General features: G+C 34.6%; 5 protein-coding genes across 8 annotated transcripts; 3 read left to right on the plus strand and 2 right to left on the minus strand.

Moving 5' to 3' along the window:
• Positions 1-994: 994 nt before the first annotated feature.
• LOC132270924 (uncharacterized) lies at positions 995-2,106 on the plus strand. Its single transcript, XM_059772141.1, has one exon. The coding sequence runs from the start codon at positions 1,182-1,184 to the stop codon at positions 1,860-1,862; it is 681 nt and encodes a 226-aa protein (XP_059628124.1). The 5' UTR covers positions 995-1,181; the 3' UTR covers positions 1,863-2,106.
• Positions 2,107-6,761: 4,655 nt separating this feature from the next.
• Positions 6,762-16,017, plus strand: LOC132270925 (uncharacterized). 2 transcript variants are annotated; one of them, XM_059772142.1, is made up of 10 exons: positions 6,762-6,935; positions 7,037-7,085; positions 9,241-9,347; positions 11,832-11,877; positions 13,355-13,489; positions 13,616-13,705; positions 13,836-13,964; positions 14,070-14,153; positions 14,240-14,304; positions 15,464-16,017. In XM_059772142.1, exons 1-10 carry the CDS (start codon positions 6,823-6,825, stop codon positions 15,648-15,650), a joined length of 1,005 nt encoding a protein of 334 aa, XP_059628125.1. In that variant the 5' UTR covers positions 6,762-6,822; the 3' UTR covers positions 15,651-16,017. The 2 variants fall into 2 exon arrangements, with proteins under 2 accessions (XP_059628125.1, XP_059628126.1); XM_059772143.1 differs by lacking the exon at positions 13,355-13,489.
• An 880-nt stretch (positions 16,018-16,897) lies between these two features.
• On the minus strand, positions 16,898-21,537 carry LOC132270926 (actin-97). 2 transcript variants are annotated; one of them, XM_059772144.1, is made up of 5 exons: positions 21,340-21,537; positions 19,027-19,099; positions 18,445-18,838; positions 17,374-17,987; positions 16,898-17,268 (listed from the first exon to the last, which is right to left on the minus strand). In XM_059772144.1, exons 2-5 carry the CDS (start codon positions 19,084-19,086, stop codon positions 17,203-17,205), a joined length of 1,134 nt encoding a protein of 377 aa, XP_059628127.1. In that variant the 5' UTR covers positions 19,087-19,099; positions 21,340-21,537; the 3' UTR covers positions 16,898-17,202. The 2 variants fall into 2 exon arrangements, with proteins under 2 accessions (XP_059628127.1, XP_059628128.1); XM_059772145.1 differs by having other exon boundaries at positions 19,027-19,168.
• An 8,636-nt stretch (positions 21,538-30,173) lies between these two features.
• Positions 30,174-33,013, minus strand: LOC132270927 (KIN17-like protein). 2 transcript variants are annotated; one of them, XM_059772147.1, is made up of 3 exons: positions 32,717-33,013; positions 32,268-32,341; positions 30,174-31,673 (listed from the first exon to the last, which is right to left on the minus strand). In XM_059772147.1, exon 3 carries the CDS (start codon positions 31,590-31,592, stop codon positions 30,408-30,410), a length of 1,185 nt encoding a protein of 394 aa, XP_059628130.1. In that variant the 5' UTR covers positions 31,593-31,673; positions 32,268-32,341; positions 32,717-33,013; the 3' UTR covers positions 30,174-30,407. The 2 variants fall into 2 exon arrangements, with proteins under 2 accessions (XP_059628130.1, XP_059628129.1); XM_059772146.1 differs by lacking the exon at positions 32,268-32,341 and having other exon boundaries at positions 32,717-33,012.
• Positions 33,014-41,430: 8,417 nt separating this feature from the next.
• On the plus strand, positions 41,431-42,241 carry LOC132269911 (uncharacterized). Its single transcript, XM_059771130.1, has 2 exons — positions 41,431-41,629; positions 41,739-42,241. Exons 1-2 carry the CDS (start codon positions 41,431-41,433, stop codon positions 42,239-42,241), a joined length of 702 nt encoding a protein of 233 aa, XP_059627113.1.
• The last annotated feature ends 29,848 nt before the right edge of the window (positions 42,242-72,089 follow it).

Genomic DNA, 72,089 nt, shown 5'->3' on the forward strand with positions numbered 1-72,089 from the left:
AGAAAAGAAAAGAAAAGAAGATATACTTTAAAGTTTAATTGATGATATTTTTAAGCACGTACTTGTTTGTGTTTTCTCACACAAACCATAGGAAATTTGTGGACCTAATAATATCCAATCTAGAATATATTAGTTTTAGATGAAAAGCTAGCCCATCCAATTTAGGATGTGATTATGATTTTTTGAAATAAGTTAAGTTACCTGTTTTTTAGGGTATTTACTAAATGGGGGATTTGATAATGTGGTCCCAATCTCCTGTATACGCGTGCGCATACCCAATTTAGGGGTGTTAATTATCATTTGTAAGCCCGAGATCTCTACCCGCACATGTTATGTTTACGGTATTTGTGAATTACAGATTTTATGCCAATAGATCGATTGGTTGTGGAGTTTGACGCGTTGAATAAAAATCTTGTCGATAGTACAAATTATGTTCTGGTTGTGTGTTGATTAGGATATTAAGGTCCACCAAAATTTTGCAACAAGGAAACACCGAATCATAACCCTGCATGAACATCATACTGTCAATCCTTCACATTACATGAAAACATACATATCATTCATACACCCATATACGCATAGTATATGATAATATGACACGACTGCATGAGTTGTGCTAGCCACTCCAATGAGTAAATTTCCTTTGTTCACAGTTAATTGTTATTGGTTATTTATTTGGACTACTAATTGGTAAAAATAGAAGAAAAAACAAAGAAGCAACTGGAATTATTAATTAATTTCACACACACACACACATATATATATATATATATGAGGGAAAAGTGGATACATCATGAGATAAGTCATCAGAATGTGTGGGGGCACTTGAGAACTCCAACCTACTCCATTTGAATACCCACTACTTGTAATTAAAATATAAAATAATACAGTAATAATAAAATTATAAAATAATGGTGTGACATACATATAACCTCCCTTAAAAAAAAGAAAGAATAAGTGCTAGAATTAAAGTTAGTACTAATATTTATGTAAAGTAGACAACCCACTTTTTGACCCAAACATCAAAACTACAAGAAAATTCCATCAATAAACAATACACCATCAAAAGCCTTAGATTGGTTTCTTATCATATCATATCACATACCAAACAAAAGTCATCCACTACCACTACCACCACCACAACCCCCCTTACCAACACCACTGCAACTCATAAACCACCAATGGAAGAAAAAGAGAAGAAGAACAAGAACAAGAAGCAAAAACACCAGCACCCAAATGATCAAACCACAAAACCCACATCGGATTTTGCATTCAAGCCCACCTCCGACGTCAAGGGTCTCCGGTTCGGCGGCCAATTCATAGTAAAATCGTTCACAATCCGGCGAGCTCGGCCGCTCGAGCTCCTAAACCTCCTCTCTCTCCCACCATGCAACACCAAAGAGATATCCAAGCCCAGCACAAAGCTACCATTTCCTTCCACAACGGCATTTTTGCCTACAAACTTCACAATATTGGCTCACCATGCATGGCACACACTCACACTAGGCCTCGGAACAAAGAAGTCTAAGGTGCTTCTATTCGTTTTCGAGTCGGAGAACATGAAGGTGGCGGTGGAGAGGGCGTGGCCGGCGGAGATACCTCTAGGGGAGGTGAACAAGAAGCTGATAAGGGGGATGACCGGATGTGAGATGGCGCGGTTTAAGTTCAGGAAAGGGTGCATCACATTTTATGTTTATGCAGTGAGGAGAGTTGGGAGTTTAGGGTTTTCATGTGCTGATGATTTGAGGACTGTTTTGCAGACTGTGGTTGCACTCAAAGATTTCTTGGATCACACTGCTATGCTTGCCATGCCTAACCAGAGAAGCATCAGTTATGCACCTCCTGTGGCCATGGCTCATTAGGGCTTTTTAATTTCTCTCTTTTTTTTTACTTAACACCATCATTGTTCATCATCGTCTTCTTCTTTAATTCCTCTCTCCCAAGAATTATTAATCTCTTCTCTCTTTCTGTTTCTCTTTTTCTTGACTTCTCTCAAATATTTTATTTTTTTGATGGGGGTAATTTTTTTTTGGGAGATCTTGTTTTTCTTTTTTAATACCTGTTCAATGTAATTTAGCTGAATAAATTGAAGGTTTTGACAGTGAATCCATGACTTTATATATATATATATATATATATATATATATATATATATATTTTGGGCTTTGTATGTTGATTGTCTTTGTATTATTGTATATATATTATTTGCATCAACACATGATTATTTGGGAAAGGCAAGTAACATATACAAAATTAACCTGAGAAAATGCCAATACTGTTATATCCTTATCACAAAGGGACTTCCTCTTCTTTGAATTGTTGTGAATTGATTACATTCTTAACCTTTTTAGGACTTTGGAAGTATTGATATATATATATTTTTAAATTATACTATCCATCCAGTGTTGTTGGAATTTAATTAAAAAAAAAAAAAAAAAATCCTTATGGTTATTAAAAAATCTATTGTCAAAACCTACTTTGATGTAGAGTAACAATTATTGTAAGTGCTTTGATCATAGATTCAGAGATGTCCATACAGGACAATAAATAACAATAAAAAGACCCATGCTATTTCATTATCTTGTAATTTCCTTATGCCAATTGCAAACACTCTTGTTTGAACTCCAAATCATTCTCATAAGTATCATACTAAATCCCATCAATTGAATTACTTTTTCAAGAACTACGAGACATCTAAGTCATACAAGTAAAGAGATCTATTCATTGATAAGACGGGAATTGGATGGATGATAAAATAGAATCTGGGTTGCGAACAGTGATTCAATTGATGATGATCGATTGATGATGAAAAAAAGAGAATTCTTGGTTCAGCTCCCCACTTTAACGACAGAAAAAAAGTATTACAAATAATCGCAATTATGTGATTATCCAATTCCATCAATTGATGAGATGACTCTCAACCAAGATTATTCTATCACACACATAAATCTACTATCACACAGCAGTTTTTACAGTAAATCGCACTGTATATGGCAAAAAACTTACTCAACATTGTCACTCAACTAAAGGAGAGACGTCCGAAGTTCTAAACAATTGAAAATTTTGTTTGGCAGATTGTCAGACAATAGACACTGTTTTTTCGTGACTTGAGCTGAGATCTCACCCGTGAAACCCAAATGTCCAAGCACCCAAAATATAAAAAACACTATTTTTCTGCAGATCTATATAACAATGTTTTCTGCAACTAGAAAAAGTTACTACAAACTTACAAAGTTTCTCGAAAAGTCAAAAGTTCAGGACTTGAACAATATAAATATATAGTATTAATTATTTATGAAATTGGTTGTATGTGTATGGAATAATAGATATATATATATATATACACACTCTGGTTTTAGGTTCATGACAGATATTACGTGCCCTACTAGATATCCTCCTACCTTATTGATTGTAATCCATCCAATGGTGATTGCTGTTGTGTGGTATTGGACTTGTTTTATATATATTACTCCGTATATGATATAGATCACCCAGTACTGGGACCCACCATCTAGATTCTAATCCAATGGACAATATAGTTTTGCCTTTTGTGTGGTGTTGGAGTGCATGGACATGGTTGTGCCCTATTCAATATGTCGGTTATTAGTTGCATTATGCATGGAAGAGAGAGACTGAACAGTTGAGATTGTGGGATGAATGATGGCATGCATGCATGCATGGATGGAAGGGGAGTAGATATTTGGTATGTTCGGTGCTCGGTTAATCTGAATCGTATGTCCACAATATGTGCATTAACAGGGTGCACTGTACGCTAAAAGCACTGAATATTTATTGATGGATGGGTGGATGTGATGATGATGGATGAGAAAAAAAGCTGAAGGACATTATGGAAGGCATAAAAAGGGAGTTTTAGGTGAACTGTGAAATGACCAAACCCATCCCACCACTAGAGACTTGAGAAGCTTTATGGTCTACCAAAGTGAGGGAAAAGGAGAACAACCTTCTTTTTCTAATTCCCCCTATCTTTGGCTTTAATCATGCCATGAGAAGGTCCCATCCCCAACTACCTTTTTTCACATGAATCATCAACTTCACACATTTCTCTGCTTTTGCTTTAATAAATGGACTTTGAATGTGCTTGTCTATGAGGTGGTGGGCAAGCCCTATGTGCCCATTGATGTGTGTTTGCTATCTCATCATTTCCTCAACCAGTTTTCCATTAATTGTACAATTTGGATAATGATTTTCAAACCTTGACCGGAAACTCGTGAGTGATATAAGTTGATAAGAAATTTTTAATTTATCAGTTAGAGTTGTTTTAGGTTTAAATAGTATTATCGGTAAATTTTTCTTTTAAGTCGAGACGCCTAATTCCCGATTGTGAGAGGGTAGTGTGGGTTTCTCACTGCTCACTCCCTCTCGTTGTCGAAAATTAAATGTCAGACATCCTACCATTTTTTAAGGAGAATATTTGTTATAAGGTTGAAGTTAGCATCAAATGCCATTACTAGGGATTCTTTGTATCTCTTTTCCTAGTCATGTGGCAAATTTCATCAAATGAGGTATTATAAGCTATTGATTTAAGCTTTGACAGCAATTGTACGTGTTTTGGGCCATATCAATCTTTGTACGTAACTGTGATTTACAAGATCATTTCTAAGACTTTTAGTTAATTGATTGAAGCAAATTATGAGCGATCTTATTTTTCCATATCAAAATGGTATTATATGTGAAGCTTTATATGCGGCTCTAGTCCTAACATCCCGACTTTAGCACTCAATACATCCCCCAATTTTGCACTTTTTCTTTGGTGATGATACCTTTCTTTTTTCTATATTTATTTTTATTCTAGTCAAACTATTTGGGGATTCTTAACTTGTATTACTCTTACTCCTAAGTAAGTCCTCTCTCAAGGTCATTATGGATATATGCCACTTATATATATATATATATATATATATATATATATATATATATTGTCTGGATTGGTTGGTATTTGAGGTGAAAAGAACATGGTGGTTAAGAAAAAAGAAGTCCATTTCTTAGGATTTGGTGGAGAGAATCCATCATATTAAGGTTGGAATAGGCTTCTTCTTTACATAACGAGCAAAATGTATTAAGTGATTCGACTCAACTTCTCTCATCAATAAAAACTTTAACAAAGAAAATTACTATGGTGAAAATTGAACTCAAAAAAAAAGTTTAAATGTTAAAATTTTGAGTCTCAAAATTGTACGTATTCGGTTACATTTATGTGAATATAAGATGACGTCATTATTTTTTTCTTTCTCATTTTTTCTTTTCTTTTTATCACTTTCGAATCCTTGACTTAGAGTATGAGAGTGAAGACCCAAATCTACTATGACAAAGGTAAATCCAGGGGCGGCTCAATGTTATTTGAGGCCTTAGGCGAAAAAAATAAAGTGGCCTTTTAATTAAATCTACCCATATATTTATGTCAGTATTATGATAATTATTTGTTTTGTGATTTCTAAACTAAATTTTTTCCAAACTCTAGTCCTATTGTTAATTAATTAGCCATGTGCTTTTTAAAAGTCATATTTAACAATATAAATAAAAATTATAAACAAAATATATATAATTTTATGATAACTAAAATTAATAAAACTATAAACTAATTTAAGTTATAGAATAATATAAACTGATTTCGAATGATTTGGTATAATACTCCAATAAATTCTTTAATAGAATATAAGTGTATTCAAAATCTTATTACAGAGTGAGATTGTAAATTGTAACAGTGGAGAAGATGAAAAAAAAAAAAAAAATTATAATGAGAGAAGAGAAAAAATATATAAGGAGTAAGAAAAAAAGAGAAAATAAAAGTTAATAGGTGTCTTAGAAAAAATATAGAAAGTTTCACCAATTTTCACTTAAATATATATTTAATATTTAGTGTGTGTATATATGCTGATGTAATGAGGGTGAGAGAGAGCCAAAAAAAAAAAAAAAATTATAATAATACAAAGATAGAAATATTTTGGGCACACTTTGTATTTGTTGAGGTTTAACAATATAAGAAAATAAAATATTTAGGTAAGTTATAATATATAAAAAAAAAAAAATTTGGGGGCCCCTCAAAAAAAGTATAAAGAATAGAAATTTTTTAGATCAACTGTCAAATTTCTTTATACGTTAAAGTTTAATAATTAAAGGAAATACTATAATTGTTTTAGAAAAGTTATAATATATAAAGAAACAAAAAATTATGAAGCCTTCTTATTGGATGGAGCCTTAGGCAATCGCCTAACTCGCCTACGGCTCCAGCCGCCGTCAATAGAAATGATAATGTCATCTCCACTTACAGTTAAAAAATAATAATAATGTGTGAAACTACTTATCATTTTCCTAAAATTTGAAGTGCTAAATTGAAAATATTTAGGTTTGTGTTAATTAAAAGTGATCCTATCTTAAATTTTACCTTATTTTATGTGGCATTTTATGCTTTTAAATGATATATCTAGATTATGTTATTAAATGCACATTTATTCAGAAATTAGTGCCAAATTGAGTCATAAACCAACTTGGGCCCTGTTTTGGGATCAAAATTCTGCACAACATTGTAATATCTAAACGGGCTTGGCCTTAGGCCTATATACAAATGAATTGGGCTGTAACGGAAACAAAGACATTTAAATGGGAAGGAGATCATAAATGGGCCTCACATGGTTCGACCCAGAACCACATAATGGACCCACACAACAATCTTTAATCCAAATGATATAAAAGCCCATAATCCATATACAACTTTGATAGTATTTTATTACTCCGTACATTTTAGTTCTTCAATCAACAATTGATGAAGTGTTTAGCAAAGACGAACTAAAATCAGAGCCTATAATGGGGTGGCTATGGCCGATCGTTGACTTCTTTGTCATTGTAGTTCTGGTTTTGGTTTTAGGGTTAGGTTCTGCGATTGTATTCGAATCATTCAGAAGAAGATTCAATCATGCGTAAGTTCTTGTCAAAAACCCTAATATATATGTGTGTGAAATATATTCTTTTCTTTCTCGGTCTCGTTTTGAATGCATTCTATTTTAATTCTTTTTTACAGTCATCTTGAAGCTCATCCAATATTCGAGGATCCAAAATCATTGAAACAGGTATATTTAGTACTTTAATCAGTAAAATTAAACATTTATATAAGTGTTGTTTAAGTATACATTTATGTTAGTGAACTTCCACAACAACAAAAAAAAAACATTTATCTTCTCAATTTACGTATGAAGTAATTTACATCAATGTACGTTCAATATGCATCACAACTAATCAACATTTTTTAAAAATGTAATTTTTGACATATAAACTTAGAGGATCAAAGTAAATCAATGCACACAAATCCTTTCGACATGCATATGCATTAACTAATCAAGTACTTTGAAATGTGAAACAATAAAAATGATAATCATGTAAATTTTAAACATATATTATGTCATCATAATAATTAAGAACAAGCACTACATGCAATTAATGTAAGTAGTCAACATAAACTCATGAATTCCAACAAATATACCCAAAAATTAAACAATATGATGATGATGTGATGCAGGGTATGTAAATTCACAGTCATTTAGAAAAAAGAAAAGAAAAGAAAAGAAAAGAACATGACTGTATCATTATATGTGTCATTGTCATCATCCTTTCCTTAATCCCATATGAATTGCCCACCACATGAATCAACAGGTGCAAACAGTAGGCTTGAGCTGAGCTGAGATGTCAATGGTCTAGTGTCGAATTAGTTATAGTGCATTGCCTGAGATTAATCATGAAGGTTAAAAAGGTGTGTGAGGGGGTGGAGATAATCAAAGAGTGTAGAATCATTGCACCAATTAAAGTGCTACTAAAGAACCCAGTATGAAAAATTAAAGCTTCAGTAGCTGCACTTACTTGAGAAACTGTTAAAATTTGGAACCTGTAGCTTGTCACAGTTTGCCAATGTTGCAAGGTCAAGTTATTATACTGCAGAATAGCTGACCTTTTCTTTTGGTGGGTTGAGTAGCTGACTTGTTAGTTACTTCTTGCATAAAAAATGCTCAAGTATATCACTTATCAAAAAAAAAAAAAAAAGCTCAAGTATATCACATGTAGTTGCACACAATTGGGAAACCTCATCTTGTGCGAGCTTTTGAGCGGCTGGAAGTACACATTGCTATAGCATACTTTGTTTTACATTCTCGTATTGCTTTATAATTATTTCTCTTAGTTATAGAATACTGTTGGAGCTAGTGTTCTGTATGATTACACCTCTATCTCGTTAGAAAGTTCTTTTGAAGGCCAATCTCCCTCAGGAGTATAGGTTGTCTTCATCTGTAAAGTTGGATAACAGTTTGTGGATCCCATTTTCTTTATTTTCTGTAGTTTATCATAGAATGATTGGTGAAAGTAATTTCTGGATTTATTTTTGGGTGAATTTAAACCTTCTGCACAATGCGTACGTGTGAAGCAATCTTTTTAGGCAATATGTGAACTTCAAGATGAAAAGGAGAAATAGCAATATAAGCAATATCACTTCAATTATTTTGAGTAGTTAATATATGTAGATAGATAGATGTTAAGAAAAATGAAATTGAAGACAGAAATTGAATATGAATGACACAAGAATATAACGTGGTTCGGCCACCTGGGCCTATATCCACGGGACACAAAGCCTAAAGGGCTACTTATCTTTCATTATATTTTGTTTACAATGATCACCTCTATTTATAGGTGAAAGAACACAAACATGTGATAAATATGAAAAATATATTGATGGAAAGATTCCTAAAACCAATCTGATGAATCACACTTATCAATATTCAATCAAGGGCTTATTAAATGGCTCCTATAGTTATATTCTCCAACAATAGATATATTTGATTAGTAGTAAACTTTACATACTTTATTGTATAAGTTGGTATTTGGTATTTATTTATTTTTTAAAGAAAGAAAGAAAAATTGGGGGTGGGGACTGGTGTTCAGCTGTTTATTAGCAAAAGTCTTGATATTAATCAACTCTGCTGTAGGCACTCGTGTCAGGTTTCATGTCCTTACATATTTGATCCATAAGCATTCTGTAAGCGATATAACTCAATTTATTTGAGTAATTGTATATATTTAGATAGATATTTTTGATAAGCTAACTTTATATATTTTATTGTGTAAAGTTGATTTTGTTTTTAATTTAAAAAAAAAAAAAAAAGGAAAAAAAAATTCTGATAATTGGTAGTACTTGTTAGCAAATTCTTGATATTTATTAACTGGTGGAGGCATTTGTGTCAGGTTCCATGTCCTTACATCTTTGATCCTGCCGAGAAGTACATATCTCTGATTATTCCTGCATTCAATGAAGAGCATAGGCTTCCTGGAGCTCTTGATGAAACCATGAAGTAAGTTGAGGCAGAGACATTCGGCCATGTCTAATTACTCAAAAGAATTTAAAAAAGAAGACTGTTACATGTCTATTAATTTTCATATTTATCATTATCACTGCTAAAGCTTCATGTTTTCTCAGCATTTCACTATTCTTTCTACATCTTCCCCCACCCCAATTTTAAATATTGATGCTATATATCATTTGGTAATGTCATTTCTTATGTACCTGCAATTAAGACAGCAGCTGCAATTTCAAATATAAATGTTTATGTTGTACAGTCCATGTGCTGTCATCATTAATGTCAAATAAATTGATATCTTATACTGATTTTGTATAACATAATTTTGACCTAGCAAAAATTGTCAACATTCTGAATGATGATCTAATTCATACTGAAGAGAACAATCATTCTTGATAGCGCACACACTAACATATATATACATATATATATTTCTAATGGTTAACCAAGATGCAAACACAGTTTTGATTAAATGGGCAACACAACAATTTTGATAAATGCGAAGCATTTTAGATTTTCTTTTGGGGATAAGTAAAAAATATCATTAAAGAGTGCCAGAAGGAGCCTTAACCTAGACACTCATATAGAAAAGCAACATCAACAAGGGAGCAAGAAACCCATCTAGTGTACATGTCACTTATGAATTCAGCAAAGGAGAATGCCTCCCTAAACTGACAGAAACACAGAATTAAACATCACGTGTCTCAAATTATGGACCCGAAGCTCCTAGTGTTCCATGTTGTCCTCTATTATTCCTTCCAGGCACTCTTATCAGAGGCATTGGTTTATTGTATCCGCTCCGGCTTAGCTCTTTTACTGACCCTACCCCAGCCTGTTGGGACTCCCATATAACTGGGTCCAGTATGTTTGCCGGTAGCTTCACTAATTGATTTCCAGCATCTCGAGTACTTAGTTTTCCGTCACACATTGAATTATAAATGTGCTTAGCTCTTTCATAGACCCTACCCCAGCTTGATTTTGCAGCATCTCGAGCACTGAGTTTGTCATCACACATTGAACTGCAAACAGGGCTTAGCTGTTTCACAGACCCTACTAGGCCTGAGTTTTGAGCACCGGAGTACTGAATTTGTCGGACTGATGATAACTCGCTAGCTACGGGATTCTACACCAAGGGATGATCTACTATTTAACTTACTCTCTTGCACTTTGAATAACAACTGGGGATATGTTTTCCCCATCTCACCAAATTGTGAAGAGCTAATCCTCAAAGCACATGCTAGAAGGGCTACTTTGCGGGTGCATTTTGCAAGGGGAATAAGCGATACCACTACCACATGTTCTTCTCCAAATGCCTTGCAAAATTTTTTTACCTCAAAACCTACCATTCCTTGATGCCCTTCACCTTGGAGAATCCTCCTCCCTGTCACCGATGATGGTGAAACCATACATCAGCTTAAAAAAAAACAAAGAAAACATTCAAAATCTGTAAATTCCAACCTGCAGTGCCCTGCTGAACTGAATATCCCAAAACACACCACAATCTGAGATATTAACACACTCTAATAAAGGTCTCCTTATTTACTTTAATCCATATTCGTCCGGGAACACTTGCTTAAGAGCAACCGCTTCTCACAAATATCATGCAAGAAACTTGCTCTGTGCTCTGCCCACCTCCAATCACACGATTCACACCTAATATGTTAGAACTCTCACATCCGTTTGTAATACCTCCCCGCAACCTCACCCCTTGAAAACACCTCACCTCTAGTAAAATTCCCCACTCTCCCTGCCCTCCGACTTGCTTTCCTAAATTTTACTTCCACTCACAAGGAGTCACTGTTTCTAAAAAACCGCAGCCTTGATTGATAAGCTAAACTTCCTAATACCTTTCACCTTCAATAATCAAAAGTCAAAAATGTACATGATGCAAACAATATCCCATTCTATTGAGTTATACTTTAACTCCTTATATTACCTATCCATAAGAACTGAGGGTCTAAAAAACCGCAGCCTTAATTGATAAGCAAAACTTCCTAATACCTTTCCCCTTCAATAATCAAAAGTAAAAAATGTACATGATGCAAACAATATCCCATTCTATTGAGTTAAACTTAAAACTCCTTATATTACCTATCCGTAAGAACTGAGGGTCTTGAATTCTTAGCATGTTATTCTCACCCTGGTTGATTACTTGAGCCCAAGTGCTTTTAGAACAATGACATGCCTGGTCTTAGTTCTGTAATCAAAATAGCCAGAACTGGTCAAGTTATAAAGCTAGAGTAATGTTAATTTGTTTACTATCTGATCGACCATGGTTATTTTATCCTTTTATCGACAATGACTTATGAAAATTTGGGTCCGAAGCTGAGATTGATAATAAAGGTGGTTATTTGCACATCTGCATATTGAGTTTCTACTAATATGCTTTCCTGAAGTAGTTTAGTAGTTTTATTAATGACTATTGCAGAAAGTTGTTACTATAATAAGCGTCATAATGTTTGGATATTTGCTTTGCAGTTATCTTCAGGAACGTGCGGCTATGGACAAATCATTTTCTTACGAGGTATGATTTAGTTCCCTTTATTTTTGGTTTCCCTCATGTCTGAACTGTTTCTAGCATATATGACGAAGTATTATATTTGTGAACCTCTTACTACATCCAACATGATTTTCCATGGTCCATACAATGGAAATTTTATGGGTCTATATATGTTTCTAGCTCATTACTTAAATAAAATTCCTATAATGCACATTAACCGAGCAAGCAGAGAAAATAAGTTTCTTCGTTGCAGGAAGCTCCACCAAAAAAAAAGCAAAAAAAAACTTGTAATGGAAAGCTCCCAAAGAAACAACGTGTTGATGTAAGCTTGAGGAAGCTAATTGCAATTGCTTTATCCAATATTTTGTCTTAAAAATTGTATTGAATAGAAAGTTGCATGTTGCATGGTAGAAGTATTGTGAACCTGTTCCAACAGTGATTAGTACATTTTATTTGATCTGGGTCATAGTTATTAAAGGCCTAAGGCGCTAGGCGCGCGCCTAAGTGAAGTGAGGCGCACAATTGAAAATTTAAACTATCATAATAACATTCATATCTCATAAGTCATATCAATATTCTAAAAATTAATATCAACTATAAAAAAGTAAATCCATCAACTATACAAGCATCTAACAATCATAAAACAGAGTACAAATTTGTTTTCTTGAAAGGCAAAGCAAAATGTGTTTTTTGAATGGCAAAACAAAGCACAAAAAGAAATAAATATGTTAACAAAAAAAAAAAAAATGACAGAGAGATGAGAGAACTAGACGAAGAGAGAGATGTAAACAAAGATAAGAAAAGAGGAGAGATCTAGAGGAGAAGAGAGAAAAAAGAAAAGAAAAGAAAGAATTGACGTGGCTTTGTCGTTCATCTCTGCAATTAGGGCTTTGTCTTCGTCTCACAATCTCATTCTATCGTTGTTCGGTTAACACTTTGACTCTTGGGCTTTCTTATGTTTTTTATTCTTTTGAACAAAAGTTCCTTATATCGCATGATTGAGCTTTCTTTTTCTTTATTAAGTTGCCAAAAGTACTCTTTTTGGCTTAAGAAATAGAACAATCGTATTTTTTTAAACAAATATCAGTGAGGCGCGCCCACAAACAGGACGAGGCACAACCGAGGCGCGTGCCTAGTAAACATCAGTGAGCCTGGGATGATAACAGGCGCTAAACCTAAGCCTCGAGCCTAGGCGCGCCTGCATAGATTGTTAATACTATATCTAAGCACTATTGGTCACATATATATATATATATATATATATATATATTAATCTTCTTAGTTGGTACTCACACACACATGCCTCCACTGAGGCTTGAACCCCTGACCTCCCTTTGGGAAGTAAGAGTCTGGTACCGCCAGGCCACTGGCCTGTTGGTAAAGCACTATTGGTCATTAATTGATTTTAAATTGTACAGGATGCATGGATTGTGAGATTTCAATTGTGTCTACTGTTTTCTGATGCCTTTTTCATACTTAATCAAATTAAAATTAAAAACAGGTGATAATTGTTGATGATGGTAGTACTGATGGAACAAAGAGAGTAGCTTTTGACTTTGTGAGAAAATATACAGTAGACTATGTGAGGGTTATCCTCCTTGGAAGAAATCATGGCAAGGGAGAGGCTATACGAAAAGTTAGTCTAATCTAAACCATTCATTCCCTTGGTAACATATCCTGATTATGTTGACGACTCTATATATTCTCTTCATGACGACAATTGATTGAAGCTTTGTACTTCTGTGAAAGCATTGGAAAACAGGGAATGCTTCATTCACGTGGTCAACTACTTCTAATGCTGGATGCTGATGGGGCAACTAAGGTTAATGACTTGGAAAAACTTGAAAATCAGGTCTGTGTCAGCCATGATCATTTATATTGTGGATGTATTGATGCAAAATTTTTATAACTACGTCATTGTCATTCTTTTTCTTTAAATGTTGGCAAAGTTTCTCTAAGGTGGCTTACTTTTTGCCTATCAGATCTGTGCAGTTGCCAGAAAAGAATTTCATGGAGAATCAGCTGCTAGTGATTCAAGTTCAAGAGTTTCTGATATCCCAGTTGCTGCATTTGGTTCTCGTGCACATCTTGAGGAGAAGGCTCTTGCTACAGTTCAGTCTTGTTAATATATGCAACTCTTTTTCTTATACTTTTTGGTTATATCTTTTTATTATTATTTTTATCTTAGTAGTACAAGTGTTCACTTTGTGATTCAGAGGAAGTGGTACCGCAATTTCTTAATGAAAGGTTTCCATGTTGTGGTTCTATTGACTGCTGGTTCAGGGATTCGTGATACACAGGTTAGTTTTCTGCTTCAAAAAAATTCCACCCAGCTTAATACCCATTCTGAATTTCAGCTAAATTTGCTTATTTGGTGTCATCACAGTGTGGTTTTAAGATGTTTACTCGAGCTGCTGCAAGGAAGCTTTTTACAAATATCCGTTTGAAGAGGTAACTCTTTGCAGAACATTTGGAACCTACTTACTATGCCATTAAATTGTGGAGTGACTTGTTTTTTTAAATCGGAACTGTGAAATAACATTGTGCTGACACTTATTTGCTCAGTGAATATAAATTATATCACTGTGTTGACACTTATTTGCTCAGTGAATATAAATTATATCACTGTGTTGCTATCACGGTATCCATTTTTTGAATTCCCTTTTTTTTTTATTATTATTATTATTTTTATTTTTCTGTATTGTAAAGCATCTTTACAGCATCCTGGAAACAGTACCAGACTACTGAAATTGCAAGTGCCACGGTTGTTGTGGCTTACCGGCATCGCCTAAGTGATTGGGCAAAACTTTAAGTAATTGGGCCGCTCAATCAGGATATCCTATGCGTAGCCAAAGCCCAAACTGATGCCCAATACACTCTCTCCTTTTTTCTTTTTCTTTTTTCTCCGACAATGATGGTGTCAGGCCTATTAGGACCCTATGGTCTACAACTGGGCATTTACACTCCTCTCATCATATTTGCACCAGGCAAGTACCAGGAAATTTTCTGGGGCCTCCAAGGGATTCGAACTCCTAACCTCCAATATGTGAGGTGACCCTAAGGGTTGATGTCCAGTATTACATATATTCTAATTTCTACCTCAATATACACATGACACGAATTATGGGCTTGTAAGGGTCATTACTTAATGCAATGGCAAAAGTTTGGGCTGTCAGGTGTGTGAATGCAAATTCTAGTTTAAAAGGAATCAGTTTAATGTAAAATGATGCTAAATTTAAAATTTATGTTCTGTCCATCCCTCACGGCAGGCTGCAGTGACAGAATGGGTAAATGATCTTTTTAGATTAATTACTCGTACGTCTTCAAATTGCAAATGTACGGGCATTGTATCATGGCCATAAGTTTCATTCTTGCTTTAGGTGCACCTTTGCGATACTCAGGCATTGTTTCCACTTGGAATAGATCAGCCTCACCCATGCACTTGTGACAATACATGGGCCCCTCTTGCCTAACCTGCTAGTACTAGTGGTGGTCCTTGCTCACTCACTCACTGGGGTTTGCTGTAAAGATAGGCTCCACTTTTTTCTTGTGCGCTGCTGTAAAGATTTTCAATTTGTTTTGTAGCTTAAAGCAATATGGACTTGTGCAGGTGGTGCTTTGATGTGGAGCTAGTGTACTTGTGCAAATGGTTTCGCATTCCTATTATCGAGATTTCTGTAAATTGGTCTGAGATTCCAGGATCCAAGGTGAATCCACTAAGCATTCCTAACATGCTGTGGGAGATGGCACTTATGTCTGTGGGGTATAGAACAGGCATGTGGAGAATTTCTACTTGAGCCTTTTCATTTTGGAAGCATTATAGTCTTCTTTCTAGCCTCGTTTTAGTGCCGTGGAGGAAGAAGTGACACACAATTTGGTAGCTGCAGGACATTCGCATCTTTAAACACACTTGTACAACGAGCCTTGATCTGACCTCATCACTCAGGTTGTCTAATTATCTTGGGAAAAACTCTTTTTTCTTCATTGTCATTTACTTGAATTTGGTTGATTCGACATAAAATCACAGAGAAAAGACATTAGACAATACATGGAAATTGTTGGTTTAGATGAGGAGGGATTGTTGATTACACTGAGATTTTAATCTTTGGCTCTTGTATTAATTTAGTTATTTAATTCATATTTGACAATTTTAACGAGAGTGGCCATCTGCTGCCTGCATATCACATCACTGACGTCGGGACTCATTTTGCATTGCTCAGAAATGCATAAATTTACTCATTTCCACGGGAGTTGTAACACAATGTGGCAAGTAATATGTGTGAGGAGCGTTCAGAAGCACGTGAGAGAGTTTCTCCGGATCTAGGTTTCAGGCCTAGTGTGCTCCGATTATTCATTTGAAAGATTGTCTCCATTATGATATTTAACCATACAAAAAAGAATTCACATTTTTGCCATCAATTATCTTAATATGATTTGTTTTTGACTGATAATAATTTAAATACCCGAGGATAGGAGAAGGCTCTTAACTTAACGTAATATCTCATAAGATTGAGATAAGCTCAACAGATTACGATAAGGAGGTAGGCTCTACAGTGATAATGAACGTTTTAAGGTCAGAGCGTACTTCCCCGGTAACACATCGGTGCCTGTAGGATGACTTTTTCTTCTCTTTGTTCTGCAGAATCCATCGTCAACATTGGCTACACTATATATTGACTATAAACTCAATTAGTGTATTTTATTTATATTTTGTTAATATTATTTGAAAAGAAAAGAGTTAATTGAATAAATTAAAAACAACAATTCATTTATAACACGATTGAGACTCGATCAACAAATTTAATCTGTTAGAAAAATAATATATTTGCCAAGCAAGAATTGATCTTCACTTACATAGTGAAGCAAATTAATTCCGACTATTGTTCGACAATTCTCCATAATGGTTCGAGCATGCATTCCCAAGCTAACAATAATAACCAACACGAGCACATTTTCATGACCATGATGACTACCCTGTACTTATAAGCATCATTCGAACTAATCCAGTAGTATTCTGAAAGTGTCCATAATAGAATCCGCTAGGAAGTAGAAAGATATAACAAATTTATCAAAACCATTAAGTAGCATGGCAACATATGAAAACTCTCATTGACTGAAATAAGTTTAAAATGGATAGCATAACAACAGTATAAAATTCTAGAAATCAATAAAAATTAAAAGAATTAGACCATCCTCGCAATCGACTCTCAAACCTCTGAAAGTCATCAACCCAACATGAGAATAACAGGCATGCAACACGAAGCTAGAATGAAGGGTTGCATAAGCTGGCTGCATTTCTTTCCCATAAATAGGAAGCTTTTTCCTTCCAACATTTCTTTCCTTGGACAATCAGAAGCATTTCCTATGCACGATAGATGGCCCAGATTCGTCATATTCAGCCTTTGCTATCCACATCTGCTCCCAAAAAAAATGAGTCAGTCCAAACAATCAGAAATCATATGAGAGCAACTCAAAATAAGTTTCTTTAATGCGGAGATACGAGCATAAAAAGGAACAAACCTGCTGGAAAGTGCTGAGGGATGCCAAAATGGAGCCTCCAATCCAAACGCTGTACTTTCTCTCAGGCGGTGCCACAACCTTGATCTTCATGCTGCTTGGTGCTAGTGCAGTAATTTCTTTGCTCATTCTGTCAGCAATGCCCGGGAACATGGTGGAACCACCACTGAGAACAATGTTGCCATAAAGGTCTTTCCTGATGTCCACATCACACTTCATAATGGAGTTGTATGTGGTCTCATGTATTCCTGCTGCCTCCATTCCGATCATAGAAGGCTGGAAAAGTACCTCAGGGCATCGGAAACGCTCGGCACCAATGGTGATCACCTGTCCATCAGGCAGCTCATAACTCTTCTCTACTGCAGAGCTGGTCTTGGATGTCTCCATTTCCTGCTCATAGTCAAGGGCAATGTAAGCCAGCTTTTCCTTCATGTCTCTCACAATTTCACGCTCGGCTGTGGTGGTAAAAGAGTATCCACGCTCGGTTAGAATTTTCATCAAAGAATCAGTTAGATCCCGCCCAGCCAAGTCAAGACGAAGGATGGCATGTGGGAGGGCATAACCCTCGTATATAGGGACTGTATGGCTGACACCATCGCCAGAGTCCAGCACAATACCTGTACAGGAAAGACACAATACACGAGGTTGTGGTAAAAAAAATACCCACATCAAAGTTTCTATAAAATGAGAAACATAGAGTGCATCATATCCACAAATTGCTTCACAAGATATCAAATTCCATTGCAACCATCTATGGAATTCTGCCGCCCCTCTAGAAACCCACTAATGAAAGACAAACTAAACAAATAGAGTTAAGTTTCAACATGCAATTGTCAAAATCAGAACTTTTTCAGTGCCATCTTATGTTATGTGGGCACTTGAAATTCAAGTTGTATGATTCACTGAATTTCAAGTACCAGCCTAAGTAAAAGAAAATCTCAATACTAATTGAAATGCATGGACAAGTTCAACAAGCAGCAATTTTGGGTATTTGAAGGTTGCCATGTTATCACTGCCAGACGAACCAACTTTGCTCAAACACTTACTGGCCAGTCAACAGATTGAATTGCTTACCAGTTGTGCGACCACTGGCGTACAAGGAAAGAACAGCTTGGATGGCCACATACATAGCAGGAGTGTTGAAGGTCTCAAACATGATTTGCGTCATCTTCTCACGGTTAGCTTTGGGGTTGAGAGGCGCTTCAGTCAAGAGAACAGGATGCTCTTCCGGTGCAACACGGAGTTCATTGTAGAATGTGTGATGCCATATCTTCTCCATGTCATCCCAGTTGCTCACTATACCATGCTCAATTGGGTATTTCAACGTCAAAATACCACGTTTGGATTGAGCCTCATCTCCGACATATGCATCTTTCTGGCCCATGCCAACCATCACACCAGTGTGGCGAGGGCGTCCAACAATACTAGGGAACACTGCTCGTGGAGCATCATCTCCAGCAAATCCAGCCTAAAAGATAAAATTACAATTAGTAGTCTCAAACTCAATTAAAGAAAAAAAAATGCAAAACAATTGGTCACAACTTTCCAAAAAGCACTTTACTGGAAAAAATAAAATAAAAAACTTTCCAAGAAAGCATTAACAGATTAGCATCTAAAACACAAATCTCACACAGACAAAGAAAGCTTGTTTCATACCTTCACCATTCCTGTCCCATTATCGCAAACGAGTGGCTGAATGTCCTCACCGTCTGCCATCTTTTGCTACCTCCTGGCAAAAATGAAGCTTTAATAAGAACAAGAACACAAGGTGATGAATCGCCTTTTTGCTTATTTGTGTCTGCAATAGCATATCAGATATATATTATATAAATGCCACATGGACTGATGATATTAACCAACAATTTTGGCAGGATGTAGGATATCAATGTAGAAACATGGAACATACCAACTCAATTCAGTTATTTACTCTCAAAAGACGAATGCAATTGAGTCATGGGAAAAAACTTGCTTACAGATGGTATATGAAGAAATGCAACACACAAGCAGCCATATTGTGGTAAGAGAAAATTGAAAAAAAAAAAAAAGGAAGAAGAAAAGGATTTAGTATGAATAAAGATAACACACAAAATAATGTGGAAATAAAACACAAATGCACTAAAAATATTGCACATCTTGTCCTGAAAGTAAGTCACAGTTCTCCAAAGGAAGTTAATGAAAAAATATAGCAATGATTAATTATCTAGAAAATAAAACAGGTACTGTTCAAGCCTAACCATCTAACATCAATAACTGATTAATTCAAATAAAGCAAGATGGAAAAAGAAGGCTCCATATAGAGTTACAATTTCATTGCAGTTTGCAACAGCATGTGGTACAGATTGATTCTGTCCAAAAAAGGTAAAAAATAAAAAATAAAGAACCGTATATCATATCAAAAACAACTAAACAATGGATCATATTCTGCTATGAAGGGTCTGCTTACTCAACAAAAGAATTCTAGAAACAGTTAAACCATAAAACATGTTTCGTTTAGCCTCCATTCATTTCAAATGATAATTAAGGAATGCTTAACAAGTCTCTCTGTCTGCTTTGAAGGAGAAAGTTATAATAAGCAAGAATATTTGCTACAGAAAAAAAAACTGGAAAGTCATAACAAGCAGGGCATGTGGAAAATTGAAAGTCAAGGAAATATGAATGATCTGAGCAATGAGAGAGAATAATCATGAAGACCGTTATACTTGCATATAAAACACTGATCAGTTTTTCTTTTAACAAAAGGACGTTTGGAGAACGGCAACAAGAGAAATTTTCTTTTGTGAATCGAGAAATTGGCTAATTTCAATTTCATTTAGAATATTTCCATTACCTGCTGTTTTGGACCGCCGAATGGTGGTGAAATTTAATAAATGCAAAGATTCGACTAAACCACAATGACGCAAAGATCATACCTTTTTCCAGTTTTCTCTCAGTTCCTTTCTTACTTCCACTTAAAGAAACATGTTTCATGAAAATTAGAAGCCTTTCATTGTGAGATCATTTCGCGGAATCACTATCACGGTTTATTTAATATATATCAAATGGTTATAATGGGAAAAACTCTGTACACTTCATGATTGAAGACGGGAAAATCAAAAGAAAGTTAATTATAACAAAAACACAAATATTCCCTCATTACTATAAGATATATAGCATTTCTTTCGATGGTCAATCAAATGATCACGGAATTTTACAACACATGCAAAGCAAATGCAATACTGCAACTAAAAAATTTTCATGAAACACTCTAATACTCCCATACAAAATACTATGTTTATTTCAATTCCATCAACGAGAAATATTTCAGATCTAGAATGATCAATCTCAAAATATAAATAAATAATATTCGCAGTAGAATTTCCCACATAATCAAAATAATAACAAAAGTGCTTGAATAAGAGGACCAAGGTGCAAGAGTAACGAATCATCATGTGGTGCAGATTGCAGATGAACATTAATTCACAATTAATTTATGAACATTGTACACTCAGATTAAAATGAAGTGCAAAAGTGCAAAGGGTACGGAATTTTCCCGGGAATGATAGGACCGAGAAACAAAATATTTAGCATATGAATATGAATTAACAACTAAGAAACAACCCAAAAATATTTAAGTTAATCATGAAAATCTAAATGCTAACTACAAGCCTACATCGAATTCCAATACAGATCCGTCAGCAAAATCAACTAGTCTACCTTCGTCCTAGGTCAAGGTTTCGAGAATGGTGTAAAGAAATGAAAAAACAGCAAAATCAACAATCAAAAGACGTTAAAACAAAATCTCCCACACATCATATATAGGTAATAAGAACAAATGCATAACAGCTCAAACAAAATCAAATAGGAGCTTACATAAATAATCCAGATATCAACTCAAAACCGATATCACCAGATTAAGATTTTCCGTTTAAATAAATCAGACTACGAATGAGATCCAACTGATATAAGCGAAGAATGCGAGTGAATTCATACCTTTTGAAACCCTAGATTTCACGTTGACGCAGAGACAGAAACGTTCTCTGTGAGAGAGGGAGAGAGTAGCGAGACAGAAGGAAACTCTATCAGAATTCAGAAATAAGAAGGTTGCCTTATAGGAAGAGAGGTGACGCGATCTGAGGCGTTGGATTCTGATACAGTCTGGATGTACGGACACGGAGACACGTCGTGAGGCTATGATGATGGGTGGGTGGTGTGCACAGCTTGATATCTCCTTCAGCAAAAATAAATAAATAAAATGATAATAATTAATTAATTAAATATTTCTCCTTCATGATTTTCACTTAATTTATTTTCATTTTTTAAATTCTATAGAATTGTAATATTAGGTTACAATTGAATTGGGTTGAGACAAAATCATATAATGCTGGACTTGTCTATTTTGGAATTGTTATTGATTTAAAAATGATTTCAAATTAAAGAAAAAAAAAGTTATAAAATACAAATTTGCCCAAGAGAATACTGATATGTAGTCTGATTAATGAAGAATTATCATGTTTTATTATCAACAAAATGCGAGGTTTTTTTACATGGTAGGTAACCGCAGATGTTAAAAAAAAAAAATTCAAAACCTAATTGCAATTCTAAAAATGTTTATTTAATCATTGCCAAAAATAGATTTGTTGCGAACAAAAAATATAAATGTGGTATGCATATAGAGCATATAACTTACATTTTTTAAAAAAATAACAATAATAATAATTAAATTAAATTAAAAATAAATAAAATTAACATTCAATATTTGAGTAAACAAAAAAAGAAAAATAATAATTAAATGTGAAATGATTGGAATGTCCCTTTTTTTTTTCCCTTATATATAAGGGCATTATTGAAAGAACAAAATATAGAATTTTTTTATCTTAAACATGACTAAATTTGTAATGAAACAGTGACCTCAAATCTTTTTTTTTTTTCTTTTTTTTTCAAACTTAACTTACTCATGTACCCAAAAAAAAAAAAAAAAAATTGTGCGCCATATTTGCTTTATATATATTTCCTTATCTAATTAAAAAAAGATTTATTAAAAAACTCATAATATATAGGTAATTTGAGTTTTATAAAAACTCTTCTATATAACTTATATTAATTAATAAAAATGAAAACTCATAACAAATAGGTAATTGGGGTTAGAGTTTTTATGGAAACTCTTTAAATATTATTTTTATATCAATTAATTTTTTTTATATTAATAAATAAATAATGAAAAACTGAAATTCTTTACAAATTCTTTACAATTTTAATAATATAGTATCAAGTCAATGAATATAATTATTAAATATTTTATTTATCTACTAAGACATATATAATTTTTTTTAACTACTCTTTTTATATCAATTTTAATTTTTTTGTATCATAAATAAATACTAAAATAGTGAAATTCTTTACATTTTTAATTATAGTATCAAGTCAATGAATATAATTGTTAAAACTAATGGGCTAATGGCTTAGTGTAACAAAGGTCATTTTGTCCCACATCGGAATCGGATGGGAAAGAGATTGGGTATAAATGGGTGGGTATACAGCCTTACCTAACAGTTCGAGCTTTTGGGTAAATGGGCAAGCGCCCACCCGTTACAGTTGGTATCAGAGCCAAACCCAGTCCTTGATCCGCTGCCACGCCAAGCGCTCGGCCTGGAAGGCGTCCGGGTGAGTCCACCCGGATAGGCAGGGTGGCCCAACCGCAACGAGGGCGTTGCGAGTTTGGGTGGGGGAGAATGTAACAAGGGTCATTTTGTCCCACATCGGAATCGGATGGGAAAGAGATTGGGTATAAATGGGTGGGTACCCACCCGTTACACCTAGCGATATCTCTTACCTCCTAAAAGGAACACCTAGCGATATCTCTTACCTCCTAAAAGGAAGTCAGAAGTTCAAGTCGCAAATATATATATATATATATATAAAGAAAAAAAAGGCTAAAACTCTCCGAATGTGATTTGGCTAAGCCTGAATTAAAAAAAAAGAAAGAATCCTCTCTTAAATGCTATACATAAATAAAGAAGTGGAGCCCTTCACTTACATATATTGTGCATAAATAACCAATTAACAACATTGATTAAGTAATTCACTGTAACAAATCGATGCAAATATCATTACTCAAATGAAAAAAGGAAAAAATAAATAAATTATTTGTTCTTAGTGTTCCATAAATTTAAATTTACAAAGTAAAAATTCATAGAATTATACAAATATAGTATTATATATACTTTGTATAAATCAAATATTTATTGTTTTAAAATTTATATTAAGGAATTTTTAATCTATAATCTATTCATCCTTTTAAAGTTTTACGAAATGTATTTGTCTTTTTAGAGGAAAAGAAGGGTCGAGAGTAATTTTACAAAAAGGTGATACTTGAGGGGAAGTGTTATATATATACAATTTTAGAGACTTTTTAATTTTTAGTTTGTGAGAGAAAGAGAAAGCAGAGCACCATATATATTTTTTTAATCTTTTTTTCTTTCCTTTTTATTTTTTTATTTTTATATATATATTTATTTATACCATGTAAGAGGGGAATCTTTCTTTTTTAATTTTGACGTGATTTAGTCAAATCAGATTCAGAGAGTTTTTGCATTGTCTCTTTAGCGTTTCTACTATGACATTTATTTATTTTTTATATCATTTTAAATATATATTTTTATATTAATAAATAAATACTGAATATAATTATTAAATATTTTATTTTTCTACCATGACATATATAATTCTTTTTATATATTTTCTTGTCTAATTAGAGAGACTAAAATATTTATTTTCTTTATATTTTTCCTTGTCTAATTATATTTTCTTTTATTAAAACTCATAAAAAAATAGTTAATTTGAGTTTTATAGAAACTCTTTTGAACACCTTATATTAATTATAAATTAAAAAAAACTCATAATAAATAGGAAAAGGAAATTTGTGTCAGAGTTTTATAGAAACTCTTTTAAAAACTCTTTATTAATAAATAAATATCGAAATACTGAATGAATCTTACACTTTTAATAATAGTATGAAGTCAATGAATATATTTCTTGTCCGAGACTAAAATATTTATTAATTTTATATATTTAATAACTAATTGGATTTTCTTTTATTAAAAAACTAATAATAAATAAGTAATTCAAGTTTTATAGAAATTATTCTAAACACCTTATATTAATTTAAAAAAATAAAAACCTCATAATAAATAGGTAATTTGGGTTAAAATTTTATAAAAACTCTAATTACTTATTTATTATGAGTTTTTATTTATTTTTAATTAATATAAGGTGTTTAGAAGAATTTCTATAAAACTCGAATTACTTATTTATTATGAGTTTTTTAATAAAAAAAAATTCAATTAGTTATTAAAAGTGTAAGATTCATTCAGTATTTTTATATTTATTTATTAATAAAGAGTTTTTAAAGAGTCTATAAAACTCTAAAAACTCTTTTAAAAAGTCTTTTATATACCAACAGGCCTGTAACCTAGCGGTACAAGGCTCCTACTTCTTAAAGGGAGGTTAGGAGTTTGAACCTCAGTATGTGTGAGTCCCAACTAGGAAAAAAAAAAAAAAAAAAGTCTTTAATATCAATTAAAAAATATATTTTTTATATTAATAAATAAATACCGAAATACTAAAACTCTTTACACTTTTAATAATAATATAAATATATATATATATATATACACACACACATATATCCTATCAACACTTGCATCCTATCAACACTTGCATCATTTATCCCACCAACACTTATATCGAGACATCTACTAATCTAATTTTCAACACTTGTTGCCTTGAAATATATATATATATATATATATATTTATTGCATCGGTTTTGAAGACAATCAAGCAACTTGAACCGATAACAAATGAGTAGCATTTCATAACCATTCCTTCTTTCTTTTTAGGACAATGCTTGTATCCAACCAAGGTCCAACCAACTGATGTGGCCCCAATAGAATTGTAACATGTGTCCAAAATAAAAAATAAGGTTTAAATTAGATATTGCCCAATTTTTTAAGTTTAACCCATTGCTGCGAGTTTTTTTTTTTTTCCACAAAAAACCATCTGATAATGGGTCTCTCTCTCTTTTTTTCGTTCTCACAAACACCACCACAATCGGCGGCACCATCACCACCACCACCATGTATTCTGACAAATGAATGACCACCTACACCGCTATAATTGGTGGTGCCATCACCACCACCACTGACGCCCTTGCCAGCTCATCTTCGACTCCTCCGTACCCTCTTTCAACTTTGTCATCGCCAACGACCTCGGTCTCCACGCCATATCCTTGATTTGAAAAACCAAACATTAGTCTTAAACTCCAAATTGACACACACCATACACAGAGGAAGCAGTCCCACATAAAAGGCCATCAGGGACCCTTTTCTCCATCACATAGTTGTCATCCAACTTTTTTTTCTTTCATGCTTCCAATTCCAGCACCTGTAGGTAAAATCTGTTTCTAGGAGCACGCATTTGTGGCCTTCAGGTTTTGCTAAATTTCTTGCAAATTTTTTGAAAACAAAATCCAAATTCAATCTGCTAAACATCTAAATCCAGTTTTCCATGCAAATGCAAGCGCCCATGGCGCACGCACACACACACACCACATACACACTTATCCATTAAAATCAGGAGGATTACTGTATAATTCTCAAATATGAAAACTGATAAGCACGCCAGCCAGTAATCTTGATGCATATTCAACTCGGATCCTAATCTACAACAAGCTTACAACAAGAAGGTCTACCCTCTTCAGATGAGGGTGCTTCGCAAGGGCTCAGTTAGTCATAATTAGAGTAGCAACCACAAGAAAGACATAACCTGCTATGATCTGTGTAGCAATGTTGAAACCTAGCCACTGATAAATCTCCGTGGTGTGATTTGCTTTGCGCAAGTCACAATATTGAACAAAAACCCACATGGGATTTGGCTCTCGCCGTTGCCATCAGGGCTTTGAAGATTCCTCATAAAGATATAACAATAGAAATTGGAGATTTGACAAACCAACCCGAACCCAAACCCAATCTTCATTTGAAGGTCACTTGCAGGCGTGTAAAGTGGGTGGATTCATGTAGTAAGCAATATAAGCACTGAACGTCCAATGATGCACTCAATTTCAATTTATCTAAAAGCTAACTTGTTATACTGTAACATCAACAATTTATCTAAAAAACTAAAAAAACTGATCCATTATAGCAAACAAGAGAGTGAAATTCTAGTGCGTGATGAAGACTCACAGCCAGACTTATATAACTTCAAAAATTCATAGAAAATTCAATTTCCAACTAAATTGTATCAAACAAAATTCCACCAGTACGATTTTCAGTGTAATTCAATATCTCAAAAATTCAGAGTCAAATCATTACAATAAGTCAGGAAAATCGCAGTCCGAAATCCCTAGTGTTCAGCTCAAATTCCCATAACAAGGCTATATTCCATATTAAGAAATTTTTTTCCAGCAATTTTCAGGAACCCTGACACAGAAATTTTAGAGCCAAGTTCATGTTTTTCACAAAGCATCAATTATCCAAAGATTGCAATTTTTGGATAATAATATATATGTGTGTGTGTGTGTGTAATCCATTAATTAAAAACCATACATAAAATCAAAAACTTTCTAACAATGCAGAGACTGTCAGATAAGACAGATAGTTTTAGCAATTATCTAGAGATAAGTAAACCTTTGAGTCAATAGTCTCTTAGCTCTTACAAGATGTTTGGCTTCCAAAACATGATTCATATGTCAATGTTGACTGATTTGGTGTTCAATATGTCTAACAATCAAATAAATATTCAAAATATGTGCAGCAAGAAGATTATGTTCCAACCATAACTTACAACTTCAAAGACAACAAGAGGTGGACAAAAAAAAAAGGATGCCCACTTCAAAGACCAACATAAAGATTAAAGAAGCATCTCTATCATTCTTAATATCATGATTTAATGAAGGAAGAAAGAGTTCAGTCAATAGATAAAATTGAAAAGCTGTCCTTCATACTTTGGCATATTGTATACTCTTGAATCATGCAAGATTTGGGAATCAATTAAGGACAACTTCTAGATAGTCTAATTAATAGTCTACTTATTGCACGATCACAACAATTTATGTCATTCTTGTGGATGGCCAGGGAAAATAGAGTAATTCACTTCTTTTCCTTCAACTTAAGTCATACAACTCATAAAAATCATACCAGTTCTTTTAAATAATATGAAAGAACAATGGACACATCCAGCCATATTTCCCATCAGAATATATTTTTTGGAATAGCTAAGTACATGTTATACTAACACAATACATAAAGATAAAAAGTCACGTGAAAATCACAATTTCACTCGCTTGCTTTGACCATGTTCATCTAATTTGGGTTCTTCCTGACACAGTTTGGATCTCTTGCTTTTAAAACTCCACACAGGCTCGCCCAACTCAACTAGAAATTCCAACTATTTGGGATCAGCTAGAATAAATTTTTTTTTTCATTCCGCTCTATTTAGCTTCATAACCAGAAAATTTCTAAGATATGTGTTTGAAAGGTCAACAGAAGTTTCTGTGCTAGACCCCAGGGCTTTGGACCACTTAAAAGACAAACCTGAACATAGTAGGGGGACTTTGAAACCATAACATCAAAATCAAACCCAAATCAGATAACAAATTTAAATATTTAGCAATTATAAAGGATTCAGAAAAAATATATATAGTTAAAACCATTAATACTGACCACCATTATATCCATTTTAAATTTGAAATCCACATGTCAGTTAGAACCAACACACACCACAATATTGCTCGATAGCTATGAGTAGTATCAATTCACTCCGTTAGAAAAGAATACCCATGTAGAATCAGCTATATCTGTATCCTCCTACAAAAAAGAGTCAGAATTTATCAATTTTTTACTATTATTTTTTACATGGAAATTGAAAGTGACACGAGATACACTCAACCTGAGTCGCTTGGATGGGGAAGGGAGGTAATAGAAGTGGAAAAAGTAAGTAATACAAAAAAAAAAAAAAAAAAAGGGTTCCTATTAGAAAGAATGCTGAAACTTAACAATTTGTTCAATTTTAAGATAACCAGACTATTTACGAGAATCTTTCATGCCCACATAGTCAGATGGCCAAAGAAGAATGATTTTATTTGTTTTGGTAGCTTTTTTCATTCAAGCTGTATATTCAAGGCTCTTTGATGACTGCAGACTAAATCCTCAGCAGAACCTAATTGGTAGTGTTTTTTACTGCCTGTACCCAAGAATCATTTGTTCACATATACTCGTGCAAGATAATATGTCAAACCAATTAGAGTATTCCGCCACGGTGCAACATACCACCAAGTCAGCATATCAGCTGATCCTTAGCATTAATCAACTACTGAACAAAGAAAAATCAAAACCTATAATCAAATAAAACTAAGGCACAGTTGAGAAACAGCTTAAAAGTCAGAGAGCTGAAGAAACTTAATTTACTTCATATAAATTATCATTAGACGAATTATGAATTATGCCACTTGTGTGGCTTTGAAGTCTTTTATCCTAACAACTAACTAGGATCATCTGCCATGAAACAAACCTACAGTAGTTTCTTTAATTATCTGAGAAAAATAAAATTGTAAGGCGGTTATTAGCTTCACAGATATTCAAGGTATCTACAACATACTCTAGAATCCAAACTGTAACTTCCAACGAATCCAACCCGACCTCTAATAAACCTACCTTAAAATGTGGCAAGAAAGATAAAGCACTTTCCCTTTACTTGTTTGCAATTTTGTCAAGAGCCAACCCAAAAATAGCCTAAAAACATGGCAAAGCAAGGCCTAGCACAGGAGGGCATTTGAATATGGATCCAAGCAAAGGGATGAAATTGCACAGCTAACAAGAAGGTGGATTCATGGTGATATGGGTGTCCTTTAGGGAGACATGCTTTAGTTTTCTTTAACCAAATGTGATTTATCTAACATGTGGATGGGCGACCTACACCTCAAAAAAAGAGGAAAACGTACACTTGGAATGGTATGCACAAGATAAAAGAGAAGAAAAACTAGCTTCGTGCTTTACAAGTATGCATAGATGGTGACTTAACCAAATGACAACACCTTTAAATCTATGCCAGAAGTCACTTGCATAATATTACCAAATTCAAATTAGTCCCACCTATGCATTCATCAATTAATAAATTTAATCAACTAAACTACGTTGTAAAGTCCACATGAGTGACAGCAATAACCATATTGGTCTCAACATATAGTTCTTCCAAATTTTAAATTTTAATGAAAGGGAAGTTATAAAATAAATGAATATTCAACCTTCACAGAATGAACCAATAAATGATTAATATACAAATATGTGTGTGTGTGTGTGTGATAAGTAAATGATGAATATTCAACCTTTACAAAATGAAACTATAAATGTTTACAATGAATAAGCACAGAAGTATATTAAAGCCTTAAAGGGACTGTTCATAAGAAACCATAGAAAAGGTCAGGGCAAACCTCACTAGCTACTGATGCTAATAGAAAGTCATGGCTTCTAGAACCCATATGATAATTCATTGAAAAAAATAGTCCATATATGGGTGGCAACACATGCATCCAGGATATACATATAGTTATCCAAACCATTACCAATTCACAGCCATGAATGGTTTCTAGACCCTTCATAATAATCGTTTGACCAATATATAATCCACGAGTGGGTGGGGTGGGCATTGCATGCATCCACAAAATTACAAGAACAGACACAACAGATTTTACCAGGGAAAATTCAACCAACGCTAATGAAACATGGTATAACAATACATATAGCTTAAAAGAAGATGGAAGATGACAAAACATGTCAAAAAGGTTTCTCACAATTATATGATAGACCAAGGCAAACGTGAAAAAATAAGAATCCAATGTTTTGCTGGCCTTCTCAAGAGATACACAGACAATGGTACAAATGTTTGCATTCTTGTTACTGAAACTAGCAAGGCTCACTCTGACTTACCAAACCCAAAATTAACACTAAGCTATCAGCAAAACATGAGAAAAAAATTGTAAATTCAATGATCTACCTGGGGATGTCACTAGAAAATTTTGCATATATCCTCATATTCAACAGACTGAAGCACCCTGCCATCATATATACCCTTCTCAATCTGCACCTTGGCACAAAATTTTTCTGTGTTTACTGAAAGCAAGCGCGCATTTGATCCACGATATGCCCCATTAACTATTCTCACTAGACCCCCAATTTGTGGAATTACTGTTTCGAGCTCTTCCTGATCGATCCTCAGCACGCCCTTACGCTCAAGCATTTCAATTTCCCCTACATATTTATCAATTATCTTACGCACAACACCCTTTTGCTTATAGTACCCCTTCTCAGCCAGTGCCCTGCTCATGACCTTAACAACAATTCCTTCACACAACCAATAATCCTTCCTATTAATCCGTTCCTTCGCCTTCTCTTGCTCTCTCATCAAATCATCCAAAGCTGATTTACTGCCACCCCCATTTTTTATTGATTTTCCATTGTCTTTAACTTTCTTAGTATCATTCTCTGCCCCTTCAAATACCAATTTGGAGCTCTTGGATTTTTCTTTTTCAATTGGTTTTGAAGAGGAACCAAGTGCGAATGCAATCTTCTCACCACTCTCTGACTTTGACAGTGGTAGCAGTGCAGACCCCGAAGGCTGTGTGTCCTCATTTCCCACTGGCATTAACTGTTCAGCCCTTTCGATTTGCTTCAAAATTTCCCTTTCTTGCTTCTCTTCCTCTACTATATCAGCCTTAATTCGCTTATTTTTCAACCTTTCCTTAAAAAGGGTCTCCGAATCTCTATCTATATAAGTAATAAACCACCCCTTTGGGGTCTCCTCAACCTTGCACTTGCCAGTTCGCCCCAAATGCTTCACAAACTCGGTCAACGTGGCCCACTCAGTGGAATTCATATGAACATGATGACGATCTGCAATATATTCATTATATACTACGGTGGCAGCAATACGGCTGAAGCGGTGGCTGCGCTTCATGTGCTCCAGGAAGGAAGTCTCAAACTCCTCGGTGTAGCCGTCTACTATTCGGTTAGGGTTTTGGCCAAATACCTGCATTTGGCGCTGGTGGCTTTCACTCATACAATGGCACTTGAAGCCATTCTCGTCCCTGCATTGTTTCTGACACATCTGACAGTACCACCGAAGCTTCTGTAGACCCTTCGCCTTGATTCGGTTTGCAATTGCCTTTGGTGTCAAAAATTCGTTCTTCCCCATAGGAATTTCCCAGGTAAAACCACAACTTTCTCAAAACCAGAAATAGGATTGATCAATCCAGTCTACTATTCCACAGCTTGCCTGCAAAATTTTAAAAAAAATCTCATAACTTTATTAAAGAAAGCCTAACACATACTTCCAAAACCATACCTAATTATTGTGTGAGCAAATCAGAAAAAAGCCCAAAAAGCCCATTCTTAAGTTTCCAAGTATTGAAGCAACAGACTAACCCCACTCCAAATCACCATATTAAAATCAAATAAAAAACAAAATTGAAAATAGAGATTCAAACGAGCCAAACCGAGCTAGAGCTAGAGCCAGTTTGAGCTCGGTTTGGTTTTGCTGCAACAGTAACCAACAACCCATCAGAATCCATCGAATCATTAAAAAGAAAACATTTAGATATTTTTTGTTTCCACAATGACAAAAAGAGAAATTTTCACACCAAGGCCTAAGGTTCAATCTTTTCAAACTAAGAATTATTGAAGGCAAAAAATTGGTTTTCAAAAACTGTTTGAATAATAGAGGGAGAAAGAGAAAAAAGGGAGTGATTTACCATAGAGCATGAAAAATCCCTAATTTGCGAAGAAAAACCTAAAAGATATACTCTATACACACCTATATATATATATATATATAGAGTGAGAGAGAGGAGGAGATAGAGAGAACTCTCACCTGAAGAGGGATAACGTGATCGATGGTCGTCAATAATTAGTTTATATATATATATATACTCTAAGCTGTGAATGCTGAAAGGTGAGATTAAACGTGGAGTCAGATATTTCTAATCGTATTATTCGATCGAAATTTACATATATAAGCATATATATATATATATATATATATATATATATATATATATTACTTGCAAAAAATATAAAAGTAGTATATATAGAGAGAGAGTGGATGGAGATATAGGAAGAAGGAATCGGACTTGAAGTTTCAAAATTCAATAATGAACCAGACCAAATGAAATTAGATCAAAAAGGAGATAAAAGATTCCATAAACACGCGGAATCAATCAAGAAAAAAAAAAAGAAAAAAAAAAAGGATCAATTTCAGATTGGAAAAAGCGAAAAAGGAACCCATTACCATAAATTGGAATTATTGGAAGAGTTACTTACTTGTAATCTTTTTGGCGCTGCTCCTGATGAAACTGAAGCTAATCTCCCAAACACTAACCCAAATCTTCTCCTTCAACTTCGAGCCTTCGAGGAGCGACAGGAGCCCTAGAACACAAATCGTTTTTCCAATTTTTTTTCTTGATTCGAAAAGCATAAAAATGGGTAAAGAAATTCAGTGGCTAAAAGACAGCCAAACTGAACAAAATTGGGCCCATAAACCCAAACGTTTTATTTCTATTATGCGTCAACAAATATTTTTTTTTTTTCCCTGCATCCTCAATTTTTTTTTTGTATGATCAACTTTTGTTTTGGGCCAAATTTTGAGGCCTAGTATAACTATATTTGTTGGACCAAAATTTGAGACCCCCAAATTTGGAGGTCATGGTAGGAAAATAAGGCGCTAGAAGATATACAAGTATACATTGGTATTCAGAGACATGAAAATAGAGAAAATATACTCACATGTATGAAGTCATTTTGGTAAAGGAAAATTAATCAAAGCATATTTAAATGCTTTTGTGTGTCACTGTATCTGTGAGAGAGGGAAGGTAAGAATGGTGGCCTTATATAAAGAGAGGATATATAAGATATATGTTGGGTTTTTTTTTTTTTTTTGGGAATTTTTGGAATGTTTGAAAAATCCAACATTTTATGAAGTGTGTTTTAATATTTTTTTATGGATAAAGTACAACAAACCCCCTTAAATTATATCTCAATGAGCAAAAAAACCCCTAATTTCTAAAGGAACATTAAACCCTAGATTATGCTGTTTGGTTGCACTTAGGGCTGCAACTCGGGTGGGCCTAACCCGAATTCACCCGAGCCCAGCCCGTATTTTTATGGGCTTGGACAATGATTTTTTTGTTCTGGGCCTGGGCCTGGGCTGAGTTTATTGAGCCCGAATTCAATTCGGGCCGGGCTCGGGTAGATATGTTATGAAGCCCGAAGCCCAACCCGAACCCGCCCGAAATGTTAATATTGGTTATGAATTTTATATTTTGTTGGAATGTGACTTGTTATTTTGTTAACTTTGTACTTATTTATTATTAATGTTGGACGTTCTGTATATTTTAAATATTTTGTTAACTTTGTATGTTTTGTATTTTGTTGGAAGCGTCATCATGAACACACATCACATAGATTCAAGGCCTTGTGGTATTGCTACCTTATCATCATTATCAGCTTCTGGACTTGTCATCTTGATGTTGTTGGAGATGATGATGCACTACTTGAACATGATGAGGTTGAAACTTGAAACTCATACAACTGCTCCAACTCCAAGCACTAATAAAATTGAGAGAGCCCGATTTAAAAGTCCAAGAAAACTCGAAAATATAACCCGAATAAAGAACCCGAGTTTAGCCCGTGTTTTAAAAATTAAGTATGGGCTGGGCTTGGGCTCACTAGGCGAAACTATACCTAGGCTTGGGCTGAAGATTTGTATGTTGGGCTGAGCCCGAGTTAAGTATCCAATTCGCCCGAGTTGCAGCCCTAATTGCACTTCACCCAATCCGGCCACTGATTGATTTCTAGCGCACGTGATAACCAATATTCTCTAAATGACCATAGAGCCCTTATCATAAGTAAAAGACCATAATGACCTTTGAAGTTCAGACTTAACATATTCACGCTGCTGCCCTCCCTTCCCTTCTCTATGTCCTCTGTTCATCCATTACATCGCCGCCGTTGGTTCTCTCCTTGGCCGCCGTATGTCTATCAATGCTATTTTTAAGGTTTTTTTTATTTTGGTTACTGTTCTTGTCATCCCACCACTCACAATATTCTGTGAACCATCGTCCATCCCACGTCGGCGACCATCGTCGAGCAGGCTCAGTATAGTTGGACCCAATTAGTGTCCAAACAAGCCCTAACGTCTATTTTCTTCATCGATCTGTCATATATAAGTTGCCCTAATTCATTCATTGTCCTTCTTCCTCATCGATCCGTGGCCCTCCTCCTTCCATATCACTGTATCTGTCTATATATATATATATATATATATCTATATCTCGTTTAATTTTGGCATGTCTCTCTCTCTCTCAAATTAAACATGTCTATCTCTCTTTCTCTATATATATTATATACACATATATACTGATGTATTGTATTTTTTTTTTTACAGAGGATGTGATATATATATACACATGGATTTTTTGGTAGAAGATTTTTGGAAAGAAGATCTATATATATATATATATGTGTATATTATGTATATATATAAAATGATATATGTTGATATATATAAAATTGCAAGAATAATCTGTTCATAAGGGAATTGGTTCAGATTCTATATATAGAACAATATATATATATATATATATATATTTGGAAAGAAGATCTATATATATAAATAGAACGTTATATCTCTATATATCGAGAGAGAACTACTTTCTGATTTTTGGGAAAGAAAGGTTAAAACGATCTTTGATAAGGGTAAATTGGTCTTTCTATTTTTCGGGCACCAGAAGATGATGTGGTGGGGTAAATTGCAACAAAATTATAATTAAAGAGGATTTTTTGTAATTAGGGAGGTTTGTTGTAAAACTTCAATAGTTTAAAAGAGTTTGTTGCACTTTACCCATTTCTTTTATTTTTATTATTATATTGATAAAAGCGAATTTTTAAATTTATCTTTTTAAAAAAAGATATTGCACTTGTTAATGTTAAAACGATAGTTTTGGTATGTTATAAAGAATAGTATATCCTACTATAACTAGTTTTTTTTGAATTACAAAAAAAAAGAAAAAAAGAAAAAAAAGAAACAAACTAGTTATTTAGGTTTTCTACCAACAGCTTTAACTATAATCACAACTCTATTTATTGTTTTGAGCAACATACTGATTTATTTGAAATTAATTAAATGAACAACAATTCATAGTATTCTATAATTAGTACTTATCGGGTCAGTTATCAATTCTTGGTAATTGAGATTAATATTTAGAAATAGATATTACCTATCTTGATCGATCAGATTTATTTATTTTTGTTTGGTAGGTGGTTGATTCAAATTTTGGAGATCTTTATCAAGATTTATAAGTCTGATTTCAATGGCTACCTATAGAACTTTTGATCTCAAAGTGAAATGCTTATGTGATGGATGCAAAGAAAAGATTGATAAAGTGCTGAAAAATGCATCTGGAGTGCAATCACATGACATAGATGAAGATGAGATGAAGGTGATCATCTCAGGCAACCCACGTTATTAAAAAAATGGTTGAACTGAAAGTCCTTTAGTCTAATGGTATAACCTCCTCATCTTCAAAGAAGAGGGGAGGGGTTCAAGTCCGGACGTGGGCAAAAAAGTGTGTGTGTGTGTTTGTTTTACCATCCAAAAAAAAAAAAAAAAAAATGATTGATAAGCATCTAAAGAAGATATCATATTTAGAGTTCATGTTGGATGAGAACACCACCTTTACCACTGTGAACACGAAGACGAAGGTACCGGCAAGACTAGTTGAAGGAGCTCGTGGCTACCTAAAAATGGTACCAGTCCTACCCCAAGCGATGCAGTTTACAAGAACTCAAAGTTACTCGAGGGTAAGACCTTTTTTTTTTTTTTTTTTTTTTCATGAAAAGCATGAACATATCAAATAGTATGTCTAAATAATGTATAACACATTTATGTGTAATAATCTCTAAATGCATGTTTAATGGAATGTATATACTAATTTTATAAATCTCCAATTATGTGTATATGAAACATTAATTTTGAGATTTAATTTGTAAATATCTTACCCAAAATAGTGTGATTTTATAAATGGTCTATGATTAAGAAGCTCAATTTTGCCATCTTACTGCACAGAGGCATTTTTGGAATTTTATGGGGTTGGAGTTAAGTCAACCAAACTTAGATGGTAATTGAGCCAAACCTTGGTGAGGCTAAAGTCATTTACTTTACAAATTATTATTACCTCAGTCCTCATTTAAATGTCAACGGTGACTCACAAGGTGAGTATGTAGAAATAGAAATACATAAATAGAAATAGAATGGATGATGGTGGGCCGAACGTGGTGTGTCACGGTTCTTAAAATAGGACATTTAAATTGAGATGGAGGGAGTATATTTTTATATATAAATAAAAATAGAAATAGAATGGATGATGGTGGACCGGATGGAGATAGCAAAGGGTTAGGAGGCTTTAAGGGCCTGCTTAGTTTGTAATTTTTAAAATAATTTTTTATTTTTAAATAATTAAAAATAGAATATTGTGAGAATTTTCCTTAAGACCGTAGTTGGTATTCTTCTTGGAGATCCAACTATTGTTGCATCTGTGTTGGTAGAATTAATTTCCAAATAGGTCAAATTTGGCCATTGCTTTGGTGATTTAGTTAGTAATGTTAAAAAGTTTGGCCATATACAACTTGGTTTCTAACTTTTTTCCTTTGCTTTTTTCAGGTTCATTTTTTTTTTAGTAATGAAATCTATTACTACTAGGCGTCATTTGTTTTATATGTACTGTTTTGTTTTGGTGAGAAATTAATCTGCAATAAAGATTTTGGTGAGATTAGAAGTGTTGTTAATATCATTGGAAGGGCATGCTCTTCCTTATTTTATAACTGTTTTTTTTTTATTTTTTATTTTTATATATATTCTGCTCAGGTTGTATTTCAATTTTGAGTCTATGCTTCATTCCATGGAATACTGCAGTGGGTCTCGACTAACAAAGAAATTAATAGCCTGGCACAAGAGCCTTCTTCTTCCTTATATTTAGGGCATTGATATTATGATGTGGTTGGATTACTGGCTTCCAAATGGGCATTTGCTCAATCAGATCAACTTTAATGATGGGGAAATTTTTCAACTGGACTTGAGAGTCAAAGTTGATAAGCTAATTTCCTTGAATCATTGAATTGTACTTGACTCACTTGCTCACATTCCCTTCTTTCAATCACAGAACTTTCACACTCAACTAAATGAACTGCCAAATCCTTCCACCAATGCTGATACAGTTTTATGGTTACCTTCACCTAGCTGCAATTTCTCCCTTGCTCATACAATCAAATACCTCCTCCCTCCCACTTTCATTTTCCCATGGCATAAGACCATTTGGTTTAAACATCATATTCCCAAACATAGCTTTATTGCGTGGTTAACAACAAAAGGAAGACTTTATTGGTACAAGCATTGTACCAATGTTTGTTTTCTTTGCCTAGCCAACAATGAATCCTTAGACCATCTATTCTTCCAGTGTGAGTTCTCAAATGTGGTGTGGTCATTCATTCAACACACAATTGGGTTGTACATTCTAGTTGGAAAGAACTGATCTTATGGTGTTCTGCTCATTGGAGTGCTAGTGATTTTCTGGTGCATAAGTTACTACTCTCTGCTGCTGTCTACTTTCTATGGATGGAAAGAAATAATAAGGCCTTCAGGAACACCTCCTCATCCCCAACCTCAGTTATTTCTCAGATAAAGAAATGTTTAAAAGGAAAACTGGCCTCAATTAAGCTAAAGAATGCTTCTGATCTGAGGAATGTTAGGAGAGTTGAAGACCTGCAGAAACTGTTCGTGGATGGATGCAGTAATGCCTGTGCTCAGGCTTTAACTATCCCTTAAACTTGGTTGCCTTTAATGGAAATGTTTACTGGAAGATGTTTGCTTGGATGGTTGCTTCTTATGTTTGTATTGCATTCTGTTTACCTGAACTAACAGAAGTCTGGTTCTGTAACCTATTATGTATTTGCTTGCTAGGACTGGTTCATTGCATTTGTATTTGCTGGGATTCTGCTGCTGCCTTGTGCAGCTTGTTGTTCCTATCTTATAGGACTCTCTTGTACATTATTTTTTCCATTTATACAAGCTTACCCTTTAACTAAAAAAAAAGATAACTATTTGAAACTCATAAAATCACTCAATTTTATGATAAACTTGGATCTTCTCTTGTGTTATTTTTATTCTGTGTTTATATTGTGCCAATACAAATTTACATCGCTTATATAACAACTCGTAATCTACATGATGCTTACATAGAATTCGATCTAAATAGGGATCTCATCACACTGACATAATGGCTGACAACTTGTAAATGTTTGGTTGACTAAATGGAGGCCGTCAAAGAAAGTTCCATCTCTCGATAATTATGTGTGTCACGGCAATATTATTATCTATTTTCTTTAATCAGATAATAACAAACCACTTTTCCTTAACCTGAGACTAAGCATCAAAAGTTTCGTTTAATTAAACCAACGTCAAATCGCACAAGATTTATATAATATATAGTTTACAACCATGCACTATTTTAAGAAAATAATTGTGCTGTCAACCAAATGACTTTCCACTATTTGAAGGATGTTGGAAGGAGATTTATTTTACGTAGCATCCTTGAAGTTTCTTGGCACCCAAGAAAATAATTAAGCAGTCAACTAGATTTAGACAACCCACCAAATTAAATGACACTCTAGTGCAAGATGTTATAACCGACTTAATTACTATATATGTATATATATGCACGCACGCATACATAGTTCAAGAGGATTTGATATGAGCTAGACCTGAATATACATATACATATATATATAATATAGTATAATATAACTTCCGAACCTATACCTTTCTATTCCCACTGGACCGGACGGTAGTTGTCTTGAAAATCATTAAACATATATATATATATATATATATATATATATATATAATTTATAACTTCCGAACCTAGCTATATATACCTTTCTGTATCATTCAGTATCAGAGATTACCAAGTATATACCAACTTTCACCTAATCTGTTATTATAAGGCTTTGAGGTTTTCTTAGCCTCTAAGAGGGAGACCAGTCTTTGAATTTGCTTTAAATATTGCAAATGAATCACATCGCATCTATTAATATTGATAACAAGGTAGTTGTTTTGTGACACTTCATATAAACCCTAAAATCGATTTAATCACATTGAATCGCTGTCCCCTCCCTCTGCGGTTGCTGCCTTTTGGTTTTGGACACATAACTCTAGCAAACTGCCCTCATTTGAGTAAAGTTTCGTTATCTGTTCTTTTACATGCTGTGAAACAATTATAGTTTTAATTAGTTATTTATTTGTTTTTGTTTAATAGTTGTTTAATTCAATCAAATTTTTGGAAATTAAGTAATTTAACAGATGAATTAAGGAGATCTGATCATATATATAAATATATATATATATCTGTCTTGTCTCCTTTTGTGATCAGCTGGAATTAATTAGTCGGATTTCAGTGGACTCCTCTATGGTTGCCCCTAAGACTTTTGTTCTGAAACTGTACTGTACATGCATTGGATGTAAGAAAGAGGTTCGGAAAGTGCTGCAAAATTATCCAGGACTAAAGCATTCAAGTGAAATAGATGAAAATGAAGGGAAGTTGACCATCTCAGGTACCGCTGACCCACACGCACCCATCTATAGCAGCAATATTCAAGAAGTCTGGAAAGAAAGTGGAGCTGCAGACCATGCACATTGTACCAGTAAAACGAGCTGTTAAAGGAGTTCATGACCACCCACATCAAGGGTCCAAACTGTAAGAATTTTTTGTTTTTATTTTTTTATTTTTTAATCTTGAAAACTGAAACATATCATAAGTCAGTCTAGGAAATACAAATTAGACTAACCTTAATTAGTTAAACAATATTTATGCATGCATTTTAAAAAGGCCAAAACACAATCATCTTGTTCGTTTGATATTCCTCTTTTGTTAACTAGCTAGCTAGTAGTTGTTTAAAAGTTCTTTCTTTCTCCAAGGTGCCCTTTATTTAATTTTTTTTTAGAGGTTTACTTCCAAAAATTATAAGATTGCTCCGCTACCAGGAATTTTCCAAGTAATTGTCTGACATGCATATGGGATGAGGACTACAATTGGGTTGTCGGTGGTGAGTTCGGTGAGGATGAATTCATAGCAGCAATATTTAATTAAGAAGTCTGGAAAGAAAGTGGAGCTGCAGACCATGCAAATTGTACCAGTAAAACCAGCTGTTAAAGGAGTTCATAACCACCCACATCAAGGGTCCAAACTGTAAGAATTTTTTGTTTTTTATTTTTATTATTTTTATTTTTTATCTTGAAAACTGAAACATATCATAAGTATGCCTACGAAATACATTTCATATATGGATGAATTAAACTAACCTTAATTCGTTTAACAATTATGCATGCATTTTAAAAAGGCCAAAACACAATCATCTTGTTCGTTTGATATTCTTCTTTTTTTAACTAGCTAGTATATAGTTGTTAAAAAGGAGTTCTTCCTCCAAGGTGCCCTTTATTTAATTTGTTCGAAGAGGTTTACTTCCAAAAAATTTAAGATTACTCCGCTACCAGGATTTTTCCAAGTAATTGTTCGGTATGTATATAGGATGAGGACTACATGTGTATGGTGGTGGATTATTGGATATTCTAAGAGCCCAACATCATTAGAGTCAAAGAAAACCACTTATTCCAAATATTTGATGTCCATCCAAATATTTGATGTCCATTCAATTTTCAGCCGCCCTCACTAACATTCTTTACAAAATTATCTATAATTTTTTTTAAAATGTCCCTACTTTTTTGTGAAAATATTAAATATGTCTCACTAAATTTCTAATGATACCCCTATACACTATTATTGTTCAAAGTTGCCTCCTCTCATACAAATCTCTGGGTCCGTCACTATATACATAGAAGTCTATCTAGATCTTAGCTTATATGCAAAAGTTTTATTTTCCTCTAATTAAATTTCCTCGCACATGAAAATTAAATGCTTAAAGTCTGCATGATTATTGATCCAACACTTCCTTTCTGTTCTCTTGATTTCAGGGAAGGAATTGTTGATCAGGGTGCTCTCACCATGACTAGTACTGCTAAGAAAAATCAAACTGGCCACAAGCACGATTTCGAGTTGATCAAAAGCTATAACAAACCGTTCACTTGTGCTGAATGCAAGGAGGAAGGCTTTGGACCTAGATACAGATGTAACCACTTTGATCGATCACGAGCTCCATGAGAAATGCAGGTCCCCCAAACCTGAAATTTCCCATGAATTTGTCAGAGGATCCACTCTGAAATTCCTTGATCATGAAGTTCCTAGGAAACAGTCCACGAAATGTTGCATTGCTTGTGGGAGGAACATATGTGGCTCTTTCTACCACGACAAAGCAAAGGGATGGAGCTTGCACCCTTGTTGTTGCAACCTCGAAAGTAAACTATGCATCGATGGTGTGAATTTCGAGCTTCATGACAAGGTGTTATCAAAGTGCATGTGGTGCAACAAGAAAGACCACAAAACTAACATTCCGGGCTGGTCTTACGTTTCTGCTTGTAAGAAGTATCACTTTCACGTACACTGTGTGACTGAAATGGTTCATGAGGCATGGAAGAAAGGGGTTATTGATAAGGTTGATTCCGTTGCATTAGAGGAGATGGATCTAAAACTCTTACGTAATTCGAACAAGTACGATGGTAAAGGTTTAAAGAATATTATATGGAAGACAGTGAAGATATTCCTCAAGACTATAGTTGGTATTCTTTTTGGGGATCCATCAGTGATTATTGCGTCTATGTTGGAAGAGTTAATCACAGACTAATGAGTCTTTGGCCGTTGTTCTGGTGACTCAATTATTTAGTAATTAATCTTAATGTTTGCCCATATATATATATATATATATATATATATATATATATATAGATAGCTTGGTTTCAGTTTTATTTTATTTATTTATTTATTTTCCTCTTTAGATTGAAAAATAGACTTTTTTTTTTTTTTTTTGTTAATATAATACTAAGAGTCTTCTGTTTTGTATGTATAATTGTACTGCAATTTTTATAATGGCTTTCTGTAACGGGTGGACGCTTGTCCATTTACCTAAAAGCTTAAACTATTGGGTAGTGCTGTATATCCACCCATTTATACCCCAATCACTTTCCCATCCAGATTTGATGTGGGACAAATGACCTTTGTTACATTCTCCCCCACCCAAACTCGCAAAACCCGGAAGCCTTTGGAGTTGGATGCTTGCCGTGACACTGGATCAAGGGTTGAGCCTAACTCTGATACCAACTGTAACGAGTGGGCGCTTGCCATTTACCAAAAAACTCAAGCTATGCATACTGTAATACCCCTAATTTTAAAAGGATAGTTTCGGTATTTATTTATTTGTTTTAATTATATTTTTTAATTATTTAATTGATTATTTGACTAATTGTTTATGTGTATAATTAAATTAAGTGTTATTTGGTTATTTGGATTATGTGTTTATGTGTTATTTGTATTTGTCTATACGTTAGTTGTTTAATTAGATTATGTGTTTAAATGGTGTTTTGATTAATTGTAAATTAAATATTTTATTTTATTTTTTATTTTATAATGTTTTATTTTCTTTTATGGTCATGGTTATGGTTATGGTTAGTAATAATGGGCCAACCAATTAGGTTACATGGACTATTTGGATAGGAAGTTGGATGGGTATGGATTATTATCCATGGATAGTTGTGTATGTATATATATAGATATATATTATATACATATATAAAAAGGGAAGGTAATTTATATATTACTTTTATGGTAATTGGGGTATTAATAGTTAATTTGATTTATATTTTTATATATTTATATAATAAAGATACATAGATTTTATACGTATCATGTTTTGAGTTACCTTTTACTATTATGGTAATTTAGGTATTATTAGAAAATCTGTTAATAAATAATGGAATGTGTATAATTCATTTATTTATTAATGAGATACATAAATTATATACGTAACATATTGTACGTTACCTTTTTATTATTTAGTTATTTTATTTTCTTTATTGTGTTGACTTGGAATGAAATAAGGATTAGGGTTAGTTTTCTTTAGCCTATTTATACATAAGTATAAGTCTGTAGGAGGCTTCAAAATTATATCACGTAATGTATTTTAGAGAGAGAGTTAGAGAGAGAAGGAGGAAAAGGAAGGAAGGAGGAGAGAACCCTTTGGAGAAGAAGATCAAGAAGAAGTTTAACTTTTGATCCGAAAATTTAAGACAAGTTATTCTTCTATCTCCATTCCTTTGATTCGTATTTTTGTACATGTCTAGAAAATTTCAGGATTTATTAAACACATAAAATGAAATAATTATGTATGTTTAATTGGATTAGAACATAGGTTTTATGAAATTGGTTCATATCTGTTCTTGTGTTGTGAATTGATAAATTCATAATTTTGATTTGATTTATTGTATAAATTTTTACATGTTTAAATTATGTATTTTTTTTTTCATATCTGTATATGGATGGAACGTAGAAACATGCCTAGGATTTCTGAAACAAATAAGGATTTAGTGCATAGTTTAAATTCTGGGTTATTCACGTAACAATGTTGAATCGCTATTACAGTGCTCGAGCATTTGATTGTGAAGCTCGAAAATTAGGATAAAAAGCTCGAGCATTTGGTAGTAAAGCTCGAGCCTCAGGATGGAAAAGCTCGAGCACTTGGTTGTGATGCTCGAGCAATTAGTTGTGATGTTCGAGCAATTGGTTGTGATGCTCGAGTATTTGGGGAGGTAAAGCTCGAGCCTGCAGTAGGATGCTCGAGCCTTACCTGGTGAAGTCTCGGAAACAACGTTGTTTTATTTAAAAATTGAAATTATGGAGTTCTAATCATCAAATAAGGACTAGGGATGATTTAATTAACTTTTAAACAAAGTATGAAGAATGCTTAAGTGATTGTATAGAAAAATATATTAATCAGTTTAAGATTTTGTATGTATAGGATATGTGATATAGGAAACTTAAATAAACTATGAGTTGACCTATCTTGTGTTAGCATAATATAATTTTAATATTATGTTTAACTTTGGATTTTTAAATATACTTCTGAATTTGTTACATCAATGGTTGGATTGTGTGGATTTAGTGCACCAGTATGGGATGGTGGCACTATATGGATGGATTAACTTATTAGTTAAGTCCTACCTATTTCATATAAGGGAACGGATTAACTAAAATATTAAGTCCTACTTATATTTGTATCAGGTCAACTAAATAAGTTGAATGACTAACTGGATTATTGGATACTTTTACCTATGTCGTGTCAAGGCAACGAACAGTTGAGCGGCACTACTATGGTTTTTGGATGGATTTTAAATATACAATTATGGTACCACGATATAAGCTTGAGTTTCAGAGTCGATGGTTAGGGAGCGTATATGCAGTAGGATGTATAGCTGGCTACGATGGTTTGAGGTGTACCCTGTTTAGGTATAGGTACACATGCCCACATCGAGTGCGTTTTGTATGTTGCTTGTATTCAGGTTGAGGCTGGTCTATCGTCTAGTGAGAGTCCTTTAGTGTGTATTTAGATATATATACGGACTATTAGTTATTGTTGGATTGACTAGAATGTATACGTGTATCGAATCTCTACTTGGACTGTAGTAGAGTAGAACTTGCTTGTGGGCCTGACCCACCATTATTTTTCAGGTGTCCATCAGGAGTAGAGGTTGTTCGTGCTGAGCAGGGATCAGTCTACTTCACTCTTCCGGAGTTTCTATATAGGAGTTTGGTTTATGTTTCAGCTTTCAGTTTGGTTTTTAAGGGTCCACATAGCATGAATTCCCGAGTTGTAATTATGGAGGATCAATTGTATCATAATGTTCTATTATTAATAAGAATTTATTCTGAGGTTTATTATTGGATTATCATTTTAGTTTCTTTTCAGCATTTTATTTATTCTTCTTTATTCTTTTGCACTCTGTGTTTATTTATTACCGATCTGTTTTTGATATACCTGGGTGTTCGGGCGTGGGCCTGGCAAACCTGCATTCGGAAATCTGGGGGTATCACACATACTCACTCATTTATTTGTTATGAATTAGAAAGAAAAAAAAAAAAATTATTCACTTGACAACAATAGTGATTCAATCATAAACCTGTCGCTTCAATTTTATTGCATATTATTTATAGACACATTTTAACAATATATATTAAACTTGTACCAAAAAATTTCTTACAATGATTTTATGTTATTTTAAAATTTTAATTTTACATTACTAGTTTGGCCCACCAATTAAAAATTCCTGGGTCCACCCCTGTTTGTATGCATTTGGCATTGGCGTCCACAGTGGTGGAGTTTTATTTTTGTTTTACTAAGGGTCATTTAGATCAAATAAAAGGACCTATAAATGTTAATATTGTACTTTAATAATTTAAATGGGTCAATTCACAAGTTAAAGGGCAATTAGGTACTCTTATCATGGTTGGAGTGTTGTTGTTCAAGTTTTCAAGCTTAAAGGGGCAATTGAATCACACTCTCTCTAAGTTGTATTTACCTGTCCTTATTGCAAACTTGAGGGGGGTGTAAGTGCAAATTACCCATAATATTAAAGATTAGAAATGAGGAGAGGAAATCTAAAATGACCGTTTTGTCATTTAAAAAGTATAATTATTTACTTGTAAAGTTAGGGTTAGAATTGCCATTTCATTTAATAATTGTAGTGCAAACGTTAAAAAGTGAAGTGCATATCACCTCCTTATATATATTATATGAAATCATCTATTAAGTTTTTTATAGAATAAAAAATTAAATGAATAAATCAGGTCTGTCTTATTGTGAAATACAGATGTAAACATAGGTTTTTTTCAATCCATAGTATTACATACACGAGAAGTCCATGATGCAGAGAAAATTTTAGAGAGAGATAGTGGGAGAGAGAGAATTTGAAATCGTGTGAGAGAATTTTAGAAAGGAAGAGGTGAATTTTAGTCGAATAGAGGTTGTAAAATTGGGTCTCTTATATAATAGGTAAAATATGAGTGACCCATATTCAACCCATTTAATCATTTATAAAAATAGGTTAAATATGGGTCACCCATTTGACCCATATTTTAAAATGATTCACCCATATCTATTTTAAAATAAGCGAATATGAATAGGTTGGTGGGTCATGACCCATTTTGCCACCCCTACATTACACACACACACACACACACGACAGTACTAGGGAAAAGCCTTTCAACCATGGCCCATGTATTGCCAAACACTCTATGAGCTGCCGTTAACCTACCCACTTCTTCTTCACTAAAAGATTACTCCTTAGTTTTTGATACCATCTATACAACAAAATGGACCAGATCGAAGCTGGGGAAACCACCTTTTGATTCTTCAATTCATTTCTTGCCATCAACTGCAAAGGAATATTCTTGTACATGTTGAAAGAATCAACTGTAACTAAAATTTTTGGATAGTTATCTTATACTCAACTATGAAACCTACACCCCCATCACCAAACTCCATTGCTGGCCGCTTAATCATCTGAAACCTCAATTCCTTCCACCATACAGTACAAAATCACAACATTACACAACTCCTGCTAAAATGCATCATAAATTACCCTCCCACATTACAAAACTGGTTAATGTTTCATCACACCTTACTCATGGAAAAAATCTCACTCCTCCCAAATTAACTGTAGCACCCAAACCCCTAATACCACTCAAGAGATCAGCTTGTAACTACACAGATCACCCTTCTTTACCTCGATCACTTTCAGTTACAGGGGCTACTAAGGAGAAAGTAAGGCGTGCACTGCAGAATGATAGGGTCTGGAATCCTACTGGGGTTGAGATAAATGATGTTGTTCTCCTACCAGAGGGCATCGATGCAGCAGTCATGGATGTTTCAAAATTTCAACTCATTGAAGACTTAGCCAAACTCATGTCCTTATACCAGGAGAAGGAGTGTGAAATTGCAAAGCTTCAGGATATGCTTAAGGAAGCACTGGAAAAAGTAAAGGCATCTCAAAGTGTTGCACATGATCCGCCACTTGTCCATGATCAGCATGATCTGCCACTTGTCCATGACCACCATGAAGGAACAGTTCCTATTCATACGCCACCACAGAGACAACAAAAGGGTATTCCGGACAATTCACAGTTTATTTCAAATTCAAATGGTGAGTCAAATGTCCCCAAATCCCTGCCTCAGATTTTGCCCCATATATGTTACCAACCACCAATGGAAAGTTGTGATACCCACGGATCTCCGGATACGGGTTGGCCAGGCCCACGCCTGATTACTCAAGGATATCAAACCAATTAGCAATAATCGAACACAGAATACAATTAAAACCAAAAGAGATAAATAAAATTTGCTGAAATGAAAACTAAAATGACAATCCAATAATTGAAACCTCAGAATAAATATTTCCATTGATAAATAAAACTATTCTGTTATAACTGATCCTACACGAATACAAATCGTTCTCCAAATTATACAACTCGGGAATCCATTTAGTGTACCCCTAAAATATCCCACTGAACTCAAATGACTAGAAATAAAACCAAAGCCTAAAACATGAAACAAAATCCTACGGCATCGGTGAAGTGAATGACTGTATCTGCTCAGCACGATCCAGCTCTAAGACTGGAACTAATGAACACCTGTAAAAATAAAAGTGGGTCAAGCCCACATGCAAATTGTTCTCTAACTGCAATCCAAATAGTGATCCGATACGCAAATACACCCTAGATATCTCAACAATAGCTATCTAGTCCATACATATTTATATATCCACACTACAGGACTCTCACTAAACTATGCAGAAGGTTTCAACCTGAATAAAAGGCAACATGCAATACGCACTTAAGTGAGCATGACTACCTAAGCCTAACAGGGTATACCTCAACCAACATAGCTAGCTACGCCTCCTACCACATATACGTACCCTAACCGTCAACTATGAGACTCAAGCTCAGATCGCGGTACCATAATAATATATTTAAAATCCATTCATATCCTTCGATAGGAAATCCAATAAATCGTTCAGCTTATTCAACCGCACAGACTTATATAAGAGATCCCATAAGTCGTTCAACTTATTTAACCGCACAGACTTAAATACAAGGAGAATTATGTTTTTTTTAATATGTACCCTTATTCCAAAATAGGTAGGACTAAATATTTTGAATCAGTCTGTCCCTAGTATGCCACCGTCCCATACCGGTGCATACAATCCACAAAATCCATATAATTGATAGAACAGGTTAAACTGTTCACCAATTAAAACCCATAAGGTAGGAATTAGCGTTTTGAGTTAAACCATACCTAATATGTCACCGTCCCATATCGGTGTACACAATCCTCCATATCCATGTAAATTACAACATGTAAATAATAAGCAAGTAATTTACGGTCCATAACCAAATATCCATATCATTGTAGAAAAATGATTAAAGTTTCAGCAATTTAAATCCAAGATCTAAACCATGTAATTGCAAGAAATGATTTAATAACTCAACAATCAGCATCCAAAGCATGTTTAGATCAGTTTTAATAAATTAACAACTCTATCATGCATTTAAATAAGTTTTATAATCATGTTATAGTCCAAACAATTTCTAAATTCATTTACGCAATTTAGTTCTTTCCATCCAGTAACAGCGTACTAAGTTATATACCTGTATTCTGTTTTATCCTTTAACACGGAGCCATGCACTATGCCTCAAGTCCAATTTGTTAATTAAAAGACTTCACCATGTATTTAAAACTCAATTTGGAATCATGTTATAGCACCTTAAATTGTCAAATTAAAACTAGACAATAAATCTCCTTCCAGCCGCTAACCGCACGCACAGTTGTTAAATAGTGCACTGTTAATTCCATTCACTTAGAGGTCAACCTTACTCAATTTAAGGATTTAATAACACCCAAAACCAGCCTTCTAATCCTTCTTTGAAACCCCAGAATCAACAGAATCATTCCCATGCTCCAAAGTATCAAACAGCTCGTAGAAAAATAAATTCAGAAAACACTATTGAGGAGAGCCTGCTCTAACATTTAAAGAGCAGGCTCTTTTGAGCCTGGAGCCGGCTCTAAGAGTCTTAGAGTTGGCTCTTCAAGTGTGGGAGCCGGCTCCTACATCCATGGAGCCGGCTCTCACCTCCTTTGAGAGCCTCCGTCCCCGTTCTGCTCCGTTTCAGCTTCTCTGCTCCTTCACCGGCTTATTCCTATCACTCTATTGGTTTTTAAAACTGACCTTAGGAGTCTAATTTACACCCAGTATCATCCCATCAGATTGTTATAACAATAGGAATTTAATACGACATCGAAACAACAATCGACTTAACATGTCTTTATGCTCAAAAACTGAATACAATTTTGCAACTACAGTTCCATTCCAAACCCCTTTGCTCCTCATCAATACTGAACCTAAGGTCTTATATCATCCTATTAACATCCCCATAGTTCATTTATAGAAGATGAAAGCAAGTACAGTAACAAAAATCACAACAGAACTTAACATGCTTTAAGGAACAAAACTGGAAGCAGACATGCACAAATTGTAAGCAGATTTGATTTCAACACAAACAGGTCATCAATAAAGCATATATTAAACATGTAACTTCTAGTTATTGATTGATTAAACCCTAGAGACTATCTAGGTGCATAGAATACGAGCCAAAGAGAAGGAGAAAGAAAATAACTTGCCTTTTAAGGTTTCAGTCTAAAACCTTTCATCGTCTTCCTCCTAGGTTGTTCCATCGATCTTAGTTTCCATTGAACCTCCTCTGCCCCTCTTGGTTTAACCTACGAACAGCCCTCAACCTTCCGCCTTGGTCCAACCTACAATCCTTGGCCAAAAACTCCCAACTGTGCCTCTCAGTTTCTCTCAAAACTCTCTGTATTTTCACTGTGCCGTGAATAGGGTTATCAAACCCTAGGGAGACGTATGATATATATTTATAGACTTTACTCAAAACCTTATTCCAATTATAAGGAGAACCAGAAATCCTAACTCAATCCTAGTCGGCCCAACGTAAATCTCAAACGAATTAAAACAAAACCCTAGATGATAATCACACACTTAATTTATTAAAACAGTTACGTCCATGCTAGAAAAAATAATTAAATAATTACAGAAAAACAAAAATAAAATAATTAATTAAAATAACAATTTAACATATAAACATACAATCACAAAATCACTAGACAAAAATGCACATAGAATGATTTAAATCCCAATTTTATCCTTTTAAAAATTAGGGGTATTACAAAAGTCCCATCCAAACACTTCAGCACAGGGCTCAAGAAATATACACCTCAAACCCAACTGACTCCACATCATTCTTGTTCCATCTCAACCACCATGATCACATGTCCAACCAAGTGCACAATAGTCTGGTTAACCCAAAGAAAAATGAGGTAACCTTCAAGGTAGATAGTTGGGTCTCGGTGGCTCAAGCACAGAAAGACACATGGATCTTGGAATATTTTAAGCCAATAATTCAAGAGGAAGGCATAGTTGTTGATCCTCCGGATAATATCTTTGAAGATGGTGATCAGTTCTGGAATGAATGTCTCATTGGTGTCTTTACCAGGAGAATGCCCTTCAAGCTTATCTCAAGCATTGCTCACAAAGTTTGGGATGTCAGAGGACTACAAAAAATCATTGTTAATAGAGAGGGGACTTACTTCTTCAAGTTCGATTCCAAGGAAAGCTACTGTAAAATCATCAGAGGTAGACAATGGCATTTTGTAGGTATGCCTATCACCCTTAAATTGTGGCACACTGAATCCATTCCATCCACAATTGAATCCACCAAAACTGCTTCAATTTGGGTCAAATTCTTTAATGTACCTCTTCATTACTGATCTCCTAAGAGGTTGAGCTATAGTGCTAGTGCAGTAGGAAAACCTTTGTTAGCAGATGCCAACACACAAAACATTGACAGAATTGACTATGCCATGGTTTATGTTGAAATCAATCCCCTTTCCCCTTTACCTGAATCATTTAATGTGAAGTCTAAGGGTAATCTAAAAGAGGAGATCAAAGTTGAGTATCAATGGAAACCTGATGTATGCTATAAACGTTCCTCATTTGGCCACACTACTGAATAATGTTGCATTTCCCCTATCCCATGTATTGACACTGATAGAAACACTAGTGAACAAAGCAGTGATACTCTAAACCCAGGTAATGACAATGGTAAAACAATAGACAATGAATGGATTACCATATCCAAAAAGAAGAAGAAGCTACAGTCAAGATGCACAAATATCCCCAACCCTTTTAATCAGCCGAGTACTGGAACCACAAACCACAAAGCATCCACCTCAAGCCCTCAGTCAAAAATCCCTTCTACAAATAGAAATCCTATAGAGAGCACATTGCAAACCAACAAGAGAACCCCAAAAACAACACTATCAAAATGCCCTATCCCCTCACCACCATCCACAATGAAGCACGCTAAACATACAGCTGAGCCTTTGCAAACTGAACTTGACATTGAACCCTTACAAATTGAACCTCAATCAACTATGAACTTCAAAACCTTAGACTTGGTGGTTGATTTAACATGTCACAATTTGTCTGTTGATGTTGATAAATGTCCTCCCTCAGCACCAATCATTGTCTTTAATAACTTTGCAGTCTTAAGTTGTGATGCAAATAATGATGGGAAAGATGAAGCTGTAAATGTGGATGAAGCTGCAAATGGGAATGATACTGCTTCAGAGGATGAGAATTCATCAAACTTGAAACCCTATGATCCATCCTATTCACCAATTGTAAACAAAGCAATGAAGACAAGAAAGCCTTCTTTTGGAAAACATTCCAAAATTGCCAAAAAGTCAAAGGTTATCAAGCCAAATTTGAGCCAAGTTTTAACCCTTAAGGGGTTTAGGGGATTGTGTAAGCTCACCAGCTCATCTCAATAAACTGGGCAGCTTGGAACATCAAGGAGTTGAACTCTCACCCCAAACAAGTAGAGGTTAAAAACTTGATCAGAGATGCTGGTTTAAGTTTAATGGCTATACTTGAAACCAAAGTTAGCTCAGCAAACATGGAGTTTATTCATAAGGTCATTGCTCTTTCTTGGCAAATAAAATGTAATTACTTATCATCAATGATGGGAAGAGTGTAATACCCCTAATTTTAAAAGGATAGTCCTGCTATTTTAATTAATTGTTTTGGTTGCATTTTTAAGTATTTAATTGTTTTGTTGCTTGGTTAATTAACTTGTTTGGATTATTTGATTTAATATTTGATTTAATTGCATTTAATTGTTTTGTTGCTTGGTTAATTAACTTGTCTGGATTATTTGATTTAATATTTGATTTAATTGCATTATTTGCTTTACTTGTATTACTTGATTTAATTAAATTATCTGAGTTGTTTTTATTATTTTTGTGTCCTTAATTAATTAGTATAAAGATTTAATTATGTAATTCGGTTAAATGAGTATTTACATTATGTTAATAAATTCTTTAGGGATTCTGTTAGAAGTCCTGTAGGCTGACTAAGGTTTATATTAGGGCTCTGTCTCTAATATTACGAGGATTAGGGTTTTGGGGTTAAGCTTATAAATACATCATTATACTTTAGACTAGGGTTTACGAGCATAACACATAGCACATATCACGTAAACGTGCAATTAGTTCTGTAACATCAGAAGGTAGAGGGAACAGAGCACTATAAGGTCTGTCAAGGAGAAGAATAGAGAGGACCAGGGGGAGTGTGGTGGTGGATTATTCCGGAGCACTAGGAGGCTTGACAGTGGTTCAGTGTTGCCGGATTCATAACTGAAATCACAGGCAAGTTCTTTTCTTCCTCTTTCCCGTTGGCTTGTGTTCTGTGCACCTAGATAGTCTCTAGGAGATTAATTGGACATTAATTGAACCATGTATGATCATTATATGTTATACTTAATTATCTGTTATTGGTGAAATTTATCTGAAATCATTCTGTCATGTATGGTTTTGTATCGTCTCTGTTTTGGCATAAAACGGGCCACTATTTTAATTTTGTTTTGAATCTTACTGCATCAAACCAAGGTCTGAATTAATACTAGATGTAATTTAAGATTTGTAAGTTCAATTTAGAGGAAGAACAGTAAGGTTGGAGTGGCCGGAGATGGAGCAGATGGGCTGAAACGAAGTAGAAGGAGGTCAGAAGCTCTCAGAAGAGGTGAGAGCCGGCTCCATAGAAGTGGGAGCCGGCTCCCACACATATAGAGCCAACTCCAAGGTCCTTGTAGCCAGCTCCAAGCTTATTAGAGCCTGCTCCCAAAGTCATGGAGCAGGCTCTCTCTTAAATTGCTTCCTGAATGTGTTTTTAACGCACTGTTTGAAGTTGTAGTGTGTTTGAACTATTTTAAAAAAATTCTGGGACTTTCCAGAGTGATTAAGAAGTTAATTTTGGGTGTTACTAGGACTTTTAATTGATTAAAGTTTACCTCTAAATTAACGGAACAAACTGTATAAAATTTATGCACATTGTATACGGTTAATGGATGTATGAAGACTTAATTGTTTAAGCTTATTTTTGGGCATTCCAGTGGGATCTAATATATTTATAAAATTGTTCTAAATGCATTATAGGGTCATTGATGTACTGAAGTTGATCTATGCATGCTTTGGAGGCTAATTGTTGAAATATTAAATCCTTTCTGCAATTATATGGATTATCGTTTGGATTTCAATTGCTAGAATATCAAATATCTTCCTGCAATTATTTGGATAATGTTTTGGACTGTAAATTACTAAACTATTATTTACATATTGTAATTTGCATGGATGTGGAGGATTGTATGCATCGGTATGGGAAGGTGGCATATTAGGGACGGTTTAGCTTCAAAATGCTAAGACCTAACCTATCGGATTAATGAAATGGATTGTAAACTATTGAATCCTAAATTGTGTTTAAGTCAGATCAACTGACTAAGTTAAGTGACTTCCTGGATTTGTTGGTTGTAGTTAAGTCATATCAACTGAATAAGTTGAGTGACTATCTGGACTGCGTTTTGTATGTCTTCTTAATGAATAATTGAATGACATACTTTGGATTTGGACGGACTTTAGATATATGGTTATGGTACCATGAGATGAGCTTGAGTCTCAGGCTCGTTGGTTAGGGTGCGTATATGCAGTGGATGCGTAGCTGAATATAGTAGGTAGGTGTACCCTGTTAGGTCTTGGTACTCATACTCACCTTTGGGTGCGTTTTCGCATATTGCCTTCTATTCAGGTTGAGACCCCTATTATAGTCCAGTGAATGTCCCTTAGTGTGGATATATATATGTATGGACTAAATAGATACTGTGAGGTATTTAGGGTGTATCTACGTATCAGGTCACTGTATGGATTGCAGTTAGATTAGAACATGTTCATGGGCCTGACCCACTCTTTTATTCTTTTCAGGTACAGGACGGTTCCAGCCTTAGAGTTTGATCGTGCTTGTCGAGGACAGTCTCTTTCATCTGCTTATGTAGGACTTCTCTCGATGTTTTAGTTTCATTTATTTCAGTTATTTCAGTTCAGTTTGGATTTTGTTTAGGGGTCCACTAGATGGATTCCCGAGTTATACTCTTGGAGGTTTTGGAGATTTGGATTCACTTTGTTTACTATCGTTTGGAGGATTTAATTTTGGATATTTCTGTTAGATTTATTCTATTTCTTATTTTCATTTAATACTCTGTATTCGCTTTAAAATACTTTAATTGTTTGATATTTTTCTCGGGTTTGGGCCTGAGCCTGATCAACCCGTGTCTCGGATCCGAGGGGTATCACAAAGAGTATGGGTGTTATGGAACCCTGTAGTTTTATCCTTAATGGTGATGACAAAAATAGTCAAGTCCTCAACTGTGCTGTATGGTTAATTGATTTAAAGTTAAGATGCCTTGTATCCTTTGTTTATGCAGCCAATACTGCCTCTGAAAGAGTACCTTTATGGAGGAGCCTAAAGAATCATAATGATCCCAATGTACCATGGATCTTAATGGGGGATTTCAATGCAATACTTCATGTCAATGAAGCTTTTGGGGAATCACCAAGGTGGACTCAGGGGATGGATGATTTTAAGAATTGCTTATCAAGTAATGAGCTTGAAGATTTGAGATACACTGGTATTTTCTTTACCTGGACCAATAGCAGCCTTGGACTTGCAAATATTTCTAAGAAGTTACATAGAGTCCTTGCTAATCATGCTTGGATGAACCTTTTTACCCAATCCTTAACTGAGTTCCTGCCCCATGGAATTTCAGACCACTCACTAAAGGTGGTCAAGCTTGGAACAATTGCACCAAAAAAGAACCTTTCATTTAGATTCTTCAATTTCTGGGTTATTAAATGACAAGTTCATTGACATAGTTTTTCAAGGTTGGCAAATGCAAGTTCATGGCACTAAAATGTTTTATGTTGTTAAAAAGTTAAGAGCACTGAAGCACCCCCTGAGATCACTCAACAAAAATGAATATAATGACATTACCTTGAAGGTCCAAGCATGTAAGAAAGAGCTTTCACAGTGTCAAATAAGCCTTGACCACAACCCTGCTGATGATTTGTTGAGGATTAGTGAGAAAGCAATTGCTAAAAGGTATGCTGATCTCTGTTTGGCAGAAGAAATGTTTTATAAACAGAAATCACAGGTGTATTGGTTAAGAATTGGTGATCAAAACATTGCCTATTTTATGAAATGCTTCTCCTCAAAGGTGAATAAAAGGAAAATTGCCACAACTGAGAATCAAAATGGTGATGCTGTTCAAGGTGTTCACATGCAGAGTGAGTTTCTCAATCACTTTCAAAGCTTGCTGGGACAAAGCTACAATCAATACCCAGGTATGTCTTCTTTCTTTAGTCTTATTTCTAAGTCTGTTCCCTCCAACCTCATTGTTTTACTCACTGAAATTCCCACAGACCTGGAAATTCAGCAATGCATTTTCTCCTTTAATTCCTACAAAAGCCTTGGACCTGATGGCTTTAACTCTTATTTTTTCACACAAGCTTGGCCTATCATTAGCCAAGAAATCACAGCTGCTATTAGGGATTTTTTTTGTCTCTGGGAGAATACTAGCTGAGCTTAATTGTTTATACATTGCCCTTGTTCCCAAAGTCCCCAACCCCACCACTGTCAATAATTATAGACCAATATCTTGTTGTAACTTGTTATACAAATGTATTTCTAAACTCCTTACAGCCAAATTGAGCCTTTTCTTCCTCTCAATCATAAGCCCAAATCAAACTACATTTGTGAAAGGAAGGCATATCACTGACAATATCTTACTTACTCATGAATTACTTAATGGTTATCATAAAACTTCTCACCCTCCTTCTTGTACTCTCAAAATTGATCTTAGGAAAACTTTTAATACCATTCATTGGCAATTCCTAATTGATGCTCTTCACCTCTTTGGATTTCCATATCAGTTCATTCATTGGATCAGTCAGCGTATAACCACACCTTCCTACTCAATCTCCTTAAATGGCCAATTGTGTGATTTTTTCAAAAGGAAGAGGGGAGTGAGACAAGGATACCCTATTTCCCCTCAATTATTTGTCATTGCCATGGATATTTTCTCCTTATCGCTTAATAAAGCTATTGCACAATGTTTAAACTTCAAATATCACTGAAGGTGTAGTAAACCCTCATTATCTCATTTAGCATTTGCGGATGATTTAATGCTTTTCACTTATGGGGACACTGCATCTGTGGAGGTGTTATATTCAGCTCTGGAAAATTTCCTCCTAATCTCTGGTTTATCCATCAACTGCTCCAAAAGTCAAGCTTTCTTTGTAGGGGTTGACAATTACACCAGAAACACCATATCATCCTTTCTTCAATTTGATATTGGTACATTACCAATCAAATACCTAGGTTTACCTCTATCCTCTTCAGCTTTAAATGCACTTGACCGCCAAACCCTTGTACAAAATATTACTGCAAGAATAGGTAGCTGGACATCAAGGTTCCTTTCTTATGCTGGAAGAGCATTGCTTATCAAGTTAGTTTTACTTTCTATGCAATCATAGTAGACTCAAGCTTTTATACTTCCTATGAAAGTAATTGAACAAATTAACCAAGTGTTAAGAAGTTTCTTTTGGTCTGGTGTGGAGCTCAAGAAGACAGGTGCTAAGGTGGCATAAACAACAATTTGTAGACCAAAAAACCTTAGGGGTCTTGGTTTTCCTTGCCTTGATCTCACAAACAAGGTCTCTAGCCTTAAGCATCTGTGGAGACTTTATTCAAGGAAGGAAAGCCTTTGGGTTGACTGGACATACAGGTATTTAATCAAGGGAAAATCTTTTTGGACAGTTAAGGCTACAAGCACAAGTTCGGGGTTTTGGAAAAGGCTACTCAAGCTGAGAGACATGGCTAGGGGACTTGTCAAGCACAGTGTAGGGAAGGGGAGCAACATCAGCATGTGGTTGGATTTTTGGCTACCAAATGGCCCTATTGTACAGCAGTTCAACCTAACTGAATTGGAAATTCTTTAACTGGACCCCCAGGTCAGAGTTGATAGCTTAATTTCCATTGATCAGTAGGTGATTCCACATTCTCTCCTACAAATCCCTTTCTTTCAATTACAGGAACTCAACTCCCAGTTGCAATCTATCCCTACACCAACAAGTGATGAGGATCAAATCCATTGGCTCCCCAGTTTGACAAAGGAGTATTCTCACAGGCTCACTTTGGACTACTTCTCTCCTCCCTCTTTTGTCTTTGCTTGGACTCACCTAATATGGTTCAAACATCATATTCCCAAGCATGCTTATATTGCATGGTTAGCATTGAAAGAAAGGTTAGCAACACTGGACACAAAGCCAATGATGAAGAAACACTATACAAATGCATGCTACTTGTGCCTTGCTGATTGTGAAACTGTAGATCATTTATTCTTCAAGTGTAAATTCAGTTGTACCATTTGGGATTTTGTACAGCATGCTACAGGCTTCTACATCAAACCAGATTCATGGAGAGACCTGATTGCTTGGTGCTCATCAACATGGACACAACAACACTTCATCACTCACAAGCTCCTCCTTTCTTGTGCCATATACTTCATTTGAAATTCAAGAGCCTTCAGGAACAAGTCTGCAACAGCCTACCAAATCATTAATCTCATCAAAGGATGCATCAGAGCTAGATTTGCTTCTCTCAAGTTAAGAAATGCTGCTGAAATTGAGTAAGATTGGCAATGTAGAAGCTATGCAACAACTCTCATGTAAGGCTGTGCATATGCAAGAGGTCAATCATGGTTTCTACTACAACAATGACTACATTCGTTTGTTACAACTCTTGATAGGCTCAGATTAGTAATAGTTCTATATAGACTATGTAACATGTTGGTGTTTTGTATTGTTCTAAGCCATGGAAGTTCTCCTTCTTTGGTTGCTTTGTTGTACATATTTTTTATTTATAAAGCTTACCTTTTTAACAAAAAAAATAATAAAAAATAAAATAAAAATGGACCAGATCAACTGTTTACTGGATTCTTGCACATTGCATAGTTAAAATTGAGATAATGCGCTGGATTCTTACCACGTAGTAATTTCTTATTTTAAAGTTAAAACGCAAAGCTGAGCAATTTTTCTCTCTTGTAATAGCACTAATGGAATTGTTTGAGTGCCTAAAAACTTGTTACACAGAAACATATGGATAAAAATTAGATTATGCTTTTGTAAATAGAATTCTTGGTAACTTCAATTGTTTTGCTGTGGTTTCTTTTTCCTGCTTTAGTAGATGGGTCTCAAGCAAAAATCAAAATTTACCTTTTGTAGTTTTTAATATTATAGTTTTATGTTAACTAACGGGTCAGTGGCCTAACGGTATCAATCTCTTACTTTTCAAAGGGAGATTAGGAGTTAAAATCTTAGAAGAGATGAGTGTGTGTGAGTATCAACTAAGAAAAAAAAAAGTTTTATGTTCTCATCTTATATATGTGTATACTTTTTTTTTTTTTTTGCAGGTGAATAAAAATATATATGTTATAACTTAAATGAAACTACTATGAATTTTAAAGATTGTGGTCTTTAGTTAGAAATAAATAGCTGTGGATTTTATGAAGATAGAATACTGTTAGAAATATAAAAAAAATAAATAATAATAAATAATTATTAGGAAATAAGACCAAAATTGAAAGGGTATTTGGGATGGTAGTGTAATGAAATTACCGGTTGTTTCTTTCCATGCCGAGTTATTTTTGTAGCTAAAAGTTTATGTCATAGAATATTGAGCATCAAGAGAGCCGACACTGTCCACCGTGACTTGCTCTATTGCATAAGGGCATAACTAATGCTTTTGGTGTGTGTTGTCGGTTTATCAGACTATATATATATATATATATAGACCAGATCCTATGTTGTAAGTGGGTTATGCTGTTACAATAAACTACATCCTTTATAATATACTGTAGTTTTTGAAAAGATAATTTAAGCGTGAAAAGGAATATTACTTTTATTAAACAGTTTTCTTTTGCAGACTAGTTAAGGGACTACAAAGAGTTTTTTTAATTAATAATTATATATAAATTAAGAGATTAAACAATCACATCAGTATGGTCATGATAATATAAATTAATATTAATATACATAAGTAAGATTGAATTCAAACTTATATATAACATAGTGTTACTAATGAGAAAAATAGAAAAATTAATCAATGCGTTATTGCTTTTGGAAAAACATAAATATTGATTTTGAAAGTATGAATTGGTAGCTTCAATTTGAAATAGGAAGAAATATTCCAATTTATCTCTCAATATAAAACATATCACATGACATTGAAAAATAACAAGACGAAGTAAATTCTTAATTGATAAAAAAAATTATATGATAGATCATGAAAACTATAGATATATGTACTAGCACTTGTGTATATGAAGTAGACTATGTATCAATGCCGATCGATCTTGAACAACGGATTGATCTAGTCCTGCATCTGCTGCTGTTGCCGCCGCTCCTTCTTCCTAATCATATCCCTGATCATGTAGTCAATCACATAAAGAACCAATATGCAAGAATTTATGACACCAGTGAGGAGTGCGACAACCAAAAGCAACACCAAAGTACCTCGAACAATGTGCTCACGACCATGATTTCCCATGGCAGTACTCTCAGATAGATCACTACGTACTTATAGGCTAGTTGTAACGAGTGGGCGCTTGTCTATTTACCCAAAAGCTCAAACTATTGGGTAGTGCTGCATACCTACCCATTTATACCCAATCACTTTCCCATCTGATTCAGATGTGGGATAAATGACCCTTGTTACATTAGTCCTTATTAGACAAAGAGTCCGTCTTATATTTTCTCGGTGCTCTAAGGATATCTTTAAAATTTTAATTGCAAACCCAGTAGGACATTTAGACTTCATTTGTTTTCTTTTGTAGGTAAAATAAATTTTTATTTTTATTTTTATTTTTTAGGTGATTCACAGAAGTATACGTTGAGATCGAGTCTATCGGACGGGGTATGTAAAATAATTTGTCAAAAATTAATGAATAAATTATTTTTATTAAATTTTAATAATTTTTTTTCCTCGTAAATACGTTACGACAATCAAACATAAGAAAAAAAAATAGATATTAAACACATCTTCATAGCAGGACCATTGATTTATCACCATTACATTTGCATGACCATTTTACCCTTTCCAATTAATTTTATCAATAATTAATGTATGGAGGACCATTCTACTCTTTTTCTATCTCAAAGGGTGTAATTATAAATTTATAGTGAAAACTTATATGTACGTATATAATGAAGAAGCTTCAATTCGAGTACCTCTTTGAGTCTGAACGACTATGTCAAAACTGACGAGATGTGATAAGCCAAAGATCACTCGTGTCATGCTTGGTTCTCTTACTATATATATATATATATAGTCTGTTCACATGACAAGTACATAGAAAAGTGCTGTGGGTGGTCTGAATAATGTCCTCACAATGATCAGATGCACATTGCCATCCTTAATTTAACCTTTTTCTTTTTTTTTTTTGTTGAGAAAATTCTTATTTTAACCTTAATAACAACTAAGGCCCGGTAAAAACCATAGCAACCCAAAATATATAAACAAGCATCAGTTAACAACCCAATATAGACTGAAAAAAAAAAAAAAAAAACAATATATATATAAAATATATATATATAGCCGCCTAACCACCCAAAGAATATATAACATAGCCTAGCAAGTAAAATTAGCTCCTAAGCTATAATTAGCTCTGTTGGGGTCTGCTGTGTTGATGTTTCATCATACCCATTTTGTATTATCTTGAGTCTTCTTGTACTGTACTGTATGAGAATAAAAATATATTTAAAACGTAAAAAACAACACTTATTAAAAAAAAAATTATGCAACTTAAAATACATGTATATATATACACAATTATCGTTAAATTTACATAATTTCTCAAAGACTTATTAATTGGCCTTTAGCAAGGGTGCCACATGGATCCAATTTAATCCATGATACATTGGTTCGATTTTGATGGGTTGTCGCGCGATTTGTTAAGGTTTTATCTATTTAGGAATAGTTTCGATCGATTTGCTTATGGATTAAGGGCAGAAAATCCAAATCCATTTTGAACTGTTCCATTTATATATACACATACGTACATATACATGTAATACGCTTTATATGATTGACTTAATATACTCTTTATAATCTTCTTTTTTTGAATCTAAAATTATTAATTTTACATATCCTAACATCCAATATTATCAATTTTCAAAGTAGGACTTTTAGTCTAATGTTATAAACTCCTCATTTTCAAAGAGGATAAGATTTCGAGTGTGTGTAGACAAAAAGAGTGTGTTTTTATTTTATCATTAAAAAATAATAATAATAACTTTATCAATTTGTTTTTGTGTTTTTGGCAATTTTATTTCGAAAGTGTTTCTGGTGAATTTTTCATTACATAATTTCTAAAATTAATTATTACTTTTCTAAAATTACATGGTCCATGCATGAACAATGTAACATCATCTTATTAGTGGAATTTGTATTTAATAATAAATTTTAAAAATAAATAAAATTAGTTGATGACACTTGTGATATATATGATACTCCTGGTCCAGGGAGATTAATTAACATCGTTTGATTGATTTGTGATTTCAATTATATATGCTACTATGGGTCACATGAGACACGTATGGTTGACCAACTTAAAAACATTTAAAATATATACATATATGCTTAATAATTTCATTGCAATGGACCAACAATACCAAAGATTAGCATGTAAACGATCTGACTTTGAAATCCGTTTCACACACACCTCTTGCCATACGCGTATTTGGAAGATTCCACAAAAGTTTAAAAAATGATTAATATAAAGAAATAAAAAATATATACCATCCAATTTATTGAGCTTTAACTTTTGTCTATATAATCACACCCCAATTGCACTCTGGTTTTGCCATATTCTTTCAAAAGTTCATCACTACTCTATATTAAACATCCTCTTTCTTCCTTTGTATTACAGTATTACTTAAAGAGGTGTCACCAGATTTTGGGAGCTATATACTGCACACAACAGGTAACCCTATATATATATATTATTTATTCTGATCTGTATATTGTAACATTTCTTTTGCTGTGCCATTAATTTCCTTTATCTTTTCCACTTTATCAGTTTATTTTACTGTTATAGACTTATAGTACAATCCAACATCTTCTTTCAATTGGTTTATTTTTTATTTATTTATTTATTTATTTTATCTCTTAACGTGTAAAAATGGAAACTCGGGTAGATGTTTTATAAACAAATGAAGAAGCCTACTATAACTAGTTTTTTCGAATTACCCAATCTATATATATATATATATATATATATATATATATAGTTATTTTGGTTTTCTACGGCAGCTTTAACTATAATTAAATTGCAACTCTATTTTTAGGTGTGAGCAAGATACTGACTAATTTAAAATTAATTAGTTGAAGGAGTTCGTGGATACCTACAATTGGTACCAGCCCTACCCCAAGCCTTACAGATGGTACCCCAAGTCCTACCACAAGCCGTGCAGTTTACAAGAACACAAGTTACTCGAGGGTAAGACTTTTTTTTTTTTTTAATCATGAAAAGCATGAACATATCAAATAGTAAGTCTAAATAATGTATAATAATTATGTGTAATAATCTCTAAATGCATGTTTAATGGGATGTATATACTAATTTTATAAATCTCCAATTATGTATATATGAAACATTAATTTTGCGATTTAATTTGTAAATATCTTACCCAAAAAAATTGGTAAATAAGTTTGGAAGTTTATAAATTATTTTTTCAAATATTACACTTAAAGTAACTTTAATAGTTTCATTTAGTTTATATATATATATATATATATATATATATATATATATATATATATATAATTCTTTTCAATGCAGATTTAAAATATAAAGGCACTTTGATCCAAAATAGTATGATTTTATAAATGGTCTATGATTAATAGCTCAATTTTGCCATCTTACCGCACATAGAGGCATTTTTGGAATTTTAGAGTTATTATTTAACTGTCAGTGGGTGGTGGGGTTGTTGGAGTTAAGTCAACCAAATTTTGTTTTTTTCTTTTTTTTTTTTTTGGAAGATATAAGTCAACCAAACTTTTTTTTTTTTTTTCAGGTAAAATAAGTCAACCAAACTTGAGGTAACAATTGCCAAACTTTTTTTTGTTAGTTTAAACCGATAATAATTGAGCCAAACCTTGGTGAGGCGGGAGTCATTTACTTTACAAATTATTATATTTTTGTACGTAAATAGAAATAGAATGGATGGTGGTGGAAAAGGGGAAGAACTAGGGTTAGAAGTCCTTAAAGTCTGCTTGATTTGTAATTCAAAAAACTTCTGTTTTCAAAGAACTGAAAATAGAAAATTATATAAAACACTCTGTTTTGTCCAGTTTTTGAAATTATTTTTTGAAAACTCAGATATAAAAATGTCTGTTTCCAAAATAATTATAAAAATCTTTTATAGTTAGTTCTCTGCTAACTCAGGCATGACCAAGCTGGCCTGGGTTCTTGGCTATTCATAGTTCTCTGCTAACTTTGTCACGAACCGAACTATTTTCTCTCTTTACATTGTCCTCATCCATTTTTGTTCATTTTGGTCATTTGATTGTAACCCCATTCATTAGCCTAACTTTTTGCTTCTTGATTTAAGGTTAGCACTTATTGCTTAGAGGATTCGACCTAGCGACTCATCCAACCAGCATGACAATGAGTTGAAAAACTTTACAAAACGGTTCACCTACAATGGATGCAGAGAGGAAGGTTTTGGACAAAGATACAGATGTAAACACACTGACTATGAGCTGAATAAGGAATGCAAGTTCCCCAATCCCAATATTTCCCATGAATTTCTCAAAGGATCCAATCTCGAATTCTTTGATCAACTGCCTAGCAAAAAGCCATCTGAATGCTGCTGCATTGCTTGTGGGAGGAACATATGTGGCTATGTTTACCACGACAAAGCTAAGGGATGGAACTTACACCCTTGTTGTAGCAACCTCAAAACTAAATTATATAATAATACTGACGGTGCGAATGTGATTTTCAACCTTCATGACAAGGGGTCATCAAAATGCATGTGGTGTAACAAGAAAAGGCTTGGAGGCTATAACACCAGAATTCCAGGCTGGTCTTACATTTCTGCTTGCAAAAAGTATCAATTTCACGTATATTGTGTGACTGAAATGGTGCATGAGGCTTGGAAAAAGGGGCTTATCAACAACATTGATTGCATGGCATTAGAGAAGATTGATCTACAAATAGATAAACAGAAGAAAAATGATGGGAGAGGTGGTACGATTATATGAAGGATAGTGAGGATTTTTTCTTAAAACCATAGTTGGTATTCTTCTGGGGGATCCAACGGCGATTGTTGCATCTGTGCTGGTAGAGTTAATTTCCAAATAGGTCAAATTTGGCCATTGCTTTGGTCATTTAGTTAGTAATATTAAAAAGTTTGGCCATATACTATAGAAAAAGACGGTATTGACAGCAATAAGAAGTTGGATAATGCAGAGTTTGATTTCAAATATTAATGCTAAGATAATTTAGAGTTTGAAAAACTTTAAATTTCAAATGTAAAACTGTTGTAGATTAGGATACGTATATGTTTATCTTTGTAACATTTGATACATTATCAGTGGAAGAGCTCTCAATGGGAGTGAGTGAAGCAGATGCTTTACAACATATATTATACTCCATCTTGTGTCTTAGAATTTCTAAATTTCTTTATGGTATCAGACTGTATAGTCTGGTTTTGTTAGCCTGTCTACCTCTTCATTGTCCTTCTTTTGTCCTTCATAATGTCTCTTTGTCCTTCATAACATCTCTATTTAATCAAAATTGCAATAGAGACACCAACTCAACCCAACACCACTTCCAAATATCTATATCCTGCATCTCTAAAAGTGGCAAATTTTGTGTCAATCAAATTAACACACTCCAATTTTTTGATGTGGAAGACCCAAATAATGGGTCTGATTAAATCATAAGATATGCTTGGATTCATCGATAGAAGCATTCCCATACTAGAAGCGTTGATATCTAATGAGATAAATCCACAATATCTAGCATGGAAGAAATCCGATTGTCTGCTCTGCGGATAGGTTACTGGCACACTATCAGAAGAAGTGCTTACGGCAATAGTTGGACTTGTCACTGCCGGTGAAGTATGGAAGCCTCTTCTTTATTGTTTTGCCCCAAGACTCTCAAGAACGGGAATTCTATTTACAACAATAAATGCGCATGCATCGTAAAGGCACTTCAATTATGAATGACTATGTTCAAATTTTTAAAGGAATTTGTGATGACCTTGCTGCAATCGGCAAGCCCGTAAGTGACAAGACAAAGGTTTTTTCACTACTTACAGGGCTTGGACCTAGTTATGAGTCGTTTGTTACGACCATGTTAAAAGCACCCACACCATCTTACAGTGAAATTGTGCCACGACTGCAAAGTCATGAGACCATAAAAAGCCTCCATGCTGGTGAAGGTTATGGAATCACCAATCACATTGTCGCCTTCCCTGGTTAACGACATGGAGGAAAAAAATCCTTTCACAGAAAAGATCAACAACAAGGATCCTTCACATCTAGAGGGCGTGGCTTTGGTCAGACCAGTTTCGTACCAAATAGGAATGAAGGTTCTAGCGCTCAACATGGCTACAAATATGAGAAGTTAGATAACTCGAAGCCGCAACAAAAACATCTTGAAAAGGAAAAATGAGTTGTTTGCCAAATCTGTCATAAACCAAACCATACCGCTCTTCGTTGTTGGCATAGGTTCAACCAAACCTACCAGCCAAATGATGTTCCGCAGGCATTGGCAGCACTATCTATCTCAGATAATCAGGAGAATGCATGGTTTCCGGATACTGGTGCAACTGCACACATGACCGATGATCTGGGTAAGCTTCATTCCCTTGTTCAATATCATGGACCGAAAAAAAATAATGGTTGGAAACTGTGAGAGTTTGAACATTACTTATGTTGGCTCTACATCTCTTATCACTAATAATAACATTTTGAAATTGGATAGTGTTCTCGTTGTTCAGAAATTAAGCGAAATTTAATTTCTGTCAGTCAGCTAATATCTGATTGACCATATATTTTTGAGTTCTCATTAGGAGTGTGCAAAAAAATCCTCAACCTGAAAAACTAAACCGGACCGGACCGAATTGGGCGGTTTGGATGGGTTCCATAGCGGTTCTGTGAATTTTTAGTTCGGTCTCGAATTAGGGTCCTACACGACCAGAGCGGCCCAGACTGTTATACTATGTATATAAATATATGTTATATATTATATATATATATAGTTTTACCTATGCACTACTCTTAATTTTGCAAAGGATTTCGGCACAACGATCAAACGGGAGTCAACATTCATCATCTGATATTTTTTTATTTCATTTTGCTTCTCCCAATGTTTTAATTTTTGGGTGCATGCCAACATTCCTCTACTATCTCATTTTTTTCTTTGCTCACGCCGCCTCATTCACTTCTTAGTTTTTATCGCTGTGGAATCCAATTGTTGATCAATCTCTTTCAAGCAACTATCAAAGTTCGGTCATCGCCGTCGATCTTTTATTACTGTCATCGGTGACATCCTCTTTCTCACACTCTCTCCCCTTCTCTTTTATTTTTTCTGAGTCTCATAGCGTGTTTGTGCCTCAAGCACAACCAACAATGACAACGAATCAATAGCAAATTGGCAGCTTGAAAAAAGGTCCTTTGCATTTTAGTCTTCAACCTTGATTGATTCAAAATTGGTAGAGAAGGTATTCTTCAGGGGTTGCTTGAGGCTCTTGAGCTTTGAAAGCACTTGGAACATGATAAAGCCCTCCACATGTTTATTCCAGAGTGAGTGAACAAGAGGTATAAACTCATCATTACTAGCCCAACAATTGAAAAATCTGAAGGGTATTTTCCTTACTGGTCTAGGATTTTCAAGCTTTACAATCATGGGACAGTGGTCTGAGATACCAGGTAGGAGAAAATTACAATGGGAGAGATGGAAGATCTGGTTCCAAGAATCATTGATTAAAATCCTATCAAGTTTCTTGGAAATATTGGCAACCCCAGGGCTTTTATTGGTTCAGGAATGGTAAACCCCCGAGAAATTAAGGTCACCAAGGTTTGATTTATGAAGATAATTTCTGAATTCCATCATTGCCTTCGTGGTCTTCTTTGAACCTCCAAAATTTTCAGCAGCTGATTTGATGATATTGAAGTCACCTCCTAAGATCCATGGTGAGGATGATAAGGTAGCAGAGTGCCTTTCAATGTCATTCCAAAGGCTCATTCTTTGATTGGCTTCATTTGCTCCATATATAAATGATGCATAGAATGAGGTTTTGCAACAAAGAATAGATACAAAACAATGCATTGGTTGGCTTGAGCACTGTAAAACCAAGAGTTGAATTGAGTTAGGGTTCGATAGAACCCAAATCCTACCCAGGTGAGAGTACTGATAGTTGTGAGCCAAGCAATCTGATGTGAGGCATATATAGGGAAATATAAACAAAGGGGTACGTGTTTTCATTTCCATTCCATTTCCATACATTAGACGACTCGAGTCTTGAGTCCATAGCTTGAGGACATAATGCACATGAGTGGGCCAAACCAAACGTATAGAATGGTGCAGAAAATTCAAGCAGTGATTGGTCATAAAAAGGATAAGAAATAAAATATGAGGCTCTTTCCTGTTCTCAGGCTCCTATACCTATCATCAAACACACATTCATTGGATAGTCTACGTGTACCACACCAATTGGCCAAATAAAGAGAACGGGAATAATGCTTGGGGAAGTTCGGGGCAATAGTATTTGGGTCTCACTGTTGGGAGAGATGACAATAAACAAATACAGCGGAATAATTCTTCTCCCTATATGCAAGCAAATATAGTATATCTCTACTTTTATACGTGCTGAAAATACGTGAAAAACTTCCCCAGTGTGAGGAAGAAAAACCACGGGACCTAGTTTAGTTAAAATCTCCACTATCAACCAAATAATGGGTACACAAAGTCTTCTCTAATCGCAATTAGAGGCTACAAAACATCTCATCAAGATAGCAACAATCTTGGCAAAAAACAAAGAGAATTGGAGAGAAAAATACCAAAAGCCGGTTACTGTTCACGGGCACGAATCACTGTTCCTGAGCTCAAAATCCGATCTTCACCGTTCAGATTTTAACTCATTGAGTCATGAACCTCTCCTCCAAATTTCAACTCGATCGGACCACGGACAAAATAGGATCGAACGTTTGATGAAATCTGGGTAGAATAGAAAAACCTGCGTTTTTCTACCAAAACCCGATTACTGTTCACGGGCACGAATCACTATTCCCAAGCTCAAAATCTGATCTCCACCGTTAGATTCTGCGTCACTGAGTCTTGAACCTCTCCTCCAAATTTCAGCTTGATTGGACCACGGACGAAGTAGGATTGGACGTTTGATCAAACCTGGGCAGAATGGAAAATCATGCGTTTTTCTTCTCTTTGTTCTTTTTCCCTTGCGGCTAACCTTTCTCTCTTTTTATACTAGCTTCCTTAGGGTTTTCACTTCCCTAAAGGCTGGGCTTTGGGCTTTTAATAAAACCCACTTGGGCTTTCCTCCATATAGAAGGAAATAAACCCAACAAATCTCCCCCTTTTCGACTATGTGAAGGGAATCGCCATCCCGGCGATCGAACAACAAACTTCAAGCTTCTCTCTTGGTAATGTCTTTGTCAACATATCAGAGCCATTATCATCAATGTGAACATTCTCAAGTTCAAGTAACTTATTGTTCAACGCATCTCTGATCCAATGGTATCGTACATCAATGTGCTTAGATCTTGCATGGAAACTGGAATTCTTAGCAAGATGAATAGCACTCTGACTATCACAAAACAACACATACCTCTGCTGCTTGAAAACAAGTTCTCTCAAGAATTTCTTTGCCCATAAGAACTCTTTAGTCGCTTCCGTTGCTGCAATAAACTTTGCCTCTGTCGTAGAAAGAGCAATACACTTCTGAAGTCTCGATTGCCAACCTACAGCCCCACCTGCAAAAATGATCAAATAACCTGAAGTAGACCTACGAGTATCCATATCCCTGCCATATCTGCATCTGTGTAGCCAACTAACAATGGTTGTCCGTTTCCCAAACCAAGTCTCAAACTGGAAGTGCCTCGAAGATATCTCATGATCCACTTCACTGCATTCCAATGCTCTCTTCCCGGATTTGACAAGAATCAGCTAACTACACCAACTACATGGGCTATATCTAGTCTTGTGCAAATCATTGCATACATCAAACTTCCTATTGTTGAGGCGTAAGGAACTTTTTCCATGTCTCCATTTTCCTTATCTGTAGAAAGACATTCCTTTGTACTCAGTCTGAAGTGGGTAGCAAGAGGAGAACTAACCACTTTAGTGTTGCCCATATTGAACCTCTGAAGCACTTTTTCAATGTATTTCTCCTGTGACAAATATAACTTCTTGGCACTCCTATCACGACTGATTCTTATGCCAAGAATTTTCTTTGCTGGCCCCAAATCCTTAATAGCAAATAACTTACTCAATTTCTTCTTCAACTGGTCAATCCTTGAAGCATTCCTGCCAACAATCAACATGTCATCCACATAAAGTAGTAGAATAATAAAATCATCATCAGAGAATTTTTTAACAAATACTCAGTGATCAGAAGTTGTCTTCTTGTAGCCTTGCTCCCCCATAACAGACTCAAACTTCTTATACCACTGTCTCAGTGCTTGTTTCAAACCATATAGGTTTTTCTTTAGCTTGCACACATAATCCTCTTTCTCTTTCACTTTCAAACCCTCTGGCTGCTTCATATAAATCCCTTCCTCTAAATCACCATGAAGGAAGGCAGTTTTCACATCCATCTGCTCAACTTCCAAGTCAAGACTAGCTGCTAGGCCGAGTGCTATACGGATCGATGACATCTTTACGACTGGAGAGAAGATCTCATCAAAGTCAATACCTTTTTTCTGACCGAACCCTTTGACAACTAATCTAGCTTTGTACCATGGCCGTGAAGATAACTCATTTTGCTTCTTCCTATAAATCCACTTGTTTTCCAAAGCTCTTTTTCCTTTAGGTAGCTTCACAAACTCAAATGTGTGGTTATCATGCAATGACTGTATCTCATCTTGCATGGCCTCAACCCATTCTGTCTTTTGTTCATCTTCTATGGCTTCTGCAAAACACTGGGGCTCTCCCCCGTCAGTCAATAACACATACTGCTCTGCTGAATACCAAGTGGAAGGACGTCGGTCTCTGGGAGACTTCCTGGATGGAATCTCTGGTGGAATCTCTGGCGCTGTCAACTGCTTATCAGTCTCAACATCTCCCCGAACCTATAGGGGAACATCCACATCACCTGTACATTGGTGGTTATCCTGAACATCATTCTGAACCTGAGATGGCAGATTCTTCAGAGGAGCTGGATCTACATCAGTCAAGATATCACCTTGCTGAGACATAGATTTCCCTGCTTTCTCAATATCCCGAATTGTCTGATCTTCTACAAACACGACATCTCTGCTTCTCATAATTTTCTTCTCAATTGGATCATAAAGCTTGTACCCAAACTCATCTTGGCCATAGCCAAGGAATATACACTATCGTGTTTTCACATCAAGTTTGGACCTTTCATCTTTTGGAATATGCACAAATGCTTTGCACCCAAAAACACGCAGATGATTATAGGAGACATCCTTCCCTGTCCAAACTCGGTTTGGCACATCAAACTGTAGAGGAACACAGGGTGTAAGATTCAACACATAAACAACTGTGCTCAATGCCTCCCCCCAAAAAGATTTTGGCAATTGGGCTTGTGAAAGCAAACATCTCACTCTCTTAACCAGTGTCCTGTTTATCCTTTCTGCTACGCCATTCAACTGAGGAGTTTTAGGAGTTGTCTTTTGATGCCGGATATCCTGTTGTCTACAATACTCATAAAAAGGACCAGAATACTCTCCGTCGTTATCAGTACGAATGCATCTCAGTTTCTTCCCAGTCTGTCTTTCAACTAGGGCTTGAAATTGCTTGAACACTGCTAACACTTGGTCTTTTGAATTCAAGGCATATACCCACAACTTCCTTGAATGATCATCTATAAAGGTCACAAAGTATTTGGAGCCACCAAGTGTTGTCGTTTT

Source organism: Cornus florida, unplaced genomic scaffold (genome assembly GCF_030987335.1).
Source record: "Cornus florida cultivar Cherokee Brave unplaced genomic scaffold, ASM3098733v1 CherokeeBrave_3.0.0_Hap2_Chr08, whole genome shotgun sequence".
Lineage (NCBI taxonomy): Eukaryota > Viridiplantae > Streptophyta > Magnoliopsida > Cornales > Cornaceae > Cornus > Cornus florida.

What these genes read in the sequence shown, in the direction of transcription:
- LOC132270927 (XM_059772147.1), bottom strand. Translation starts at nt 31,592, where the DNA reads ATGGGGAAGAACGAATTTTTGACACCAAAGGCAATTGCAAACCGAATC.
- LOC132270926 (XM_059772144.1), bottom strand. Translation starts at nt 19,086, where the DNA reads ATGGCAGACGGTGAGGACATTCAGCCACTCGTTTGCGATAATGGGACA. An exon ending in ATGGGACAGGAATGGTGAAG is followed by an intron (nt 18,839 to 19,026) that starts GTATGAAACAAG and finishes TTTATCTTTTAG; the next exon opens with GCTGGATTTGCTGGAGATGA. An exon ending in CCCTCAGCACTTTCCAGCAG is followed by an intron (nt 17,269 to 17,373) that starts GTTTGTTCCTTT and finishes TTTTGGGAGCAG; the next exon opens with ATGTGGATAGCAAAGGCTGA.
- LOC132270925 (XM_059772142.1), top strand. Translation starts at nt 6,823, where the DNA reads ATGGGGTGGCTATGGCCGATCGTTGACTTCTTTGTCATTGTAGTTCTG. An exon ending in AGAAGAAGATTCAATCATGC is followed by an intron (nt 6,936 to 7,036) that starts GTAAGTTCTTGT and finishes TCTTTTTTACAG; the next exon opens with TCATCTTGAAGCTCATCCAA. An exon ending in TGGAAAAACTTGAAAATCAG is followed by an intron (nt 13,706 to 13,835) that starts GTCTGTGTCAGC and finishes TTTGCCTATCAG; the next exon opens with ATCTGTGCAGTTGCCAGAAA.
- LOC132269911 (XM_059771130.1), top strand. Translation starts at nt 41,431, where the DNA reads ATGATTATTGATCCAACACTTCCTTTCTGTTCTCTTGATTTCAGGGAA. An exon ending in CTTTGGACCTAGATACAGAT is followed by an intron (nt 41,630 to 41,738) that starts GTAACCACTTTG and finishes TTGATCATGAAG; the next exon opens with TTCCTAGGAAACAGTCCACG.
- LOC132270924 (XM_059772141.1), top strand. Translation starts at nt 1,182, where the DNA reads ATGGAAGAAAAAGAGAAGAAGAACAAGAACAAGAAGCAAAAACACCAG.